General features: G+C 39.9%; 5 protein-coding genes and 1 long non-coding RNA gene across 8 annotated transcripts in view; 3 read left to right on the top strand and 3 right to left on the bottom strand.

The window, feature by feature from the left end:
- Window positions 1-4333: 4333 nt before the first annotated feature.
- Window positions 4334-5742, bottom strand: LOC103988111 (protein MKS1). Its single transcript, XM_009406634.3, has one exon. The coding sequence runs from the start codon at window positions 5612-5614 to the stop codon at window positions 4955-4957; it is 660 nt and encodes a 219-aa protein (XP_009404909.2). The 5' UTR covers window positions 5615-5742; the 3' UTR covers window positions 4334-4954.
- Window positions 5743-15583: 9841 nt separating this feature from the next.
- On the top strand, window positions 15584-19112 carry LOC135676462 (BEL1-like homeodomain protein 1). The gene is made up of 6 exons (XM_065187664.1): window positions 15584-15823; window positions 15937-16096; window positions 16217-17147; window positions 17493-17857; window positions 17922-17982; window positions 18086-19112. The coding sequence occupies exons 3-6, from the start codon at window positions 16335-16337 to the stop codon at window positions 18869-18871; spliced, it is 2025 nt and encodes a 674-aa protein (XP_065043736.1). The 5' UTR covers window positions 15584-15823; window positions 15937-16096; window positions 16217-16334; the 3' UTR covers window positions 18872-19112.
- Window positions 19113-22653: 3541 nt separating this feature from the next.
- LOC135676463 (uncharacterized) lies at window positions 22654-25139 on the bottom strand. The gene is made up of 2 exons (XR_010514308.1): window positions 24974-25139; window positions 22654-24047 (listed from the first exon to the last, which is right to left on the bottom strand). It is a non-coding gene; the product is annotated as an uncharacterized LOC135676463 (long non-coding RNA).
- A 975-nt stretch (window positions 25140-26114) lies between these two features.
- On the top strand, window positions 26115-28737 carry LOC135584247 (protein CHROMOSOME TRANSMISSION FIDELITY 7-like). 2 transcript variants are annotated; one of them, XR_010514742.1, is made up of 8 exons: window positions 26115-26228; window positions 26305-26569; window positions 26658-26756; window positions 26859-26933; window positions 27013-27386; window positions 27691-27830; window positions 28419-28526; window positions 28627-28737. XR_010514742.1 is itself a non-coding variant. In XM_065190106.1 (6 exons), exons 1-6 carry the CDS (start codon window positions 26179-26181, stop codon window positions 27824-27826), a joined length of 999 nt encoding a protein of 332 aa, XP_065046178.1. In that variant the 5' UTR covers window positions 26115-26178; the 3' UTR covers window positions 27827-28149. The 2 variants fall into 2 exon arrangements, 1 of the variants encoding a protein (XP_065046178.1); XM_065190106.1 differs by lacking the exons at window positions 28419-28526; window positions 28627-28737 and having other exon boundaries at window positions 27691-28149.
- Window positions 28738-64752: 36015 nt separating this feature from the next.
- LOC135676465 (NDR1/HIN1-like protein 1) lies at window positions 64753-65885 on the top strand. Its single transcript, XM_065187667.1, has one exon. It carries the CDS (start codon window positions 64839-64841, stop codon window positions 65565-65567), a length of 729 nt encoding a protein of 242 aa, XP_065043739.1. The 5' UTR covers window positions 64753-64838; the 3' UTR covers window positions 65568-65885.
- Window positions 65886-66000: 115 nt separating this feature from the next.
- The window catches only part of LOC135676464 (2-Cys peroxiredoxin BAS1, chloroplastic-like), an 8386-nt gene continuing 2533 nt past the window's right edge, over window positions 66001-71853 (bottom strand). Inside the window, exons 3-7 of one of the 2 annotated variants that reach the window (XM_065187665.1) lie at window positions 67788-67869; window positions 67626-67705; window positions 66766-66891; window positions 66479-66592; window positions 66001-66312 (exon numbers count right to left, since the gene is read on the bottom strand). In XM_065187665.1, coding sequence (XP_065043737.1) covers window positions 66133-66312; window positions 66479-66592; window positions 66766-66891; window positions 67626-67705; window positions 67788-67869 — 582 coding nt within the window. In that variant the 3' untranslated portion in view covers window positions 66001-66132. The remainder of the gene's footprint in view (window positions 66313-66478; window positions 66593-66765; window positions 66892-67625; window positions 67706-67787; window positions 67870-71853) is intronic. The other variant, XM_065187666.1, reaches the window with a different exon arrangement.

Raw genomic sequence — 71853 nt, forward strand, 5'->3', positions numbered from 1 at the left:
TAGTTGGAGATTTGGATATCCCTGAAAGGAATATATGTAAAGAAGAGATTGTTTTACAATGTTGTAGATGGAATTGAATTCCATTGCTTATGCTGGGATTTGGTGTTATGTCAAGTGGTGGAAAAACCACTACATGGAAGTAGACAACAAATAATATATATCATCAATCTTGCCAGCTTTTAGAATGGAAGGAGATGGATTTGACTATTGCCATCTCAGCATGCTTGTGCTTTGAGTCATAGGTTTAATGGATTCACGGTCATTAAGAGTAGACTGAGGTGTTCCACAGACAGATTCGACAGCAAGTGCATGGCAGGACTTGCACGTAGAAACCTACACGGTTCGCAACTGCATGCTTTGCCATTGTTGCCAGCGACGGCTATTGCAGTAAGTATACAATCTTTGCTTAATGCATGAATGGTGGAGAAAACTTATTGGTCTTAACTTTGATTGACAGAAACATATCGGTCAATGTTACATATTGAGATGTGCGTCGACTGTCGCGTGTTTTCGAGTTGATGGTGTGCTGGTGCTCCATGTTAGGTTAAATCTTGCACCCATGCATTTATTGTGAGCTTTGCCAGTAATGGTAGAAGTTGATGCTGACATCGGTCAAGTGTCGAGACGTATCACTGAATGCTTCCTCTCCATGAGCACAACCATGTGATGTACTGACACTATCTGCATCACTTGGCGTACGAATGCAGAGGAGGACATGTTTCATGACTTCTACCACAAGAAGGAGAGGTCTGAACCCTTCATTCTTCTTCACAACGATGAATGGTGGAGTTGAGTACCTTTGGATTGAATTGAATTGATTTATTATGTCCAAAAGCAAGTCATATGATTTTATTATAGGATTTGGACATGATCCATTTGCCTTTATTTAAAATATTCCTACAAACAAATTATATTTTTTATATAATATATTATGGGATAATTTCTATGAGAAAATTATTTTTTATAGCTTTTCTTAGATTATACTTGTTGTTAATCACCACTTCTCTCATGATTTACCTCCACTCAATTGTTTTGACCTTGATGCTTTTACCGGTTGTGCCTTTACCTCTAACCTAGTTGTTTCTTCTTTTGCTCCTTCTCATCTCGATCAAACCCTAGCCATCTTACGATATTTATATGGTTATGACAAGTACAATGATATTAGCGCTAAGGATTACGATGATGACGAATACAATGCTCTCCACCCCTGATCGCTCTACCACATTCTCCACTATGATGGCCTCTATAGGCTCAAGGCATTATACAAGAGGTATTGGTTCCTCGTAGTGTGATAGTCACGGTAGAACGGAAATGATATGGGCACTTAGAGCGAAGGAAATGGTCACGGAAGCGATAGATTCCGAACTTAATGTTATGGGATGGATGGGTAAGTGATTCTTTAAAGATTCATCGTCAATATTATTATTTTTTAAAAAAATAATAATTATAAGTGGTATTTGCTTAATCCGAGTTATTAGATTATGCCAACAGTCTTAATATTTAAGGGGACATATATTTGATATACTAATAATCATAGGGGTAAATATGACATTTTGGTGAACGCAGAACTGTGTTAGCTCAATCGCCGAACCTCACGCTCTCCACAACCCAAAAGACGAATCGGTCCATCAATCAATCGGGTTGCTGATCCCAATCTCCACCGGCGGTGAGGATTTCAACGATCACGGATTCGCTAAAGGACCTGCCTCCGATGGCGGAGACGGGCGTTTGGGATCTGAGAGTACGAACCCTAGTGAGCTCAGGTGCGTTCAGCATCTACCTTTTCTAGCTTCTTGTTCTTCTTTCGGTTGTATCCCTCCCGCAAGGGAGGTGACAACAGCTGGTGCTCAGGAATGCTGTGCCCTCCGGGAATTATTCGGTGGCTCGGGATTCTTCCGGGTAGTCATAGGTTGGGTTTCGTTCATCATCCCCGTTCCGTAGAGGGAATCATTGCGGACGATTTAGGGTTCTTTCTTGCTTGCTCGTGCGGAGATAAACCAATTAGTTAACATTACCCCATTGAATACATGGATTGCAAATTATAGGCATTTGGGTTGATGGAGATTTTGTGATAGGCACTTGGGTTCAATGAGTCAGAATCAGATGTTAATTGATGGGAGAATTGTGATAGAGAACTTGTGCAGTTGTGGTGTTTGTTGTATGGCTCATCAAAGTCCCTGCAACCACAGAGTGGCCTGAGAAAATACGTCTCCTAATGTGTGTGTGTAGTTTAGACTTTTTGGGAATTTCACTGTGCAAATTGATGGAACAATAAGGAGATCACTTGGTATTTTTGAAGTCTGTTTTATCCTTAGTGCAGATGTGTTGGAACACCCTCAAAGTTCAGTCCTACTTGGGTAAAGACTTGGATTAGCGTAAAAGGACGGTTTGACTACTATTAATACAGGTTTAAGCATTTTGGTGGAGTAGTTTAGGGTCATTGGTTAATGGATTAATTATCTCATCAAGTCAAACCATGATAAATGGTATCAAGACTAGCCTAGTATTGAAAGTGATGAGTGAAATGAGTTACAAAGAGCTACCGGTGGATGGCATGAAGTCATCACTAGGTTAGAACTCATATGTATCATGCTAGAGTTTAATTCTGAGTTATATTAGTCCTTGATAAGTACATTGAACCTTTAAGTGGGTGAAATTGTAACACCTTAAGTTAAGTCCTAGATCGAAATAGGATAAAGATGTGAATTGTCTTTTTAAGATTCTGATAAGTGAATTACTATTAATCTTAATTTAAATATTTTGGACCAATGTTTTAGACACAGATGATCAAGAAATGGCTGCCACTATCTTTAATTTCTCTACTTGCAAATATTTTGGAAATTTGAGGGATGAGTTACTGCCCACTAACTAGCATTGGGGTCTGATATATCGAGAATAGCTTTACCATACTATTATTTTTGCTCCTATCTATGTGATTGTTTCTACAGCTTGCATTACTTGGAATTATGAGGGATCCGATCGCGAGCCTCATGTAAATTTCATTCGAATATGAAGTGATTAGAAAGCTGGTGGCACTTCTTTGAATTGATAATTTGTGAACAGTATTGTGCTTGTGCCTGCAACTTCTAATTTCTTCAATCTTAATTTAATTATGCTTGTGGTTATTACTATTGTGGTGTTTCTATCATGGATCATCATTTCTTCATTTTGCCTGACTAGTTGAATCTTCAAGGACGGAGACTTCATGTGCACCGTTGGGGTCTTGTAAACATCCTTATGCTTCTATTCATTACAATGGCATGAAGGGCTTCATAAATGGTCACTGGTTCCACGCTTTGATTGCATTACTATTGAACATGCTGAGTTTACATGATGGTGAAATTATCTTATTTGATGCATATGATAGAAAATATTAGGGCTTATGTAGATTCTTCAACAGCCAAGAACACTTTTTCCTGAAACTGAGAAATTTAGTTGAAAATTTTTTACATTGGAGCACAGAAGTGTCTAGGAAAGGCCAAATAGAATTTTATAGGTAATGAGATCTCATGTCTTCTTTGATGTCCATTATGTTGTTTCTTATATAAGGATGATTCTGTAGTAAATTATCAGGAATTTATATACGAATGAGGACTTAAGATTGAATGATGAGGATGGCCTGCCCACAGGTAAAACACTGGGCATCTATTGCATGTGTTTGAGGCATTCCAAGTTCTTCACTGGAGATAGCACGTGCCTCCATGATCTAGAATTTGCTATCCAGATTGCAAGTTGCTTTCTTGTCAGTGATTTATATATTGTTTATGATCTTGGATAGTTTATTATCTCCATTGAATAATCACTGGAAAGTGTGTTGCGTTGAAAGTTGCACTTGATGTCGCTGAGCTGCTCGTCTTCCTTTCATACTGTCTTCCAGAAAGATAATGCCACTATTGAGCTAAGTTTGCATGACTTAGTGCTTGCAGTAAAATGAGATTCTTCAACTCATTGGTCACTTGATTATTGCATGATTATTCACAAAAGGCAATCGATCACTATAACTTTGTTGACTAAGAAGGTCATATCTCTTCTGTATCGGTTGGGAGCAGGCATGCTGAAAGCTTCACTTCTAGAATCATTCTTGGTAAGAGTTTCTACTCTCCTCAAGCATGTTATGTTTGCTGTTACAGCTTTCTTTGCTCTTGGAAATTTCCGCATCTTGATCTGATGTGATATTTATCTCACAATTTGGCTATCATAAGATGTAAGTTTTAAGAGAAGAACAAGAAGAAATGTTAATTTTTGACGATACATTAGAATATTGACATATTATATACCATTTCATAGTCAGCATTTCCTTTCCTTGTCTTACACATGCATCTTCATATTCATATATAGAAGACTAACAAATTTATGTTGGTTAAGGTTACATCTGTTTCGCAAGAAATGGAGAAGGAGATCTGAAGATATCGAATGACAGAAAGAAGCTTAGTTGTGCAAAAGAAATAAAAGAAGAAGAATCATTTAGCCAACTCAAATGGTGAGGACTCGTTTGCGGGTCACATCTGCAATCTTCATAAGCTTCTGAGTGCTCACAATTCTTGAGCCGCAAATGTGTGTGAACTTGCAGGTGCATTTCGGCGGAGAGTGGCAGATCATGGTGTTTGACGGAATGACCGGCACCAAAAGAAAAGAACACAGAAGCGGATGCTAGTTGTCATCACGGTGCTTGCAGCGATCACCACCCATCTAAATCTCTTCAAATTGGGGCAGGAAATCCAACTATGTCAGAAGTTGATACTGTGCTTCACTAGTCGGAGCGAAACAAAAGCTGGGGTTATAGTGGTAGAAGGAGTAGTTGTTTTATGGCCCACCACAATAGAAACCCTCTTGTGTCTTGCGCCTTTCGCCATTGATGACCCCCTTTGCTTCATCTTTGATGTTACAGGCACACAAGTTAAGGGGCAAAGAGACCTCTCTCTTTCGCACTCTCTCTTCTTCTCTCCTCCCTGATCTAGAAATCTGGGAGTTGGCTTAGGAGATCCCAGCAAGCTCCCGGGGAAGGAACAAGCGGAGTCGACAGGAAACTGTTACTGGGACTTCCTAAGAAGGTGCCCCCTCGGCCGCCGAAAACTGGACTCAGTTCCTGCAGGATGCTGAACACGCTTGGGTCGAACGACGGCGAGAAGAGCTTCGGCGATATGGGGGGCAGCGCCCACGGCACGGGCGACAAGATCCCCGGGAACGAAGCGGTCCGGTCCAGCGTCGGCCATCCCTCCATCTCCGCCGGATCCGTGTCGTACCCTCGCGCTCGGTCGCCCGCACGCGGCGGCGCGGAACTCTCGAACGTGGCGATGCGGGCGGCGGGCGAGAGTGCGCCGGTGGGCGAAGGGAGGGACAAGTCGGCAGCGGAGGAATCCGGGCCCGTGAGCCGCTGGACGAGAGTCATGAACTCGCCGGGCTCCACGTGGATGATCTTGGGAGAGATCGCGTAGATGACGACCGGGGGGCGGAGGGCTTGCGTCGGCTGCGGCGGCTGGGGTGGTGGCGCCACCGGGTGGGAGGGCGCCGGAGGCTTCTTGATCTTGTAGGATTCCTTGGAGACCTTGAGTGGCGTGGGCCTGGGGCCTTGCAGCTCCCGTCGCGGCGACGGCCGGGGCTCCGAGGGATCCATGTACACGGGTGTGGCTACTGGGATGCAGAGGAAGAGGGCCGACGACTCACGGAAAGCTTCTTCCGCGAAAAGGCCATGTTGTTCACATGTAAGAAAGTGAGGGCGTGAGGAAGAAGCCAATTTAGATAAAAGAAGACTGGTATATAAGGCGGACAAAACGGTGTGGGTTGCTATGTCACTAATCCTGGGTTAGTTGACGGGGTGTGGTGGGGCCGACGCGGTGTCGAGTGGGGTGGGTTGCAGCGGTGGACGGGCAGAACCATGGATCGACATGTATACATGCACGGATGAGGTCATCGGGTGGTGCACATAACCATGATCCATGACGTCACTGCTCATTGGACATGGAGAGGAGGTACAGGTACCACATGTCCTCTTGTCTCGTGCGGCTAATTCACAGATCCCCCACAGTCCAAGTCGCATCTGAGCTCAACTCATTAACTCATATTTTTAGTTAGGTCATTGTTTTGATGAACGACCTCAAAACGATGGTTTAATTCACATGAAGACGTGATGCGACTCGGATAGATTATTTAGTACTGCTGTGACTTTTCGATTACAAGTCGTATCTTCTTTTTCACCTCATCATCTTTGTGATCAGGAAAAGATCTAATGGCCAATAATGGGCTTGAATTCTATCACGGCCCAATGATCCTATTTGGGTCCGAACCCAACATTTCAGATTTGGGCCATCAGTTATTTTGTTACACACACAGAGGTACAGAAAGCAATCCATATATTAATGAATCAAAATAATTAACGTTTCGATATATCTAATCACTTGTGGTTTAATTTATTTACAGTTTTTAGATGCTTGCGTGTCACTATACAACGATACGATGGGCGCAAAATATGAGAGCAAAATTTGATTCATGAATCTAAGAAATAATGAGAATTCTTAATCTCTGGACGATTGAATTGATGTCGTTTCATTGGTTCCCCTAAAAAATTTATTTTAATTGAAACTTTGTTATTCACGATATATGATGATCGAAAGGGAAACCTGATGGACATGCAATGAACTAAGTAAAATGTGGAATCGTAAGTACAATCCGACAAGAAAGGCATGAAGAAGAAGAAGTGTGATGTCAAATAAAGACCCCCCAACTCGACAACAGATTGACTACCAGTGTCCCTTTGATGTAGGAGGGGTCGTCCCAACCACGAAGCGTCCCCACAAGGATTAGGCCAGCTGAACCCTAGTTGTTCGTAGGTCCTTGAAATATTATTGTGGTGGCGCAGGAGCCTTTGAGGTCACGTCTTCTCTTTTAAGAGTTATCAGCGAGCTGTGTCCAATAATTTAACCTTCATCTCATGCTTTGAAGTCACGAATGATTGAGCTGCAGCATGATAGTACTTCACATCAAGAACATGGAAATTCGAGAAGCTAATGAAACGAAATTGTTCTCGGTTCATAATATAGTGAACCATCGAATAGATTCTGATCGTCGTCGACGATGACGCACGGCATGACGCATATGTTGATGTTGATTTCGTTCCATATAGAAAGTTATATAAGGTGATGTTGGATAGCTGCTGTTTTGATGCCTTTTGAATGACATCGCGGAGAGGGTTTTGGAAGAGCAAAGAGGTTGATGTCAAAGGTTGGATATCGAGTGAAAGGGTGCCAAGGCCATGAAACACGGTGTAGGAGGGTCGATGTGTCTTTGTCCAAATCCTAAGCATCACTTTCCACAGCAAAAGAGATTACCGGTGAAAGAATTTCTCTCCTTTAACTATAGCAGACGACTGCAACTGTCCAAAAGGTGTTTGTTTTCTGTTCCTCTCCTCCTCCTCCTCCTAAACCAATGATCGGAACAAGGTTCAAACATGGCTGTCAAAGTGTTTGTGCAGCTGCTTCGATTCTAGTTGTTGGATATATAATTGGTTCCGAGTTAATCTAGGCCTTGCTAGTGTCAGGTGATAGGTGTTCCTGTAACACTGTATCGGAACGTGTTTGACGAAGATCAATTTGATACTTAAGTCAATGAAGGTTACGGGCGTATTTTTATAGAAAGAAAGCTCAAATGAATGCTAGAGTTATTAATCTACGAAATGATTGTATGGAATCGTCGATCATTTTTTAGTCGAATGATCGAATGTTATGATTGTCGTATGAAAATGTTGATGCCATGGTTCCTCGATTTACATGTCGAATTGTCTATGTGTCGATATCGATATGTAAGCGTGTTCGCGTTTTATCATCCCCTAATCAGTTATATATGATATCAAAGAGTTCACTCAATGAATTGACTGACAAAGCAATAACATGATCCGAAAGATTTGATTAAGTGATCCAAGTCCATCAACTCATGGGTAAAAAAAGAGAGAGAGAGAGAGAGAGGATGACAAATTCCAAGTGTCATTTCATTTGAGAACACATGACTCCAATGATTCATCTGTAGTTCAGATTCCCTCCAGTAGTAGTTAGGGCAAACCTCTATGAAAAGGGCCTCCTCCTCCTCCTCTTCCTCTTTTTCCATGTCCATGATAAGGACACCAGCAGCATTTGTCCTCCTCTTACAATGCCGCTGTGTGTGGTCCAAACTCTGATGTAGAAGACGCTACATTGCTTGCCTTTAGACTCCAGGGCGTTGTGCCACCCACTGATCGTTCATGCCGGATTCCCTGTCGCTTTGCTCTCTCTCTCTCTCTCTCTCTCTCTCTCTCTCTCTCTCTCTGTGTCACCATCTCCAGTCTTCAATCCGGTCTTTTCCTAAGTAATCTCCAAAGCTATTTTTTATGTTCATGAGAAGCAACGCAAAGCAACGCATGCATACAGCATGCGTTTAATCTTCTTCTTCTTCTTCTTCTTCTTCTTCTTCTTCTTCTTCTTCTTCTTCTTCTTCTTCTTCTTCTTCTTCTCCTCCTCTACCTAATAATGCGTATAGTTCGGACTAAATTCTAAGGCTTGAAGACCTCGAGAACTTGCATGTTTATCGTAGACGAATCAACATACTCCATCCATTACCTAATATTCTAATTGGATTCGACCAAGTAACAAATCCTATAATGCATGATCGCATCAATGAAGCTCCTCTTTTTTGTTGTTCGAATCCAAAGACAATTATTTATGCTTGAAACATAACACAGTACCTCCACTCCATCTCTTCTTACCCAACGACAGAGAACGATGATGCATTAGCCGACACAGCAGCATATAATATCCAAGCTACTAGTCTCGTGTATTCATTGTCACTGTTGAACTACACAAACAAGGTTTCTCTGCCTGCCACAACTTTCGAGTGCTTTCCACTGTCCAGATATGATTGCGGTCCATAACACGGACTCATTATCCATCCTATTTCTCTCCTCCTCTGTGTCTAATGATGCATTGTCTTATCGACTCGAGACCAAAGTGGGCACAGCCTCAGCACTCCCTCCTCTCAAAACTCGTCCTGTAACCAAACCATTAACTACTATTTCTTTAAGATTCCCGCAAGCAAGACGAGATAAGATAAGATGGATGGCGATATGGTTATTAATTGCTAACATAATGATTGAGATTGGGAATAGAAGCGAAGCCCACCGACAGCGACGGGGTTCCGAGTGGGGAAGGCGACCCGCGCCTCGATTGGCTGCGGCCTTGACCTTTTCCTCCGCCGCGGTGGGACCCGCCGTCACTGGATGGTGACGAGCGCGTCCTATTGCGCGGGCCCCGCCCCCTCCTCTCCTCGCCCACCGAATCCTCTTCGGTTCTACCGCCCCTTCCAACCGCTCGGTCCCCCTTCCCTTGTCCCGCCCCCGCCGTTTCGGGATCCCCCGCAACAGCCACCGGGTTTCGTGTTTTCGAGGCGACGCGTGTCGGAGTCCGAGACCAGCCACGGCCCCCGGTCCGTGGGGTTCTTGCGGCAGGGCTTTGGAGGGGATGAGGGAGGCGGGGGGAGGGTTGACGGGTGAGAAAGCGAAACGTGTCCCTCGGGGGGGTGGTGGCCCAGTCGGGTCACGGCATGTGGCACATGCGGATGGGCCCCGTTTCTGCTCCTCCTCCTCCTCCTCCTCCTCCTCCTCGACGTCGTCGGGGTGGGCCCACCGAGCAATTAGTGCGGTCCCCGCGGCGGGGCGACGTGCGGCCACGGCGGCCCCGCGGATAGATTTCATGGTGGTGGTGCGCGCCCGCCTCCACCCACTCGTCCGTACGATGAGGCGGCTCGTGGCGGACCGAGCGAGTCATCCCTCCCTCCCTCCCTCGGAGCAACGCTCGCTCCGCACGAGTACGCAGAGAAAGCAACGTCGACGCAACACGAGTGTCCGCTAGAACGGGACGGGGAGGGAGGCATCCAAGAGAGCTTGGAAGTGCTCTCTACTCACTCTACGATCTACGAAGACCTACAGCAAAGGAACCACTGAATTCAGTTCACGTGGGTGTGGGGGATTGGCATATCAAGGGGCAAGCTTCATCATCATGTCTCTCTTTCTCTCTCTCTCTCTCTCTCTCTCTCTCTCTCTCTCTCCGTCCCTCCTCCATGTATGATGATATGACCACTCTCCATGATTGGGTGCTTCTTCTGTGCGGTGGCTTGCACACCGCCAAGAATCTAATCAATTGAAGTTTGAGATAAGGCTGGCTTTTATGAAGTGGATCGTTCATTTTGAATCCTTTCTCCCTATATTCACACTCTTTTCCAAGTCTATATTTACACTAAGGAGAACTCTTTGCTACCGATCTAATTAAAAGGAAGATGATATATTGTTAAAGGTGTCAGCTTTGAACTCAAAATCTTGTCATTCATCATTTATCCTTAAAAATAAATTACATGAGAAAAATAGAAAATAAAAGGTGCGGGTAAAAACAAAAACTTGCGCCTTCATTTCTCCGTAGCAGCCGCTCTCGTTGAATCTGCCTTGATCTGGAATTTGGAGATGGATCCAAGTTGATAGCCGGTCCTTATCACCTACTTGATTCTTTTGTGGAGCCTTTTGACTTGGAATTGTGCTCTACAGCATATACTTGATCGCAAACATGTGTTATTTGTGTGAGACTATGAGAAAGCCATTGTTACAGATGGTAGATGATCTAAAGGTGGGGAGAGGTGTCAATGTGGAAGATCCCATTCCACCCCAAAGGTGTGTCATTGTGAGCTGGCCGGTTGAGGGACTTGAAAAGGTCTGGACAAAGTGGTGACCGTAAGTAACACCAAATAAAGATAAACAAGAGAGAAGAAGAAGAAAAGGAGGGAGAGGATATAAAGGAGGCTGGAAAAGGTTTGAGCTGTGGGAGTCAAGAGAGAGTAGTGCAATGTTGCTGCAAGTTGGAAAGCAGTGAGTGATATGGCTTTGTGGCTGTGGAAGACCAACACAAAAAATATCTAAAGACATGGGATGGGGGGTTGCGTCTGATAGAGGACTTCATAAAAGAAAAGGGATCATACAAAGGACATCACATTTAAGGTCACATCTTCTTGCTGATGAGGAGAGACCCCACTTTGGTTCCCATAACTTTTTTTACTTCTTCTACGAGCGAGAAAAAACAAACAACCATTATGATGATCAAAATTATAAAAAAAATATTACGAATGTTCGAGTCAATCTGACGTGATTTAGATTCGTATATATATAATTATTTAAGATACCTTCGAGGTGACATGCCACCTGTAAAAAACTAAGGTCCAAAAAGATTTTTCAAATTAAATTCATTTTACGCTTAAGTTAATAATCATTAATACAATCGTTAATAGTAAAAAAATAATCCTTTGATTATGTTAAAAGTAAGCTCTTATATCAAATAGCAAAAAAATGATATATTATATAGAATATTTTCGAAGAAGATAATCTTAATCATCTCTAACAATTTCAATTTGGTAATATATTCACTTCCTTAGAAGAAATTCTAAGTCAATTATGTGTTTTCACCTTGGAGGCACCTCGTACAATCCTACATACATAGGTCTAAACCATATTAGACTGATTAGGATGTTAATGATATCTGTCCATAATAATAGATGTTATCTAAACCATTAAGATAATCTATGCTCCATCTTCTCATTTATTTCATTTTCTTTCTACTATAAATATTTTTAATTATGTATTTTGGTATTTTGTATGATTGCTTGGATAAGCTAACGTGAGGTGTAGTTGTTCATTTTTTTAAAAATCTTTTCTAGGTGAGAAATTTATTTGATAAGGAAAATATTTTCAAGAATCTAATTGGAACTCTTCGAAGTTAACAGATTAATGGAAGAATTTAAATGTACTCACATGAATTTTGCCAGAGTAACTTTACATTATCAATCAATTATTGTTCACTTATTGTATATTTGAAGGATTAATATGATATTAATTTAATCCAAAAATATACACTTATTGTGTTGTGGACCGAGTACAGTATAGATGATATTTTGACTCTTTCAATTCCTAGAAATATAAGATTATTCTCTTAGTTCATCTCCTTTTATATTAAATACATAAATATTTTTAAAAACATATGTTAAAGGCGGTCCAATTTCCATAAAGAACCTTCGAGGTTTAAATTAACAATAAATAGATTATATCACTTGCAAAATGTCCATTGTATATAAACATTGGTATTAGACATGCTAAAAACAAGGACAGAAGATTAAGTTACTACATTTTTACTACACCTCTTGAGTTCCATCATTTTCAAAAATTAAAGTCTTTTACTTGGGATATTCAATGGAAGAAAATTAACTTTCCTTTTGTAGGTGTGTTGGATAAGGAATTAGAATAGTCCAACGTTATCAAGAATTGAAAAAATGAATTATTGATATATAATTTAAAATTTTAGATTTTTGAGTTAAATTATATCAAATTTGATCTATGTTAACTCACATTCATTCAACTCAAACAAATCATCATTCAATTTCTAACCATTCTCTGTCTCTCTATGAGTTTCGGGTTTCTATATATTCTGTCATTGTTGTATTGTATATGGAGAAGTTAATTACATACTATTATCTTATTTTCACATATCATTTACTTCATATTTATACATTCACATCGGATACTAAAACATTTCGGGTATAAAATATGATGCTTCGACTACAATCATAACAACTACAAATTACTATCATTTTGAATATTACTATTACTTAATTTGTTTGAACAAAGAAACATTTATTGAAATCGGACCGACCTACTCAAGTCGTAGGTCCTTAGAGGGATAATGGTGAAACCAATATATATATATATATATATATATATATATATATATATATATAGTCATGTCTTGATTTCATGCTCTAGATGCCCCTTTTAATTACTATTACAAGGTCAACCGTTGTTATGTGTATACTAAAGCTAGTTTTTTTCACTTTTCTTTTGTGATAGATGCTCAAGAACAACATGTTCTTGTTAGATCAATTAGTGTTTGGAATATTAAATCAAAATAGAGAGATGAGATAGATTCAAAAGAAGATCAAATTCGGGGTCTAAGAGATTATAGGTTATCATATGAAAGTATATCCTCTATGATTTCTTAATATCCTAATTTTCAAGAGATTTTTCAATATTGATCTTACAAATTAAATCCTCAAGGTCAAATTAGATCTTGAAAAGATAGATCAAGAGGTACCAACTCACCCTAAGAGAGAAGAAGGTGTAGGAGTCAAGAGATTATCTAAGAGAGAAATAGATATTGTGAGTACCTATTTTATCCCATCTAGAATCTATAGAGAAAAACAAAATACAAAATGAAAAAGAAAAATGGTTAGAGCAAAAATAAAAAAAATACAAGGATAGATTTTCCAACAATTGGTTCTTTCGGTTCATAAAAAATAGATTGATTGGATATTAATAAATCTTTTTTTGACATTTCAAATCTATTATAATTATTATTATTTATTGTAAGATTGATTTGTCTAATTATACAATGAAAAGGTAAGAGAGATCACAAAAGAATTGTTATTCCAATAAGCTCCTAACACAATATCTGAAATTTCTTGTGCTGGGAATAGGACTCCTATAAATGCTTGTTGCAATGGGATAATGTTAAGCTAACCAACGAGAAGACTTGTATGGCATAAGTGCATTGAACCAATAGTTCATGTGCTCTCTGATAAGACTCCTACCCACATAATGAATGCACCATTCAAGTATATTTCCAAAAGACACACTGTTTGACCGACAATTCATTGCGAGCTGCCAAATTGCCATCAAAGCTAATTTAGATTAGCATAAACAGAAATTTCATTTTCAACATGTATCAGATGCCTCTTTTTTTTTTTTTTTTTTTAGTAGAATTTTGACTATGTATTCCATCATCTTCGATATGATAAATAATTTTTTTTTTGTCTTAAATGTACAAAAAAATAAAATAAGTCCCATCGGTGGTAGAATATTTTGAGTCAACCAAAATTATTGTTCATGCATAAGAAAAAGCAAAAGAAAAAGAAGATCATGTTTCGTCATGATCCGATTTGATGAAAATAATTAATCTATTAACTTCGATAAACTTAAATTATTAATTTAAAAATATTTAAACTGAAGTTAATAAAAAATGTATTCATCGTAATATCATTTTCGATGCAGAAAGCAAAGACCTCCTGAGCTGAGTGAAAGCAAAGTGCAAAGACACTCACAGTTAAATAACCAGCGAGTTTGGCATCGTTTTCCTCGGCAGAATGTGTCTGCCATCGACAACTAAAAGCTTCGGAGAGCGATTTAAGATAATGGAATGTATACACAATGCTTGGAGGCATTCGATTAACTCCTGTTGTCTATGTTTCCTTTGACATGAGATCAACTTTCTCCCACCCACAAAGTGACTTGTTTATTGTTGTCAAGCTGTGATTGATTTGGAAATGTCCTCATCGTTTTCGAAAGGCTATATAATATATATATGTATAGAAAGATGAATTCAGAGCTCGAAAGATCGGCCATGCCATCTTTGTGTTCGGTCTCTTTCCCGAAAGAAAAGTGTCGCTCCAGACGGAGGAACTGCCGCAGTAAACAAAGGAATGATAGGACAGTAACCTTAAATGATGGGCTATTACTATTGGAACCGTCCGACCTTACACAAAAAAGTGCCACTGCACTGCATCGAGTGCCACCATCACAATAATAACACAGAAGCGATCGGACAACATAGAGACGGACGTACGCATCCGTGAGCGTGAACACGCACACGGACCACGTAAATCTGGAAGAAACATGAAGGAGCACACGGTGAAAAGGGGAAGATGAGCAGCCTTGGGTGTCATCTACTTCCATATATATGAGAAGTAGAGATAGGGCATCAGGATTCGTTTGGTTGGCATCCACTGCATCAAACCCAGAGTTGCCCGGAAAAATAATATTCTCGCTTTGCTGGTGTAATGCTGGTCGTTGGTTGGGTTGCTTGGCTTTCGATTGCTTTATCTTCCAACCCCAGCATCCAACCACAAATAAAGAATCTAAGAATTAGGTAGCCATGAGAGAGAGAGAGAGAGAGAGAGAGAGAGAGAAAAGCCGAAAAAACGAGATTTTTATTTGTTTTGGAGAGAGGAAGAAGAAGCTCTATCTTTTTCTGCAATCTTCGTATAAAAATCAACTCTGTGGAAGTCGACGTTTCCTCGTTTCTCAGCTGTTTGTCCCCTCTGACACTTGTGTCAGTTCTTTAACACCTTCACCATCTCTCTCCCAAACTTATACCGATGTCTTTGTAGATTAATATTTTTATGGCTACCTATATCTCCCTTTGTTATCTCTCTCTCTCTCTCTCTCTCTCTCTCTCTCTCTCTCCCATCATCGACTGCTCCTGTATCCAATGATGAGGAGTAGAGTACGTCAAATCAACCAGGCCTTGCTTTCTTTTGATCCACTCGCAGGTACCAACACCCCACGCTCACTCCTCTTCATGGGTTCATGATAGCTTAAACTGTGCCCGTATCCCCAACCCCAAAAGTACTGCCATTTTCTAAAAAGGAAAAGGAAAAGAAATTTGAGGGCTACTGATGGATAATGTTAGCTAGTGAAAGATGGCATCTCTTTTCCTGAGAGCTTATAAATGCTGTCTTTATTTCTTTTCTTTTTCAATAGAAGAGAGAGAAAGAGGCACAGAGAGAGAGAGAGAGAGGCTGCTAAGACTCCATTTCCTTTATGTTATTCAACTCAAATCTCTGGTAGCTCTCAGCTTGCTTCTTCTGAGAAGGAGATCTTTTGATGGAGGGCAAGTAGGAGCTCCTAAGAAAGAGGGAAGAAAGAAGAGGCCTTTCCCCAAGTTCCATTCTTATATCTTCCCACGTGCTCATGGGGATTCATCATCTCTCTCAGGTACTGCCTGCGAAAAAAAATACTCGGTTGTCTCAGCTGATAAAGATGGCCGCCTTTCTTTCTTAGCACCTGATCTCCGTCTCCTCTTCTTCCTATCCTCTCTCGATCTATAGGAAGCGTTCGAGTTCGCGGAATGGGTTCTTCCTGTGCTGTTGGACTGAGCCGAGCGCCGCCACCATCCGACTCGCTCTATCTTTCTCGTCGATCTCATCAGTTCATCCGACGACGCTCTTCTCTAGGCTGCTTTGCAGTACAAGGATTAGCAAGTCAACGGTATTTGTTTGATCTTATTGAAACGTATTTCCAACTGTTGTTCTCCGAGTCTTGTTCGATTCATTCATCCGATCATCCATGTTCGTGATCTCCATGCTTTTTTTCCTTGCTTTTCTGCAGGAGAATATTACGCCCAGCCACTCGGGCTGCAGTCATTATCTCTCCCCGAGGAGACAATTCGCCGTCGACCGGTGCGATTAGAACACCTTTATCTTGATCTCTTCTTCGGGGAATTTCGATGGCGACGTACTTCCATGGAGCCCCGGAGATCCAGCCGGATGGCCTGCAGACCCTCTACCTCATGAACCCCAGCTACGTTGGCTACTCCGACGCAGCAGCTCCCGCCAACATGGTCCTCCTGAACTCCACGCTGAATTCCATGAATCCGATCAACCTCGCACAAGCTAGCCAGCCGAATCATCAGCAGCAGCAGCAGTTCGTCGGGATCCCGCTTCAAACAGCAGCTCAACCCCATGAATCCTACCGCCCACCACCGATCCATGCACCCCATGATCTGTCGGCCGCCGTCCAAGGCCTGATCCCCCGCCTTCATTACAACCTCTGGACACCGGCCACATCGAGCAACCCCGTCGACATGGCGTCGCAATTCGGTCCCCGGCGCCCCTCCGCCGTGCCATCCGCACAGCAAGGGCTCTCTCTCAGCCTCTCACCGCATGATATGGTGGCGCCAGCGCCGGAGATAACTCCGGCCAGCGCCAACGGTGCGACGACCGTTGCATCCGCGTCCATGGTGCCGGGTGCTGCCAATGGTGCCTCAGGCTCGCAGAGCTTTCTGATGGGATCCAAGTACTTGAAGGCAGCGCAACAACTGCTCGATGAGGTCGTTAACGTCGAGAAGGGGATCAAAAGCGAGCCAGCGAAAGGGGCGACTTCCAAGGATCCTGCCGACAGCAGCAACGCGGAGCTAAAGTGTTCAGGTGCGGGAGCTACCGACGACAACTCCAAGGAAAAGCAAGTCGCAGATCTAACGACGGCAGAACGGCAGGAGCTTCAGATGAAGAAGGCCAAACTCATCAACATGCTCGACGAGGTAATAATACATATGACAAATGCTTTAAAGAGTATTTTTTCTAATTTTTGAACAAATATTTTTTTGAAGTTACTACCAACAATTTTCGAGAATAAAGCACAGATTTTTCAGGGAATTTTAGTTGGTTATTAGGAACATCTAATCTAAGAGGGAACAGAACTGGCAACACAAGAACTACTCCCTTATACCTTAAGCTCATGGTAGTTTTGGTCCAGTAATTGGCGCTTAGAACAGAGAAGATATATATATGACGTCTTCGATGTTATCATCTGTTGTGTTCCTTACTGTTTTGGTCGTTGAGCTGTCGACTTACTCCTTCTACTTTGGGCTTTGGGTGATTGAAAGGTGGAACAGAGGTACAGGCAGTATCACCATCAAATGCAAATTGTGATCTCTTCATTCGAAGCTGTTGCCGGCTATGGATCCGCGAGAACCTACACCGCCCTCGCCCTTCGGACAATATCGAAGCAGTTCCGGTGCCTCCGAGACGCCATCACTGGCCAAATCCAAGCAACCAGTAAGAGCCTGGGAGAGGAAGAAAGTAAGTCGGGAGGGTCACGGCTTCGGTTCATCGATCATCATCTGAGACAGCAACGGGCACTTCAGCAGCTGGGGATGATCCAGCCGAACGCTTGGAGACCTCAGAGAGGACTGCCGGAACGCTCTGTTTCCGTGCTCCGAGCTTGGCTCTTCGAACACTTTCTCCACCCGTAAGTGCTCAGATCGACTCTCCTCCCACTGTTGTCGGTGAAATGAACTGTGGATTTGATGCAGATATCCAAAGGATTCGGACAAGATGATGCTGGCTAAACAAACAGGACTCACGAGGAGCCAGGTACTGGGAACGTCGCCGTGCCTACTCATCTTCCTCCCGTAACGAGGTTGCAGATTATGATAAGGAAACCGGTGCTTTGTTCTTGTCTCCTCTGTCGATTCAGGTCTCCAATTGGTTCATAAACGCGAGAGTGAGGCTCTGGAAGCCGATGGTGGAGGAGATGTACTTGGAAGAGATCAAAGATCAAGAGCAGAACAACTCCGATGAGAACGCAAGCAAGAGCGACGCTCATGGAAGCTCTACATCCAAGTCCAACGCTCCACAAGAAGGAAGCCCGACAGCAACACCGCCGTCCGACAGCCTAAAAAATGACCTGAAGCAAACTCTGGCATCAGTGCAGCCATCATCCTTCGTTCACGGCCAAAACCAGGCTTACTACGACAGGGACGCGATCGCACAACCCAGGGTCAAGAGGGCCAGAAGCAACGACTCGCCGCACGTAAATCCCATGGCAAATCCTCTCACTGTTGGATCGAAACCGGACGAGACGAGCAACCATGAGATCCTAATGCAGTTGATGGATGGGAGACAGGGGGTCGGGGAGCAAGGCTACCCATTGTTAGCAGGCACCACAAGCCATGGCGGCAACTACGGAGCTTATCCCATGGGAGAGCTCAGAACATTTGATGCGGAGCACTTCTCTCGGAGGTTCTCGAGCAATGGTGTGTCCCTCACTCTTGGCCTTCAACACAGTGGGAACCTTCCCCTGTCGGGAGCGCAAGCATCCCTTCTATCCAGCGACAGCATGCGACTGGGAAGGAGGCTGGAGACGAGCAGTGAGGGCAGTGACTACTGCAGTCTCAACCACAACACAGCAGCTGCACATTCTTCCAATGCTGCATTCAGGGCAGACCGAGGTTTGCTGCTGAACTACTACCAGGCATCATAGGTTTAAGTGCATGTCTATATTGGATCGTACGTGTCATACATATCTGGTAAAGTAGAAGTTAGTGAGTCGTTATAGTGGATAGAAGAAAGGTTTAAGATCACAGGGTCTTATACTAGATAGAATTATATGATTGGGGTATGGTGTTTGGGTTAGAAGCCTAGTCCATAAAGTTCATGAAATGTATAACGTTTCACTTATTTGGGATTATAGATACCAATCATTACTATGGAAGATTTTTATACATGTTGCCTGTTGTTGGACCTTCACGTACTTCGTTTGCATGAAACAACAGTACAGTACATGTGGGTTATAATTACAAGGAGTTGGGTTAGAAAGGAGGGTACCAAAGTAAGAACCAAATCAGATAGATCATTGTCAAATGGAGCTGCAGGACAAGGACAGATATCATGGGGGTGGGGGAGGCCAGCAGTGGAGGGGCCATGCGACGTTCGTTGTGGATGATGATGATGCTGCTGAGAGGTAATGTACTGCAATAATTCAGCGGAAAAGTGGTGGGCGTGGGCCATTTCCGATGGCTGGCCGTGGCACTTTGAGGAGTTGAAGGACCGGAGAAAAGGCCAGCGTTGCGGATTTGGAGGTCCCGACGACGACAGTGGAATACTGTTCTTCGTGATCAGAGTTAAGGTTGGGACAAAGGCTTCGAGAGGGGGGGGGGGGGGGGGTCTACAGAGCACATGCTCATGGTGGACTTGCAGGACTCTTTGTCTGCCCTGCAAACTTGATGCGCACATTCCCATGCATTAATGACGCAGTACAGACGTGTGGTGTGGGATTGCCACTCTATGCTCTCTTGACAGGAACGCCTACTCCCAATTCTCTTCCATCACAGTGAGGGAGTCCTGCCCTTGCATTCACATCTTTCACTTTCCAAACAACCACATGAGATGACAGGATGGTGGATCCATCTGATGAATCGAACGGCAGAATCGACAAGGGTCGAAGACGGTGATCCTGCGCTTGCATTCACGTCTTTCACTTTCCAAACAACCACATGAGATGACAAGATGGATCCATCTGATGAATCGAACGGCAGAATCGACAAGGGTCGAAGACGGTGATCATTACAGCCGGAAGGGTTCGGAGCCGAGGTTTGATATTCTCTGATTAGCCCAAGAGTTTTGCTTGTGGGTCGGCCCAAGTGTTTTCTTGGCGCACACTAATTAAAGGGCGCATATAAGGTTAATTTTAATGTTTGGTAGGGACATGCATATAATATTCCTGGAACATGCCCGATATATGTCTTGGTATACGCATCGTTTAAATGGGTATATTATACGCGTGTACGTATTCAATGAGTTATGGATTTGTGATCAGCCGAGACAGTTATTGGGAGGAACTTACGGGAAGCTTCTAGATCTGGTCATCTATCGATGATAGGGTATAAAAGGCGCCAGCAGCCAGTGCAAGGACGCTCCTGCCCTCCTCCGCTCCTTGGGGTTTCCACCCCTTCCCCTTCCTTACCTTTGCTCGGCGATCGGTGCAAATGCTCATCAGGCGCCTCTCTCTCTCTCTCTCTCTCCTTTGACAGGACTGGCCTCTCCCCGGCGAAGCTGTCGTCTACCTAGTTTAACCGGTAGCGGGACGCCGTGGCGCAGAGATCCGTCTTTTCAGTTACGCCCTCGACGTCCCTCCCGGCAATGCGACCGGCGGAGCGCCCGAACCGGTAGAGGTGTCGTTCTTGAATCTTGAAACCTGGAGTAGTTAGAACTCAGGTTTTTGCGTGATTAAGAGAGTTGGCCTTCTTTAGATCTTCGATGTTGCATATTGTATTTTCCGTCATCTGTTTATCTCTTCTTTTCTTTTAGCACGGGTGGATCTTTTGTTTCTTGAATAAATACTTATGAGTTGCATTTGGCAATGGGGTATTGCGTGATTAGATTTGTTTTGAATAAATACTTGAGTTGGGTTTCTCTGCATCTGTGATGCGGTGCACTGATGTTTCATCTGTTTACCTCTTCCGCGGTTTTCTCCGGATTTCGGATGTTTCCTATTGTGTTTTCTTCATGTATTCTTCTCTTCCTCTCTCCTCAGCACTGATGGAACTTGTATTTCTTAAATCTCGAACCCTGTTGCGAAAAACTTCTTGGGCATAAATACTTAGAATTGTTAAAATATAATTAAAATTTTATGAAAATCGATTTAGTGAACTCTGTTGTTAGTGTTTGGATAAATTTTAGTTTGATAATTTGCAGCTGCAAATGTTGAAGTTAGCAGCAACAAAGAGAAGGGAATTATAGATGATAAAGTTGTAGATTCATTTGAAGTTGGTTCTCTTTATAAAGCTTCAGCTGAAAATAATTCTTCATCTGATATACTAATTTTGTTCTTCTGCTTGTTGTTCACCTACATTTATCATGCCAACTAGAACAAATTTTCCTACAACTTCCAAAAGAACAAGGAGACAATCAGGCTGGATGAAAGACTATGTGACTGATGTTCTTGAATTTATTGATGAAGTCGAAGATATTCTAATACACTTTGCATAGTTTGTTGATGGTGATCCAATCACTTTTGAAGAGGCATCAAGTGATGAAAAATAGAAAAGGTGATGAAAGAAGAAATTAACTCCATTTAGAAGAATCAAACTTGGGAATTAATTGACTTACCACAAGAGCGTAAACCCATAGGTGAAAAATGAATTTAAAGAATAAATTTAAAGCAAGATAATATTATTGAGAAATATAAGGCCAGACCTCATTGCAAAAAACTTAAAGCAAAATAAAGGAATATATTATGATGAAATATTTGCACCAAAACACTGTGATTAATACTTTCTCTTGCAGCTCAAAATAATTGATCAATTAGATATTAAATCAGCATTTTTACATGGTGAATTAAAAAAAAATATATACAACAACCATCTGGATTTGTGTTAAATGGTTCTGAAAAGAAAATTTATAAATTAAAGAAGACTTTATATGGTTTAAAGCAAGTACTTCGAGCATGATATAGTTGTATAGATTCATTTTTTTTAAACACATGGATTTGAAAAATGTCCTTATGAGCATATTTTACTTGCAAAACATAAAAGATACAGGTAGGATATTAATTATTTGCTTATATGTGGATGATTTAATCTTTACTGGTAATTATCATGATATGATTCATGAATTTCAAAACTCCATGAATAAAGAATTTGATGTGACTAATTTAGGACTAATGAATTATTTTCTTGGTATTAAAGTTGAACAACAAGATACATGCATTTTCATTTTACAAAAGATATATACCAATAAAATTCTTGATAAATTCAAAATAGACAAAAGTAAGCAAGTTAGTACTCTAGTTGTATGTGGTCTAAAGCTTAGTTATGCTGGAAATGGTAAAAAGATTGATATTACTTATTACAGGTAGATAGTTAGTAGTCTCATGTACTTGACAGTAACATGACCAGATATCATATATGGAGTCAGCTTAATAAGCAGATATATGAAGAATCCAATAGAAGTTCATCTTTAAGCAGTAAAGAGAATCTTGCATTATCTGAATGAGACTCGAGATTTCAGTATTCTTTATGATAAGAGAAAATTCTTATTTGACTGGATTTATTGATAGTGATTATGCAGGAGATATTGCTAGTGGAAAGTACATCTGGATGTATATTCTTTTTGGGATCTGGAGCAATTTCATGATGTTATAAGAAACAACCAATTGTATCACTATCTACAATAAAAGCAGACTATATTGCAATAGCTACATGTGCATCTCAAGTTGTATAGCTCAGAAATCTACCAGAAGAATTCGGATTCAAACAAAATATGTCGACCAAGATTTTTTGTCATAACTCTAACTCTGAAGTTATCCAAGAACCCAGTCAATCGTGATAGAAGCAAATACATTTATGCGATAATCATTTCCTCAAACATCAAGTGAAGAGTAAAGTAATCGAGATGAAATATTACAGAAGTAAAGATTAAGGTGTAGATATATTTACGAAGCCTATGAATACCGATGTATTTGTGTATCTATGAAAGCTAATTTGAGTTACAAAATAAAATTTAAATTAAGAGCGAACTGTCAGGCTATCGCACACCCACAACTATTTCGTTCAACGAACCGTTCAACGCTTTTGTATGCTTGTATAGAGACATGATAGCCTATTTTGCCTTGGTTTTGTATATTTTTACTTATAAAAATACATGTTCGAACATGTTGAAGTGCTGCAATGCAACCGCTCACCGCGCCGAGCCGAACTACCCCAAAATGGCTCCGTTTTCGCTTGCCACGACTTATTTTCTGTAAGCCATAACTGCACACAAAACGTCAGCTATTTTAGCACCCTGGAACCCCCAAGGTGGCACAGGACTAGATGGGGTTTCGGTATATTGTCAGGCATTGAAAAATCTTCATAAGTTCGCACGTTAACTTGACGGGAACTTATCTTCATGCCCGGTGATAAAACATATTTTAGGCATAAGACACGTCACAACCGATACCACACGCTAGGTCAGAATCCATATCAAGGCGTTGCTCGGCACATCTCGTCCCGGGAATCCCGAGATGGCGCCACCCCCAAGACACTCCAGGTCAGAATCCGTACCAAGGCACCGTTCGACACGTCCACCATGCCAACCCGCGTACGACCGACCCTCGTATATTAATAAAGACCTATGGCCGGCATCTGGCCCTAGAGAGAGGCAAAAATCAATTGAATACTCCGTTGACTTGCTCGTTGGAGGGGCCACAATCAGGGATCACCCGACGAGGGCAGTTTTTGTAGGGGAATAACCACCCTGGAGACGGAGAGATGGGGCTCGGCATAAACGGTGCCCGGATCGACACACCGAGGAACGCTAATCAACACCCTACCGTGAGGGCCCGATCGACCTCAGCATCCAGCTCAACTGACATAAGACTCCCGACATCAACCCGCGAACTTGCTTGTTGGAAGGGCCAAAGTCGAGAATCACCCGACGAAGGCCATTTTTATAGGAAAGCGATGCCCCACGCCCTGCGAGCATCTCAACCTGGGAATCGCCATCTAATGTAATTAGACAAGCTGCCAACTACCCCGGAGATGAAGAGATGTGACTCGGCATAAACGGCACTCGGATCGGCACACCGAGGAACGCTGATTAACACCCCACCGTGAGGGTCTGATCGACCTCCGCATCCAGCTCAGCCGATAGAAGACTCCCGACATCGATCCGCAGACCTGGCCATGCTGACTCATCAGCCACAGTATATTTATTCTCTAATATTTCGACGCTAGAAGGAGGACATTAATTGTTTGTCTTCATCTCTCTACTTCTTCTTTTCTCCTAAGCATTTGTGCAACTGTTGTCTCTTGAATGTTGTTGGCATGGCAATTGGGTATTGCATCATTAAATTTATTGGGAATAAGCGTTGTTAGGTTGAACTGATGCCACAGTAAGCTCTGTTTCTTTCTTTTTGATGTATAATTTGGGATCAGTTGAGGCTTTAGGACGTAGTCACAGGGAAGGATGGAGGAGTAGAGTAACTGAGTTCCAGCTCGAAGATGATTCGACAATAGTGGTTTGAGAGGACAATTGTGGGATGTTAGCTTTTCTTTTCTGCCAATAGGATGTTAGGTTTTTGTAATTAATGCATGATTTCTGGATGTAAAACCATAGATAGGATCTCTTTTTTTTTGGTTTGGGTTGGGGGGTGGGGGGGTGGTGGTGGTGGGGGTGTGGGGCGGGGAGGACTGCGTGCGTTGTATCGGAAACATCAATGAATCACAAAAAAAGATATCCTAGTTCATATTTTTTGGATCAGAAATTTTTTTGAGGAAATAAGTTCCTATACGCCATAAATTTCACACAGAGGCCAAATAAGTTCTTACAGAAACACACTATTCGTATGCAAGATCAAGAACAATAAGAGGGGAATAAGGAATAGGAAGAACTATAAGAGAGGAATAAGGATAGGAAACAGGGTTCACCGACGACCATCACATCAGGGAAAGAGGCATCAAAGAAGATCGAGAAATGGGGTATCGATCCCGATCCCCGGTAGAGAGGTTTGACGGAGACGAGACGAAGAAGATTGATCAGAGCACACTCTTTATAAGTAAGAACAAAATCTAAGAGAGAATCAAGAGGAGGCAAAGGTGGTTACCAGCGGTCGCCGTCATCGCGAGAGAAGAAACGCCAAAGACGATCAAGAAACGAAGGATCAACCGGTAAGGCGATGGGATCGACTACTGCTTCTTATGATCTGATCTCTGATGGCGACGACGAACACGACCGTGGTTGTGGAGACGAAGGGAGGAGATGGAGAACGGCGCAAGGCTTTCTACGGAAGAGGAGACATGGCGGTTATATATATACATATATATATATATATATGTATATTTACATATTTATATGTATATATACATGTATATTTATATATGTATATGTATATATATACATGTGTATATATATATATATATGTATATGTATATAGGTTATAAGTTATTGGTTATAGGTTAACGAGAGAGATCCGAAATGGTTTAAACTCGCACGACATATTTTACATACATATCTGTGCCTACCCAATCATCTACCAACCTACCTTGGTCCGTGATTCGTGAGCAAACGCATATCCAGGTGGGGCTCAATAACGACGGCCCAAAAATACTTGAGCACGAAAATCACGAATTTGAGGTTTTGTGAAACCCATTGACGAAAAATAAGCGAATAAATAATTGTTTCGCTTTCTTCACTTTGAAGAACGTCCCCTCAAAACTTTTGAAGGTTTATTTGAAGCATAGTTTGGGACAACACTAATGAATGCTTCCAGGAGGTGTGTCATACCCTTTATATTTATTTACATGTTGCTTTATTACCTGCATAGCTTTGCTACTGATTGGTGTCAATTTACCTGAAATGTTCGAAGAGTTGGAGTATGGTGTAAGATTGCACTCCGGCTGTCCTAGCAGTCATGACAGCATGGTCAGTGTATGCTTGAAGCGCACAACTTGGGTACGCAATAGTCTTTGATGCAGCTTATGCGGGTCTAATAATTGCACCATTCTTTTTCTTTTATTATTATTTATATATTTTTAAAAAATAATTTTAACCGGAAATGGCAAAAGAATGTTAAATATAATAAAAAATAAAAAAAGGAATAATAGAACTAAATAAAATATATCATCCGGAGCCGGATTCAATTCCGGATTCCCGATCCGATATCGACGCCGCGAGGGCGGCACGACCGAAACAAAAATAAAAAGGGCGGGAAGCGGCAAAATTTTCGAAATCCCCGAGGGCGAAAAGATAAGGGGACGTCAAACTCGCCATGGCGCCCCTCCCTCCTCATTGCTTGCTCCCGATTCCGAGATGCAGCAGGCCAAGATCAGCGCCTTCTTTAAGCCCTCCCCTGATCGAAGGTATCTGTTCCCTCCGTCTCTGATTCGTCTAATCTTTGCGTGTCGGCGTTCATGTTCGCGAATTCCAATCGAGCAGCGACTGCGATGGCGGGAAGCAAAAGAATCGAGGGGAAGCAGAGGCGAAGGCGTCGAGTGGGCCGGCGACTTCATCGTCCGAGTCCGTCGGCAATGTCCTTAACAAGAAGCGGAGCTACGCGCAGTACCATCTGGAGTTGGGGCAGTCCGACTTCCTTCTCCGCTCCTGCTCCGTCTGCGGAATGATGTACGCCTGCGGGGATGAGGCCGATGAGAAGTTCCACCGGTCCTTCCACAAGAACTACTACGACGGCATCCAATTCAAGGTCCTTCCGGTTTTCAATGCAATTAATCGGGTTGTTTCTACATCCGCTGCTCGTTGTTGTTCTGTAGCGTGTCGAATTTGATTTGCAGGGCTGGCGCGACGAGAGGGTGATCTCGACGACAACTAGTGTTGACGGCGGCCGCATTCTATTGGTGGTTGATGGTGATCCTCCGTCTCACACGCGCAAGGTTACTTATTCTTCTTTTGAGTGCTCGCAAACTGTTTGTTAAAATGATAGAGATAGATTAATCAACATTCCAGCATCCCAAACCCTTTTCCCGTGTTCTCAGGTCCAAGAAGTGCTTAAGACAATGGAGAAGGAGCTTGGGTTTACTGATGGTCACCTTCTCCACAAGCTTTGCAAGGTGATCAATCTACGAAGTAGAAATAAATTATATATGCTGTCAATTTGCTCATGCGTTTGAAGTTTGATGTTGGATGAAGGTTTATCTGTTTATTGCGAATCATCGGATCATTGGCTGCCTTGTCGCCGAACCTATAAAAGCTGCACATAGAGTCATACCGAGTTCTCTCTCTGGCAAATCTTCTAATGGTAACTTTGGGAAGACATCTTCAGGCAAACTGACGCAGAATTTAGAAAGGCAATGCACGAACTTACAATTTGGAGGGTTTAGCTTTAAGAGAGATGTTGCCAGAAGAAGTGGTCTGACAAATAAGACCCGGGTTGATCAATGGGAAACCGGAGCTGTTCTCTGTGAGGAGGAATCTGTGCCTGCTCTCTGTGGCTTTAGGGCCATCTGGGTTGTGCCATCCCAGAGACAGAAGCGGATAGCCTCTCAACTTTTGGATTCTGCAAGGTATTTGTCTGATTGAACTGTGGCCATAACTCAGTCGATATTGTCTAATATAAATGATGTTAATTCCCTTGTAAGATTATATCAAAGCTATTTGAAAATTTTTGGTTAAAGAGTAGACGAATCTTCCACTTATGACATTCATTTTCATGTGTGCATAGACTCAATTTCATATCAACTTTGCTATGACTCCATGGAGTTTCTTTAGTTTGCAACATTCTTCTTGTGATTTATTGGCAGTTTGTTTATAACACGTAACTTGAAATAATGTTTATATGGGCTAATTTTTGCTTCTTATCTGCTACAGGAAGAGTTTCTTGGCAGGTAATATATTAGAGCCTTCGCAGTGTGCATTCTCGCCTCCGACCTCTGCTGGGAGGGCATTGGCATTCAGTTTTTGCTGCAGCAATGCATACCTGATTTATAGGGAGGATGATGTCTGAGGAGGTAACCACTTCGATCTTTGTGCTGATGGATCTTTTTGCTGAATAAAAATATCAGTCAACACTGTTCCACGGAACATATATCAACTAAGCAGAGGAAGAGCAATTTTGTATTCAATTGGAATCAAGCTTGCAATCATGAATGGTTGATATTTGTTTGGAGTTTTCTCTCTGCATGCCAAAATGGTTACTTCCAAGCATATTTACCTAATGGTGGTCATCAAATAGATTTAGTAATCTCATTTTTACTGAGATTAAAAATATAAATGATATCCAAACGCATCCGTCTATTCGTGTATCTCGTGAGGGATGTGAATATAGTTGATTTCGATTCCTTTAATTATTAATGCCTTTGATCCTTTTAAAAAGGCTTCATGGGTATTGATTACGTGGCTACTACCTCATCTTAGTTAATGCTAATGCTCGTGGAAGGCCAAAGAAACGACGCATTGGCTGGCGATGTTTCATCATATTTGGCTGGCTACTACCTCATCTTAGTTGACCCGGTTTCCTTATTTTGCTTTGTTGCTTCATCATAATGCGGCCTTGTTCCCTCCTGTTGATATTTTGATGAACGGTTGGGGTGTTACAGCGGCCAATCCGCCCGGTCCAGGGCCGGTTCGTTCCCTCTGCACGAGCCGGTTCAGCGAGGGAGTGCAGGGGGACGGGTGTGGTCCTTCCACGAATCCTCGAGGACGAAGTAAACATCAAACCTCTTCAGTTAATTTGTCTGATTTATTCTCTTTTTTTCTGCCTAAATATTGGAACATTTCATAAGTGCATTCTCATTTGTGTTGCAGATGTGAAGAGGGGACGAGAACAGCAGGCAACAGGGAATGGAGGAAACATGCAGCAAGAAAATCTAATGTCACATTACTGTTTTATAGAATCATAATCAATATTAGCATATTATGTAGTAAAATTAAATAGAATCATAATCAAATAGAATTTAAGTGAAAATTTTTTTTAATGTGAAGGATAAAAATCACGACATAAATTAGAGATAATCTGTTATAAAAATAATGAATATATAAATTTTAATCTTTGCTCAAAACTTTACTAATAATTTTAAAAGAATAATTGAGATATAAAGATTATGTCATTGTTTATAATATTCAAAATTTTTTAAATAATCACAGTAAGAATCTACTGTAGATCTTATTTGAATGATTAAGAATAGTTTTTTAGTGTTGTTGTTGTTTCTTTTTTTTTCTTTTATATTTTTGCTTTGTTCTTTTTTTTTTTGGAATCATATAGGTGTAGTATTCTGTCTCGTTACTATAGTTTTTTCTTATTATTTTCGTAGCTACTACACCCTCTTACTTTGGACCTAGGGTTTAGAGAATGGGAGGTGGGCTGTTAAAGCCCACAATGGGCTAAACTATGGGCTGTCAGCCCAACAACCTCTTCTTTCAGCCCATAAGAGAGGTTGTTCTAAGACTCCTCAATGTGAAGCTATGTTGACCAACTGTTGGCATATCTTCTGTATTTCTTTTGGTAAGGTCTTTGTCAATATGTCTACTTTATTATCATTTATGTGAATTTTTTGAAGGTATAATTGCTTTTCTTTAAGTACATTTCGAATTTAATGGTATATAATATCTATATGTTTTGATTTGGAATGAAAAGTTGGGTTCTTACACAAATGGATAGCACTCTAGTTGTCACAATTCATCACATAATTTTTTTATTTCAATCTCAATTTTTGTAAGAATTATTTCATCCATAACATTTATTTTTAAATATCTGTTGTAGTAGCAATATATTCTGCTTTTGTGGTGGAGAGAGCAATACACCTTTGCAATATGTATTGCCATGACATAGCTCCCCCTGCAAAAGTAAGTATAAAACATGATGTGAACTTCCTCATATCTAGATCTCTTGTCATATCTGTATTTGTGTAACCTGTCAACACAGGTGGTCCATCTCAAAAGCTTAAATAAACTTTAGAACTCCCTCTAAGATATTTAAAGATTCACTTCACTATTGCCCAGTGTTCTTTGTTTAGGTTTACAAGAAATCTACTAGTAACACCCACTATATATGTGATGTCCGGCCTCGTACATACTATTGCATATATTAAACTTCTAATTATTGAAGTATAAGGAACATTTTGCATCTTCTTATTCTTCTCATCACTTGACGGACTTTGTTTTGAGTACAACTTGAAGTGACCTACAAGAGGAGAATTAACTGGTTTTGAATTGCTCATACTAAACTTTTCCAATACCTTCTCGATGTATTTTTTTTGTGACAACCAAATCTTATTATTTTTTTCTGTCATGGGAAATCTGCATGTCCAGTATTTGCTTTGCTGGCCCCATGTCCTTTATTGTAAAAGACTTAGTTCCTTCTTCAATCTATCAATTATAAACATATCTTTTCCAAGAATAAGCATGTCATTAACATAAAGTAAGAGAATAATAAAATTTTTACCAAACTATTTGATATCCACAAAATGGTTTGAAGTCGTTTTTTTGTATTCATTTTCTGTCATAAATGAATCAAACTTTCTATACCATTGTCTTAGAGCTTACTTCAGCCCATATAATCTCTTCCTCAACTTGTAGATAAAATTCTCTTAACCTTTGACTTTGAAGCCTTCTGGTTGCTCCATATAAATTTCCTCCAAATCACCATGAAAGAAAGCTGTCTTCACATCTAACTGTTCAACCTTCAAGTCATGGCTAACAGTAATACCAAGAGCAACATGAATATAAGACATTTTAATAATAGGAGAAAAAATATTTTCAAAGTCAATATATTTCTTTTGACCAAAATCTTTCACAATCAATCTAGTTTTGTATTTTGGTTGAGAACAATATTTTTGAGTCTTTAATATGAAAATTCACTTGTTCTTCAAGGCTTTCATTTCATTTGGTAATAGCACCAAATCATATGTGTAGTTCTTCTGAAGAGCATCTATCTCTTCCTACATATCAACTAACCACTTCTTTTTCTGTTTACTTTCAACTGTTTCTTGGTAACTCTCTGGTTCACCTGTATCAGTAAGCATCACATACTCATCTGTAGAGTATCTTCTGAAAAGTTGACGTTATTTAGAAGATCTTCTCAATTAAGATTTTGCGGGAAGTTGCTCTCTAAATCCTTCTTGCTCAACATGTCCTACAGGTAGATTAACATTAGGCTCTACACCATCTTCCTGCACATCTCCCCCATCATCACCTTAATATACTGGAGGAGTAACTGGATAACAATTTGCTAATCCTTCTGCAGAAGTCTTGGCTGGTGCCTTATTCTTTAAATCCTCAAAGAAGACCACATCTCTGCTTCTAAATTCTTTATACGTTTTTGGATCCCAATGGCTGTAACTAAACTGATCATGTGAGTAACTAAGAAAAATATATTCTTTTGTCTTACCATCTAGCTTAGATCTTTCATTATTTGGAACATGTGCAAATACATGATAACAAATACTCTCAAATGCTTATAGGAAACATCTTTTCCTAACCATACATATCATGCAACATCACTATCTAGGGCTGTACATGGGGACAAGTTGATCACATCAATTGTAGTCCTCAAAGCCTTATCCCAAAACCTTTTAGGTAGCTTGGCCTGTGAAAGCATACATATAATCTTTTCCATGATTGTGTGTTTCATCATCTTTACAATTGTATTATGCTGAGGTGTACTAGGAACTGTTATCTTATGTTGGATGTCATGTGACCTGCAATAATCATTAAATAATCCTATATACTAATCACCATTATCTGATCTTATGTATTTTAATTGTCTTTCTATCTTTCTTTCAACTTTGGCATGAAACTCTTTGAAGATATTAATAACTTGATCTTTGGTCTTCATAGCATAGGCCTGAACTTTCTTTGAAAAATCATTTATAAAAGTGACAAAATAAAGTGCACCATTGATGCTAGGAACATTAATAGATCTACTAGGAGTTTTTGTCTTCAAAGGATTATATACATCTGTTTAAACACGATCTACCAAGAGTTTTTGTACATATGAGGTCTGACAATACCTCTTTCTTGGAAAGAGCTTGTAGCTCTTTTTTGCTCATGTGTCCCAGTCGCCTATGCCACAACTCCATGTTGAAATATTTTTCTGTAGCATTCAGTTGCTCACCACAAGCTTTAGCTTGCAACCTATATAAGGTGTGACATTTCTTTCTACTAGCCATAATAAGAGAACATTTATTGAGCTTCCACGTATGACTTGATACGTAATCTTTTTGCTTATTATATTTTGACATTTATTACTTTATATTGACTATTACATATATGCATGTATATATTGTGATGTCCTTGGATCTGTACAATGAGAATCGGATCGTGATGAAATCATAATAATGAGACCGGTTTGCCTTTAAACATAGATCCTAAATAATTCCGGTCATAGGTTACTCGAGAGAGACATCGAGATAATCGGATAGAGTGGTGTGTTGTATACCTGTCCATATGATGGATGCAGTTGGTCTCATAACTGCTTATGTTGGGACACTAGGGATATAATATATGTGCTCATTGGAGATTGAGTTCATTAATTGATCCACTTACGGAATGCTAAATGGTTGATAATATCTTATTGTCAAACAATGATTTCGTAGTCCCAGTGGTATATCTGATCCTTAAACTTGAGATACCAAGGATGTCCTATATGAGTGTTCCATTCTTTGATACCAGACTTATAGGTTTGGATGTCCCAGATCTAGTACAACTGGTCATCGAGAGTGATAGTCAACCTTACAAGGGCTATTGAGTGTCGATAGGGAATCATCCACTCTTGGTGTCATGAGAGAAATATCTTATGTGTTCTTGCTCAGACAAATCCCTGGTTAGGGTCATTAGGATTGAGAGAGAAAGAGTTCTCTAGGAGAATCCGATTAGAGCGAGACTCAAGTAGAAACTGTATGGGTCTGACAACACCATACTCGATATACGGTCTCTGGGATATTATATGGATAAGAGATTATATGTATACGATAATTGAGGACAGACAGGTTCAATAAATTGGATTCCCCTATGTCGTTTGGGGACTACGGCGTAGTGGCCTGGTATGTTCGCAGTCGATGAGTCGAGTGAATTATTATGGAGATAATAATTCACTGAGCCAGAAGGAGTTCTAACGTATATGACTCACGGCCAGCTTGATATTGAGCCTAGAGGGTCGCACACATATGGTAGGTATTGCGATGAGTAAAGGTTCATATATGAGATATCTGTCAGACCCTCTATCTTATTGGATATCCAATAAGCCCATGAATTATTGGATCTTATGAATGAGATCCAATAAGAGCCCTTGAGAGATTATTGGATAGAGATCCACTAATCTAAGAGGCTTGGGTTGTTGGATGGAGATTCAATACCTAATAGGGGAGGATCCATTATGGTTAAGTTGATAGGGGACCTTTATAAATAAGAGGGATTCAATGGTTCATAGGCTATAGAGTCTTTGCTTGCCTCTCATATTCTCTTCCCCATCTCCACCTCAGAGCAGGCCTGGAGTTTTGAGGAGCGTCGTCGCAACCCTACTATGTGGATTACTGCTAGAGAGAAGGGCGCTTGACCTCCTTCACCCTCTCCTAGAGATATGCAAGGATTTAGGGATATACGATCTCCCTAGGTAACACAATTTACTCTATACGCAGTTTTAAGTTTCGTAGAATTTTACGCACCAATCTTCACACGATGACGAACAAATCTTTGGAAAATTGGGGATTTTGTTTTTTGTTCTTCCGCTGCGTATATGATCTCGCCCCCAAGATTGCACAACAGTGGTATTAGAGCTAGGTTATTCGTGCGGAAGATTGGTTTTAAACTGCATGTGTTGTGTTTTGGAGAAACTTTTGACGTCAAAATCGTTGACGCAAAAGCGAGAAAGAGTAGCAATAGTTGCTGCCCTCGATTTGCGTGCATGTAGTCGCCTGTAGCGGTAGTCGTAGGCAGGCAGCACAACGTCGGCGCATGCATAGGGGCAACGCCTACAGCAGTCGACTGGCGTCTTGCTTGTAGTAGGCTTGCGGTCGGTGTGGTTGGCAGCTCGCGAGTTCCCCACCCGCGGGTGCTGCCTACGGCCACAGCATCTGCAAGGGCAGGCAGCACATGTGGGCGACCTGCCCACAGAGGTCGATGGCGCTTGTGGCACTTATAAGCGTGCCCATAGCGACAGTTGCCCAAAAGAGGGGCGTCGCTCGTGAGCAGAGCCACCTAGGGGGGGTGCCCACCAATAGGGGCAACGTCGCCAGCGGGCGTGCTGCCCACAGGCGGGGGCAGCACCCTCGCCCTCTGCCACACTGCCCGCCACTGGTAGGGTGGCAACGACAACAGTAGGGGAAAGGGAGAAAGGGGCTTAGGGTTTTCTGGACAAAAGATAGTTTTGCCCCTCGAAATTTAAGAAATTTTGAAAATGCCCATCTGAATTCAGAAAATTCCTTACATATCCCTTATTTCAAAAATATTAATTAATTAAAAGATTTAATTAGTTATTATTTTTATTATTATCTAGTAGTTCTACATGATGATGATTTATACATGTGATGTATGATGTATGGATAGATGATCATAGATAGTGTGTTGCGTGTACTTGTGATTATTATTATTCGGGCCTGCGAGTCTCTATTATATTTCTCGTTTATTATCGGGCCTGCATGCCTATAATTAAGTTGTAATCACACGAGGAGACGTAGTGGGAGCGTGGAAGCGATAGTGAGACCCACGAGAATGACGGTCGCGATGCATGGAGATGCGTCGAGATGTTGACAGAATCGACGAGGACGAGATGAACGATCACAGGATATGAAGATGCACCGTTGCACATATAGATCTTGATGTGAGTGATTAGGCCCATTGGCTCGGGCCTAATCACATTAGGTTGTGGTCCATGATCATCTGGTGTGATTGCTTATACACCTACTAGATATGTATATATATTTGTATGCGATGTAGATATATATTAAATATGTATATGTGTGACATATCATATTATGAGACCAAATCATAGAAACCCCTCTCTCGATAATATTAAGTCGACAAACATGAGACAATTAGATTGACCCACGTGGCCTTCCATTGTTATAGGTAGGGACCGATTCCCGGTGTAGGTTGAGATGGTCGAGCCCCTTGAGGCTTACCTATATCGCGATTCGCTATCTTACCTACGACATAGAGATGTCACCGGTGACCTGAGAATATGGTATGCTTGGTCGAGTCCCTCGAGGGTATATCATCGAATCAGATTCATCTTGTAACGATGGTGTTGACTTAACCGAACATCATAGTTGGTCGACCCCTCGAGACCATGATAATTCGAAGGCTGAACAGGATGAGAATCACAAGGAGTTGTGATCGGCAAGAGTTGCCTACCTTTCGGGCTTAGTGTGAATGGGCGAGTCCCTCGAGGTTACACTAAGACGTTGATTGGATTCCGATCCCCACTAGAAGTCTACTGGAGACTTCGTTTCACGCGTTGAGAGTGTCCTGTGACTCGTTAATAAAATAGTGGAATCATATTAAGATAGAAGTTCATATCTTGATTATTTATTTGTATAAAAAATATTTGTATAAAATCTCCATGTTATATATTTCTACTGCATCTTTATTTTTAGAAAATATTGTATTCAAATCCCTTACATGACATGCTTGATGTTAACCGTCTCACTGGTCCAAATTATACGGATTGGCTCTGCAACTTGAGAATTATTTTTACGATGGAGAAAATCGTGTACATCCTTGATACAGTGATGCCTACACCCGAGGAAGGGGCAAGCGAGGATGAGATCGCTCGTTACATGAAGTACATTGATGACTATACTCTTGCTTAGTGTTACATGTTTGACTCTATGACTCCTGAGTTACAGAGATAACATGAAAAGATGGATGTCAGATCTATTCTCCTATATGTTCGTAAACTGTTTAAGGAATATGGAAGGACTCAGCGATATGAGATATCCAAGAGCCTCTTCCGTGCTAGGATGATTGAGGGGATACCGGTTCGGAACCATGTCTTAAAGATGATTGAGTAGATAGAGAAATTCACATGTCTAGGAATGGTCCTAGAGGATAACTTGTGTGTGGACATTGTGCTTCTGTCCCTACCAAATTCCTTTTCAGAGTTCATAACGAATTTTAATATGAACATGTTAGGATCGAGAGCACTAAGAGGGGGGGGGGGGGGGGGGGTGAATTAGTGCAGCGGAAATCTTACAGCGATTAAAACCAAGAGCTGCGTTCGTTCAATAAAAAACTATTATGATGCAAAAGCTAATTCTCAGTTTGTATTTAAGTGCAGTTTGCGTCTAAGCGCAGATTGCGTCTAAGCGCAGTTTGCGTCTAAACACAGTTTGCGTCTAAGCGCAGTTTGCGTCTAAGCACAGTTTGCGTCTAAACACAGTTTGCGTCTAAGCGCAGTTTTGCGTCTAAGCGCAGTTTACGTCTAAACGCAGATTTACGTCTAAACTCAGATTTGTGTCTAAACTCAGTTTTACGTCTAAACGCAGATTTACGTCTAAACGTAGTTTTACGTCTAAACGCAGATTTACGTCTAAACGTAGATTTACGTCTAAACGCAATCAAGACGTAAACGAAAACTGCACAGAACCTTGTTCGTAAAAACGCAGAAGACAGTTTGCAGTTGTAAATGAAATCAAGACGTAAACGTAAACTGCACAGAACCTTGTTTGTAAAAGCGCAGAAGACAGTTTGCAGTTGTAAATGAAATCAAGACGTAAACGTAAACTGCACAGAACCTTGTTCATAAAAGCGCAGAAGACAGTTTGCAGTTGTAAATGAAATCAAGACGTAAACGTAAACTGCACAGAATTCGTTCGTAAAAGCGCAGATAGCAGAGGCTAAGTAGGAGGTTTGCAGTAATGATAAGGTGCTCAAAATAAACGCAAACCAGAGATTTAGAGTGGTTCGGTCAGTCTTGACCTACTCCACTTTTGGCTTCCTCCACCGATGAGGTCACCGACGTCAACTAGAAGCCTTCCTTCAATAGGCGAAGGCCAACTACCCTCTTACAGATTCACTCCTTTTGATGGGCTTAGGAGACAACCCTTACAAATGTTTTCTCTCCTCTCTTTACAACTCAAACTTGAAGAACAGAAGGAGGAGGAAAAACTAGCAGTTTTGAGCTCTAAGAACCACTGAAAAGATCAAGATTTCGGCTTGAGTTCTTTTTCTTTTCAGTGCTGAATGGGTGGGGTATTTATAGGCCCCAACCCAATTCAAATTTGGAGCTCAAAACGATCAAATCCCGGAATTTCGGGATCAGGCGGTTGCACCTCTTGACTGGAGAGGTTGCACCGCCTGGCAGAGCTCGAAGACTGAGCTCAGGCGGATGCACCTCCCTGTCAGGGGTGGTTGCACCTTTCTGCCAGAGCTCGAAGACCGAGCTCAGGCGGTGCATCTCCTGACCAGAGAGGTTGCACCTCTCTGCCAGAGGTGGTTGCACCTCTCTGCCAGAGGTGGTTGCACCTCTCTGCCAGAGCTCGAAGACCGAGCTCGGGCGGTGCATCTCCTGTCCAGAGAGGTTGCTCCTCTCTGCCAGAGCTCGAAGACCGAGCTCGGTGGTTGCACCTCTTGGCAGAGCTCGAAACTTGAGCTCTGGCGGTGCTACCTCTTGACAGAGGAGGTTGCACCGCCCAGTCTCGCTTGGAGACTGAGCCCTGGGCGGTTGCACCTCTTGGCTGGAGAGGTTGCACCGCCCAGCCTCGCTGGAAAGCCTAGCCTGGGCGGTTGCACCTCCTGGCCTAGGCGGTTGCACCTCCTGGTGCAATCAGGGTCCGAATGGTTCATTCCATTCGGCCCAATTTCAGTCTTTCAGGGGCCCATGTGCCCCAAGATTAAGCCAATGGGATCACCTCCCATTTTCCAACTTAATCAACGTGCTAACTACGATTAAATCTAAGACAACTTCTGCAGCTTTGCTTCGGTGCGTCAATCGCTCCTTCCGGCGAGTTTCCGGCGAACTTCCGTCGATCATCCGATGAACCCTCGGTGATGCTCCTGCGGACTTCCGGCAAACTCCTGGACTTTGCGACGATCCACTTGGCTAGTTCCGACGAGCTTCGCTTGGCAAGCTTCTGGACTTCTCGGATCTGTTCTCGCAGAACCTCCGACGACCGTCCGAACTTCCGTCGAACTCTCGAACTCCCAAAGTGATCATGAACTTGACTCCGGCGCAACTCCTGCTACTTGTCTATCTTTTATCGTAGTTAATCCTGCACACTTAAAGCAAAACTTCGATCGAGACAATTAATCCTAAGCAATTAACCAAGTTGTCCGGCATGTCCTTTCCTGCAGCCTATTGCCCAATCGGCTAGTTGACTCCGCAACTCCGATATCCTTGGCACAATACCCGCTCTTCTTGGCCCGATGCCCGAGTCCACGGCCCGAAGCCTTCTATCGATACGTCGACCGATCCACCGGCCCGACGTCCAATCTTCTGACATGTTCCTCCGGCACAACATGATTTTCCTGCTTTAATTGTCTCATCCTGATCAAAGCATCCTGCGTCACTCAAAACGCAGATTAAATCATAAACATATATCAAGTAGTTTCATCATCAAAATACGAGATTCAACAATCTCCCCCTTTTTGATGATGACAACCACTTGATGACGGAGTTAAACTTAACTCCCGGAGTTTAAACAAACTCCCCCTATCAATATGTCATATTGATAGAAACTCTTAGATTCAAAAATCCAAGCAACATATCATCATAAACGGAGTTAACCTTAACTCCCAGAGTTTAAACAAACTCCCCCTATCAATATACCATATTGATAGAACCTTGAATTCAAGTCATTGCAATATTCATCATGAATACTTGCAACACGTCAACATGAACATATGCATAAACTTATGCATCACATGTAATGTCATCAACATACTTTCATCAACATACTTCTCCCCCTTTGTCATCAACAAAAAGGAGAAGTATCATAATTAAGTGTTTGTGATATTGGTTTAACTTATTGCATGAAAAACATAATATCAAGTTTTATCATCATGCAGTTTTGAAGCCAAAAAATTTAGCAAATGTTACATCATGCTTAGAATATTCAGGCTATCAAGTTTTAGATATGCAAGCTAGCAGTTTTGAGATATTCAAGAAAGCAACTCTTCCTTCTTGAGATATGCAAATTTGTCAAGTTTTGCTAGATGTGCAAGTTAGCATTTTTGCCTCTTGAGATAGGCAAGATAGCACATATGCTTCTTTTGAGATAGCAACTTTTCGCTTCTCTTTAGACTACAAGCTAGCAATTTTTACGATATACAAGTTTCGCAATATACAGGCTAGCAAAAACTTCGAAAGCAAATGCAAGATAACTTTCTTGTGTAGGCTCATGATTATTGCTTCCTATTGTAATGTGCAGGTTGCAAGTCTTGCTTCTTGAGATATTCAAGATAGTGATTTTCAAGAAGACAATTTTTGCTTCTTGAAATAAGCAAGTTAGCAATCAAGTTTTTGCATCTTCTTGACTTGTGCAAGCTAGCTATCTCCCCCTTTGTCATTGTCAAAAAGAAAGGAAGAATACAGTTTTGTAGTTCTTTTTCCTTTTACAACGATTTCAAAATCATGACAAAGGATGAATAATCAAGTTATGAATGTCAAGACAATTTTTCATCATGAATATTTTATCATTGCATGCATCGTTATCGTAGGTTGAAGTATTACATGCATAATTTCATATCACCGTTCATAATTACATTAATATTTCAATATAGCAATTTCTTCTCAAAGTGTGTAACTTAGCACTCATAGCATTTTAAATCATGATTTATATCATATGCAACACATCACATCATAATTAGAAAGCACAAGTATTGCATACATAATTGCACATCATAAATGTTTCATGTCATGATGGTATCAATTTTGTCAAATTATATCCTACCATGCATGATCAAAACTTCTCCCCATTTTATCAATGAAAACAAGAAGAAAGTAGGGGGTAGAGCATAAAAGTGTTAAATATTTCAATCATTTCAAGGCATCATAGATCAAGTTATGATTCGTGATTCATCATAAAGCAAGTTAGTTTTCAATCATCACATAAGGCATTTATGGAATTTTTGAAACATAGGAGAATGATTAATTTAAGCATATAATGTTTCAATCAAAATCAAGTCATGAATACCAATACTTTCATATTGTGAGTATCAATTCATGAATACCAAAAGATATTATTTGTGATTTCAATTTTGCAAGATCATGATTATGATTTAGACATAACTTATTCAAATCAAATCGTCAACTTGAAAACTCATAATCAAGTCATTAAAATTAATTTCGAAATTCACAAAATATCATGAAATCAAAAGACAAGTTGCATTTCATTTGAAGAACTCCTTTTTGATAAATGTAGGGAGCATAATGAACGATCTTGATTTATAAAGAGCTTCATGTTATAATGATCAAGATCATGATTTTAATAATTATTCTCTTTAGCAAAGAATCACAAAAGCACTTTATTTTTGCATAAGAAATCTCATTGTATTATGATTTATAAATTCTTTTTCTGCATATGAATCATAGGAGATATGTATGTGAAACAAATCTTTGCAAGCAAAGACACTATCATTCATATTTCAAGATGGAATTTATAAGCAGGAATCATTTCATCAAATCCATTTTAGAAAAATATTTTTCATAAGTGTATGAGAAAATCCGATTGTTATGATACCAATTGTTAAGTGAATCCGAAAATGAAATTAGTACTTTCATGCATTCAGACATGATTTTTGCTATAGATTTTGAATTTAAATCATGAAGATCAAACAAGCTCATGTTCATGAATAACTTAAAATCTCATGCATAAAATTGTTAATCATTGTATCATAACCATTTAATATTATTATGCATTACTTTAAATCAAGCGTGATTTCATTTAACAATGTTAATCAAACATGATGCACATTATTACTTCTTAACCATGATTTCATATTTTCAATCAAAATAATTTTGTTTGTTTATCATAAAATATGCAATATTATCATTTTCGAAATTACTAGCATGATCATAATTTTGTAATTAATTTTTTTTTTTTAACATGTAATTTTCAAGAAAATTAATTCTAAACTAAAAAAGAAAACTACATCATGAAAGCATCAAGTAATTTCAAAATAAACCAAAGGCATTACCTCAACGTTGTAGGCTGTTAAGGCGTAGTTTGCCGCCTCGCTTTTGTTGATTTTTTCTTCGTCTTCGGAGGAGCTCGATTCATCCCAATTTTTATTCTTCTTCTTGCGTTTAAAGCAAGTAGTTCCATTCTTTTTGCTTTTTAATTTTCGTTTCATTTGTAGTTTAAGTTCACCATCACTTGAGCTTATGCTCGAGTGGTCTTCAAATGTTCTATGTCCCAAATCCTTCCTGTTCTTTGGAAGGTTGTTTTGTTCATCATTGTCCTCATCACTTGAGTCATCGCTCAAGTGGCATTCATTTGTCCAGAGTTCCAAATCCTTCCTGTTCTTTGGAAGGTGATTGTGTTCAACATGTTCATCATATGCATTGTGCACCATTTCATATGTCATCAATGAACCAATTAGTTCTTCAAGTGGTAAGTTGTTTAGGTTTTTAGCTTCTTGAATAGCAGTTACTTTTGAATCCCAAGTTTTAGAAAGTGAGCGCAAAACATTGTTAACGAGTTCAAAATCCGAAAAGCTTTTACCAAGTGATTTTAAACCATTGACGACATCCGTAAAACGGGTGTACATGTCAACAACGGTTTCGCTTGGTTTCATATGAAAAAGCTCGAAATCATGCAGTAAAATATTAACTTTCGAGTCTTTGACTCTACTAGTTCCCTCGTGCGTGATTTCAAGAGTGCGCCAAATATCGAAAGCCGTTTCGCACAAAGAAACCCGATTGAACTCATTTTTGTCCAAAGCGCAAAATAAGGCATTCATAGCCTTTGCGTTTAAAGAAAAATACTTCTTCTCCAAATCCGACCATTCGTTCATCGGTTTGGAGGGAAGTTGAAAACCGTTTTCAACAATATTCCATAAATCCAGATTTAGAGAAATCAAGAAAACTCTCATTCGAGTTTTCCAATAAGTGTAGTCCAATCCGTTAAAGAACGGTGGACGAACAACCGATAAGCCCTCTTGAAGAGCCATTTCTCTCGGGTGTAAATCCGAAATGAGAAATACCCCGCTCTGATACCAATTGTTAGGATCGAGAGCACTAAGAGGGGGGGGGGGGGGGGGGGTGAATTAGTGCAGCGGAAATCTTACAGCGATTAAAACCAAGAGCTGCGTTCGTTCAATAAAAAACTATTATGATGCAAAAGCTAATTCTCAGTTTGTATTTAAGTGCAGTTTGCGTCTAAGTGCAGATTGCGTCTAAGCGCAGTTTGCGTCTAAACACAGTTTGCGTCTAAGCGCAGTTTGCGTCTTAGCGCAGTTTGTGTCTAAACACAGTTTGCGTCTAAGCGCAGTTTTGCGTCTAAGCGCAGTTTACGTCTAAACGCAGATTTACGTCTAAACTCAGATTTGTGTCTAAACTCAGTTTTACGTCTAAACGCAGATTTACGTCTAAACGTAGTTTTACGTCTAAACGCAGATTTACGTCTAAACGCAGATTTACGTCTAAACGCAATCAAGACGTAAACGAAAACTGCACAGAACCTTGTTCGTAAAAACGCAGAAGACAGTTTGCAGTTGTAAATGAAATCAAGACGTAAACGTAAACTGCACAGAACCTTGTTTGTAAAAGCGCAGAAGACAGTTTGCAGTTGTAAATGAAATCAAGACGTAAACGTAAACTGCACAGAACCTTGTTCATAAAAGCGCAGAAGACAGTTTGCAGTTGTAAATGAAATCAAGACGTAAACGTAAACTGCACAGAATTCGTTCGTAAAAGCGCAGATAGCAGAGGCTAAGTAGGAGGTTTGCAGTAATGATAAGGTGCTCAAAATAAACGCAAACCAGAGATTTAGAGTGGTTCGGTCAGTCTTGACCTACTCCACTTTTGGCTTCCTCCACCGATGAGGTCACCGACGTCAACTAGAAGCCTTCCTTCAATAGGCGAAGGCCAACTACCCTCTTACAGATTCACTCCTTTTGATGGGCTTAGGAGACAACCCTTACAAATGTTTTCTCTCCTCTCTTTACAACTCAAACTTGAAGAACAGAAGGAGGAGGAAAAACTAGCAGTTTTGAGCTCTAAGAACCACTGAAAAGATCAAGATTTCGGCTTGAGTTCTTTTTCTTTTCAGTGCTGAATGGGTGGGGTATTTATAGGCCCCAACCCAATTCAAATTTGGAGCTCAAAACGATCAAATCCCGGAATTTCGGGATCAGGCGGTTGCACCTCTTGACTGGAGAGGTTGCACCGCCTGGCAGAGCTCGAAGACTGAGCTCAGGCGGATGCACCTCCCTGTCAGGGGTGGTTGCACCTTTCTGCCAGAGCTCGAAGACCGAGCTCAGGCGGTGCATCTCCTGACCAGAGAGGTTGCACCTCTCTGCCAGAGGTGGTTGCACCTCTCTGCCAGAGGTGGTTGCACCTCTCTGCCAGAGCTCGAAGACCGAGCTCGGGCGGTGCATCTCCTGTCCAGAGAGGTTGCTCCTCTCTGCCAGAGCTCGAAGACCGAGCTCGGTGGTTGCACCTCTTGGCAGAGCTCGAAACTTGAGCTCTGGCGGTGCTACCTCTTGACAGAGGAGGTTGCACCGCCCAGTCTCGCTTGGAGACTGAGCCCTGGGCGGTTGCACCTCTTGGCTGGAGAGGTTGCACCGCCCAGCCTCGCTGGAAAGCCTAGCCTGGGCGGTTGCACCTCCTGGCCTAGGCGGTTGCACCTCCTGGTGCAATCAGGGTCCGAATGGTTCATTCCATTCGGCCCAATTTCAGTCTTTCAGGGGCCCATGTGCCCCAAGATTAAGCCAATGGGATCACCTCCCATTTTCCAACTTAATCAACGTGCTAACTACGATTAAATCTAAGACAACTTCTGCAGCTTTGCTTCGGTGCGTCAATCGCTCCTTCCGGCGAGTTTCCGGCGAACTTCCGTCGATCATCCGATGAACCCTCGGTGATGCTCCTGCGGACTTCCGGCAAACTCCTGGACTTTGCGACGATCCACTTGGCTAGTTCCGACGAGCTTCGCTTGGCAAGCTTCTGGACTTCTCGGATCTGTTCTCGCAGAACCTCCGACGACCGTCCGAACTTCCGTCGAACTCTCGAACTCCCAAAGTGATCATGAACTTGACTCCGGCGCAACTCCTGCTGCTTGTCTATCTTTTATCGTAGTTAATCCTGCACACTTAAAGCAAAACTTCGATCGAGACAATTAATCCTAAGCAATTAACCAAGTTGTCCGGCATGTCATTGGTCCCTCGACGCTTCGTCCGATTCTTCGGCGCATCGTCCTTTCCTGCAGCCTATTGCCCAATCGGCTAGTTGACTCCGCAACTCCGATATCCTTGGCACAATACCCGCTCTTCTTGGCCCGATGCTCGAGTCCACGGCCCGAAGCCTTCTATCGATACGTCGACCGATCCACCGGCCCGACGTCCAATCTTCTGACATGTTCCTCCGGCACAACATGATTTTCCTGCTTTAATTGTCTCATCCTGATCAAAGCATCCTGCGTCACTCAAAACGCAGATTAAATCATAAACATATATCAAGTAGTTTCATCATCAAAATACGAGATTCAACAGAACAAGCTTGAGGTAACTCTCCCAGAGCTCCTCAATATGTTGAGGGAAGCAAAGAGCATTATTATAAAAGAGAAGCTAGTTCTCTACACTGGTGAGATTAGAAACAAAAGGAAAGCAGAAAAGTCCCTTAAGAAAGGCAAGGGCAAGGGCAGACTAGGTAAAGCAAAGGTTGCTAAGAAAGACCCGACAAAAGACAAAGGCCAGTGCTTCCACTACGGAAATGATGGGTACTGGAAGAGAAACTACAAAGAATACCTTGCAGAGAGGGCGAAATAGAAACTTGGAAAAGCTTTAGGTACATTCATGATCAATCTCCAATTGTCAGATTTTTGTGATAGTGCATTGGTATTGGATACCGGTATTGTTTATCACATCTGCAATTTGTTGTAGAGTTTGACAAAGCCTGTTGGATCTCGAATTTTGATGATGAAGTCAATTGTCATTTGTTATCTAATCCATATATTAAGATAAGTGTGCAGGATTAACTACGATGAAAGTAAGACATGCAGCAGGAGTTGCGTCGGAGTCAAGACTATGATCACGTTGGGGGTTCGAGAGTTCAACGGAAGTCCAAACGGTCATCGGAGGTTTTGTGGGAACAAATCCGAGAAGTCCAGGAGCTTGCCAAAGAAGCTCGTCGGAACTCACCAAGTGGATCGTCGCAAGTCCAGGAGTTTGCCGGAAGTCCGCCGGAACATCACCGAGGGTTCGTCGGATGTTCGTCGGAAGTTTGCCGGAAGAAGCAATTGACTCACCGGAGCAAGCTGCAGTATAATGTCTTAAAATATCGTAGTTAGCATGATGATTAAAGTTAGAAATGAGAGGTGATCTCATTAACTTAATCGTGGGGCAATTGGGCCCTTGACAGACCCAAATTGGGTCGAATGGATCAGCCCATTCGGACCCAGATTTCCTGGCCAGTGGTGGCACCACTTGGGTCGGCGGTGGCACCGCCCAGGGGCTCAGCCTCCGAATGAGGCTGGGCGATGGAACCACCCCTGTCAGGCGGTGGCACTGCCCAGGAGCTCAGTCTTCGAGCTCTGCAAAGCAGTGGTATCGCCTGAGCTCGGTCTCTGAGCTTTGTCATGCGGTCGTACCGCCCAGTCTGGCGGTAGTACCGCTAGGACCCCGAAAATTTGGGAGATGACAGTTTTGAGCTCCAAATTCAAATCTGTTTGGGGCCTATATGTTGGGGAATCATAGGGGGGCGACATCATATGCGCAGCGGAAGAACAAGAAAACAAAATCCCCGATTCCCAAAAAGATGTTCGTCGTCGTGCGAAGATTGGTGCGTAAAAATCCGCAAAACACAAAACTGCGTATAGAGATTGTGTTACCTAGGGAGATCGTATATCCCTGTTTCCTTGCAGATCCTTAGGAGAGGGTGAAGGAGGTCAAGCGTCCTCCTCTCTAGCGGTGATCCACACAGCAGGGTTGCGACGACGCTCCTCAAAACTCCAGGCCTACTCTGAGGTGGAGAGGGAGAGGAGAATAGGAAGGGCAAGCAAAGACTCTAGCCTATGAGGTTGTGAATCCCTCCTATTTATAGAGATCCCGTGTCAAAACCCTAATGAGTCCTTTCCCTAGTGGGTATTGGATCTGCATCCAATAAGACAAGGGCTCCGTCGGATATCTCATATCCGAACCTCTACTCATCGCAATGCCTACCATATGTGTGTGACCCTCTAGGCCCAATATCGAGCTGGCCGTGAGTCATACCTGTCAAAACTCCTTCTGACTGAGTGAATTATTATCTCTGTAATAATTCACTCGACTCATCGACTACGGAAGTACTAGGCCACTACGCCGTAGTCCCCAGACGATACAGGGGAATCCAATCCATTGGACCTGTTTGTCCTCAGTTACCATGTACCTATAGTCCCTCATCCATCTAATATCCCAGAGACCGTATATCGAGCATGGTGCTGTCAGACCCATACGGTTTCTACTCGAGTCTCGCTCTAATCGGATTCTCCCGGAGAACTCTTTCTCTCTCAACCCGAATGACCCTGGCCAGGGATTTGTCTGAGCAAGATCACATGGGATATTCCTCTCATGATACCGAGAGTGGATGATCCTCTATCGACACTCAATAGCCCTCGTAAGGTCGACTACCACTCCCAATGACCAGCTGTACTAGATCTGGGAACAGCCAAACCTATAAGTCTGGTATCAAAGAGTGGAGCACTCATACATGACATCCTTGGTGTCTCAAGTCTAAGGACCAGATACACCACTAGGACTATGGAATCGCTGTCTGACAATAAGGCATCATCAACCATCCAGCATTCCGTAAGCGGATCAATCAGTGAACTCATTCTCCAATGAGCACCTGTACTGTATCCCTAGTGTCCCTACACGAGCAGCTATGAGACCAGCTGCATCCATCATATGGACGGGTATACAGCACACCAGTCTATCCGGTTATCACGATGTCCCTCTCGAGTAACCTATGACCGGGATTATTTAGGATATGTGTTTAAAGGTGAATCGATCTCATTATCGTGATCTCATCACGATCCGATTCCCATTGCACAAATCCAAGGACATCACAATATATATGCATTTATGCAATAGTTATAAAGTGATATACGCCAAAATATAATAAGCAAAAAGATTCTGTATCAAGTCACACGTGCCATCACTCACGTGATTGGCTTGCTGGGCACCTATGACTAGCACTATATATACCCCACCCTTTCTTGTATGAAAGTGCACTAAAAGTTTGATCTTCCTCTGTGATTTTAGAGCTCAAAAGTGTTATAAAGGCCAAAAGTTCTCTCTCTTTTCTTCTAAGTTTTAATCATTCAAGAGAGGAGTGAAAATTCTGTAAGGATTGTCTCCTAAGCCCGTCAAAAAGAGTGAAACTATAAAAGGGTAGTTGGCCTTCGCCTACTGAAGGAAGGCTTCTAGTGGACATCGGTGACCTTATCTGAGGAGGAAGCCAAACGTGGATGCAGGTCAAGATTGACCGAACCACTCTAAATCTCGGTTTACATTTATATTCTATTTTCTATCTTAATTGCAAACTGCCTCCATAGCTTTACTTTAACTGTACTTCACCTAATCTTAAGTTAAAGTAATTTCCGAATCGACTTTCTTACCAAAATCATTTTTATCATACGAACGTAGTTTTAATCGTCGAAAGTTTTCCGCTGTACTAATTCACCCCCCCCCTTAGTGCTCTTGATCCTAACAATTGATATCAGAGCGGGGTTAACTCTCAATCGGATTAAAACCCAAGAGAGATGGCATATGTCGGAAACCAAGAGGGTCACTCTATTACGCGTCCACCCATGTTCAATGGGACGGACTACACCTATTAGAAGACCCGAATGAGGATCTTCCTTATTTCCATGGATTTTGAACTTTGGAATCTTTTTGAAAATGGATTTTCAAAGTCTTCTCTTCCAATGATCGATTGTAATGAATTGAAGAAGAAGACTTTCACTCTTAATGCAAAGGCTATGAATGCCTTATTTTGTGCGCTTGATAAAAACAAGTTCAATCGTGTTTTGGTTTATAAAACTGCATTTGATATTTGGCATACACTCGAAGTGACTCACGAAGGCACAAGTAGAGTGAAAGAGTCAAAAATCAGTCTTTTGATACTTTCTTTTGAACTTTTTCGAATGAAACCGAGAGAGACTATAGGCGACATGTACACTCGTTTCACGGATATCGTCAATGGTCTAAAAGGACTCGGCAAAAGTTTTTTAGATTTTGAGCTCGTAAATAATATTCTAAGATCCCTTCCAAAGAGTTGGGACCTTAAAGTCACTGTTATTCAAGAGGCTAAAGATTTAAACGAACTTTCCTTTTGAAGAATTAATTGGGTTATTAATGACCTATAAAATGACTTGCAAAGCTTATGAAGAGCAAGAAGACATCCTTCCAAAGAACAGCAAGGATATGACACTTAGAACTTTAGAAGATCGCTTGAAAGAAAACTCAAGTGATGAGGACTATGACGATGACTTGGCACTTCTAACAAGGAAATTTAAAAAAATTAATAAAAGAAACAAGTTTAAAAATGACATAAAAATTAAATTTGAACAAAAAAAGGACCAAGTTATTTGCTACAAATGCAAGAAGCTGGGTCACTACAAAAGTGATTATCCTCAAGTCAAGACGAGAACACAAAAGAAGAAGGCGCTCAAAGCAAGGTGGGATGACTCAAGCGTGTCCGAAGAAGAGGAGTCCAACACCGAGCAAGTTGCTCATTACGCCCTAATGGCCATCGGAGAGGAGGTAACGAATTTAATTGATGCAAATTTATCATTTGACGAATTATTAAATGCCTTCCATGACTTATTTGATGAATGCAAAACTATTAGTAGAAAATACAAATTGCTAAAAAAGGAGCATGATAGTCTTACTTGTAATTTCGATAAATTAAAAATTGAATATCATGATAGCTTAGCTCCATGTATAAAATGTCATGATCTAGAAACTCTCCAAAAGGAGAACTTGTTACTTAAGGACACCTTGAAGAAATTCGAGGTTGGTAGCAAGTCTTTGAACATGATCTTTACAAATAAGGGTCACGTTCCTAAAAGAAGTGGAATCGGGTTTGTGAGAAGTCCTCACCAAAATCCAACCACCTTCGTTAAAGGTCATATCTTATATGTTTGGCACTAAAGTAAATGCAACTTTTGTTGCAAACGGGGATATAAAACTTATCATTGTCCATCCAAGCAAATGCAACTTTTGTTGTAAACTTTTGTTGCAAATGAAACTTATCATTGATTTGGGTTCCCAGAGGAACTATGATAAATTCTATGTAACATGATAAACAATTTAGATCAGTTTTTGAGGCACCCAAAAGTAAATGGGTACCTAAAAATCATCCTTTCTTGTAGAAACATACACCATCACAAGTTAGGAGCAAGAGATGATACTTTGATAGTGGATGCTCAAGGCATATGACCGGAAATCCATCTCAATTCTCTTAGCTCACTAGCATAGACGAAGGTTATGTCACATTCGGAGACAACAACAAGGGTAAAATCATTGGTAAAGGAACCATAGGTAACAAATCCAACTTCTTTATTGAAGATGTTTTGTTATTTGATAGTTTAAAATATAATTGAGCATTAGTCAATTATGTGATAAAGGATATATTGTCAAATTCGAATCTAATGCTTGCATCATTGAAAAATCACATAAAAACATATCTATGATTGCATTAAAACAAAATAATATATACACCATTGACATCAATGATTTTTATAATGAAATATGTTTCTCGGTTTTGAATGAGGATGCTTGGCTATGAAATAGGAGATTAGGTCATATTAGCATGAAACTAATTACTCACATATCATCTAAAGAACTTGTAAGAGGAATTCCTCATATCAAGTTCATCAATGATAATGTGTGTGAAGCTTATCAATTAGGTAAACAAATTAAGGGTAGTTTCAAATCTCAGAATCAAATAAGCACCTCTAGGCCTTTGCAATTGATCCATATGGACTTATTCGGACCAATCTCTACATCAAGCCTAGGAGATAGCAAATACGCCTTCATCATTGTAGATAACTATAGTAGATACACATGGACTTATTTATTAAAATACAAAAATGAATGTTTTAAATATTTCACTAAGTTTTGTAAACTTGTTTAAAATGAAAAGGGTTATATGATTTCATCAATTAGAAGTGATCATGGTGGTGAATTTCAAAACCATGATTTCCAAGAATTTTGTAAATTTAATGGATACAATCACAACTTCTCTACTCTAAGAAATCCTCAACAAAATGGAGTAGTAGAAAGAAAAAATAAAAATTTAAAAGAAATAGCGAGAACTATGTTGAATGAACATAGCTTACCCAAATATTTTTGGGCTGAAGCTGTAAACACTTCATGCTATATTTTGAATAGAGTTCTAGTAAGACCCTTACTCACCAAAACTCCCTATGAGTTGTGGAACAACAAAAAAACCCAATGTTTCATATTTTAAAGTTTTTGGGTGTAAGTGTTTTATTTTGAATGAAAAAGATGCCTTAGTAAAATTTGATGCTAAATCCAATGAAGAAATTTTTCTTGGTTATTCTTCGATTTCTAAAGTTTTTTGTATCTTCAATAAAAGAACTTTAATTATAGAAGAACCCATTCATGTTGTTTTCAATGAGATTTGCGAAATCAAGAAAAATGATTTTGATAATGATGTTGATTTCGATTCTTTGAACTTAAATAAAACCCCTTCTCCGACTAGCAACTTGGATGCATCCACTTCCGAAATATCCTTACCCAAAGATTAGAAGTATGTTGATGCTCATCCTAAGGAGCTAATCCTAGGAGACACATCTAAGGGGGTTCAAACATGTTCTTCTCTTAAAAATTTTTATGCCAATGCCGCTTTTCTCTCCCAAATTGAACCAAAATGTATTAACGAAGCCATGAAAGATAATTCATGGATTATCATAAAGCAAGATGAATTAAATCAATTTGAGAGAAATGAGGCGTGAAAGCTTGTTCCTAGGCCAAATGACTATTTAGTTATTGGTACTAAATGGGTCTTTAAAAACAAGCAAGATGAATGTGGTATCGTGGTTATAAACAAGGCTAGATCAATGGCCAAAGGTTTTTAACCAATAAGAAGGTATTGATTACGAAGAAACATTCGCTCTTGTGGCTCGATTAGAAGCCATAAAGATGCTCCTTGCCTATGCTAGTAATAATAATTTCAAGTTGTTTTAAATGGATGTTAAAATGTTTAAAATAAGCCCCCAAGTGCTTGGTACGAGAGACTTAGTTTTTTTCTTATTGAAAATAATTTCACAAAAGGCAAGGTTGATACTACATTGTTTATCAAGAATTTTGAAAATAATTTTCTCATTGTTCAGATTTATGTTGATGATATTATCTTCGATTCTACGAATGGATCTTTTTGTGAATCTTTTGCTAAAACTATGAGTCTCGAATTTGAAATGAGTTTAAAGAGAGAATTAACATTCTTCTTAGGCTTACAAATTAAGCAACTAAGCAATGATATTTTTATTAGCTAAACTAAATATGCTTTAGATTTGCTAAAAAGATTTAATATGGATAGCTCAAAAGCTATTAACACTCCTATGAGCACCTCCACTAAGTTAGAAGTTGATGAAAGTGGAGAAAGCTTCGATCAAAAAACTTATAGGGGTATGATAGAAAGTTTATTTTACCTCACTGCAACTAGACCAGATATCATGTTCAGTGTAGGACTTTGTGCTAGGTTTCAATCAAACCCTAAGATATTTAATCTCAAAGCGGTTAAAAGAATACTTAGATATCTTAAATGTACCACAAATTTAGGATTATGGTATCTAAAAACCGAAAATTTTGAGTTAATTGCTTATGCTGATGCGGACTTTGCTTGGTGTAGACTAGATAGAAAAATCACATCAGGGACATATCAATTTTTGGGACATGCCCTTGTTTCCTAGTTATCTAAGAAATAAAACTCGGTTGCACTATCAACAATCGAAGCTGAGTATATTGTAGCCAATGCATGCTGTGCACAAGTCGTATGGATGAAAAATACCTTAGAAGATTATAAAGTTTATCTTAAAAATATTTTCATTAAATGTGATAACACAAGTGTAATATGTTTAACAAAAAATCCCATCCAACACAAAAGAACAAAACATATTGATATTAGACATCATTTTATACGAGATCATGTCACTAATCATGATGTAATCATTGAGTTCATTGATACTAAACATCAACTAGCTGATATTTTTACAAAACCTAGAAGTGAAGTACAATTTGATTTCATTAAAAGAGAATTAGGAATGTTGATGTGTCTGAATGCTTGAACTCATTTAATTTATTTTTCAGATTTTCTTGATTCATTCAATTGCTATAATGAGAGGTTTACACTATTACATGCCTTAATGACATGTTGGAAATTATGTGTTTTGGATACAAATTTCCATGTTGATGAGCATGTTTTATCTTCATGATTGTGTTTGAAAATCTATAGCAAAACCTTGTCCGAATGCATGAAAGTGTTAAATTTCATTTTCGGATTCTCTTAACAATTGGTATCCTAACAATCGGATTTTCTTGATACATTATTTTCTTTCGAACTTAATGTAGCTTTCATAACCATGTGTCATATCGAGTTTGATTCATATCATTGATTTTTGATATATGGAATCAATTAGCAAATACATCTCTCATACACTTATCGTGTGAAAAATATTTTTTCGAGAAATGGATTTGATGAAATGATTCCTTCTTATAAATTCCTTCTTGAAAAAGGAAGATATTATTTTTACTTGCAAGGATTTGTTTCACATACATATCTTAATCCTTGTAAAAATGAAGTGTTATTTATTCGCTTATCGATTTTAACTTCATTCGAAGTAAACTCACAAATAGCCTTCCTTTTTCATGCAAAAAGATAATAACAAATAAAAAGAAAGAAGTATTCAAAGCTATCTCCATGTCATGTTTTCCTTGAGATGTTTGTATAATGGGTATCCTATCACTCATTGTTGAAAAATGACATGAACCTTGTTATGGCATGAATCATTACCACACTTATGTTTAAAATTTGTTTATATCATTCTCCTTTTTGTTGATGACAAAGGGGGAGAAATATATGAATTGATGATAGCTTTGAGTGATATATTTGAATTGATAGCTATGAGTGCTATATTTAAATTTGAATTATGTTAAGATATCAAAAGAAGCTTACATCGAAATATATGGTAAATTGATGATAGAAATGCTATGATTGCCATATTTGCACTATGCCATATATGCATCATGTTAAGATATTAAGAACAAATTGATATGCATCATGTTAAACACTTAAAATGTTTGCATCATGTTAAGATATCAAGAATTTGCATCATAATTTTACATGTTGATATCTTGCCATGTGATGAAATATTATGATTGCTAAACAATTGAAATGTTTGCATTATGTTAAGATATCAAAAGCTTACATTGTAATTTAACATGTTGATATCTTACCATATGATGAATTGCTTCGATTATTATCATTCATATTTGAAATGTAAAACTTGAAAATGGATGTCAAGCCTAGACATCATTTTTAGAGAGATACATCATGATAGGAATCATGATGGGAGTATTGATAAGGTTAAGGGATCTTAACTTATCAATATGTCTCTTGAATTCAAAGGCTTTGAATTTAAGAATAACTTATCTTAAGTATGGCATATAGATAGAGAGAGTTAAGGTTAACTTCATTATCAATTGATTGTCATAATAAAAAAGGGGAGATTGTTGGACCTCGAATTTTGATGATGAAGTCAATTGTCATTTGTTATCTAATCCATATGTTGAGATAAGTGTGTAGGATTAACTATGATGAAAGTAAGACATGCATCAGGAGTTATGTCGGAGTCAAGACTATGATCACGTTGGGGGTTCGAGAGTTCAATGGAAGTTTGGATGGTCATTGGAGGTTCTGCGGGAACAAATCCCAGAAGTCCAGGAGCTTGCCAAAGAAGCTCGTCGGAACTCGCCAAGTGGATCGTCGCAAGTCCAAGAGTTTGTCAGAAGTCCGCTGGAGCATCGCCGAGAGTTCGTCGGATGTTCGCCGGAAGAAGCAATTGACGCACTAGAGCAAGCTGCAGTATAATGTCTTAAAATATCATAGTTAGCATGATAATTAAAGTTAGAAATGAGAGGTGATCCCATTAACTTGACAAACCCAAATTGGGCCCTTGACAAACACAAATTGGGCCGAATAGATCAGCCCATTTGGACCCAGATTTCTTTGCCGGCGATGGCACCGCTTAAGGGTTCAGCCTTCGAACGGGGTTGGGCGGTGGAACCGCCCCTGTCAAGCGGTGGCACCGCCCAGGAGCTTAATTTTCGAGCTCTACCAAGCGGTGGTACCGCTCCTGTCAGGTGGTGGTACCACCTGAGCTCAATCTCCGAGCTTTGTCAGGCGGTCGTACCGCCCAGTATGGCGGTAGTATTGCCAGGACCCCGGAAATCCGGGAGATGATAGTTTTGAGCTCCAAATTCAAATATGTTTGGGGCCTATATATACCCCACCTTTCATGCATGAAAGGGCACCAAAAGCTTGATCTTACTCTATGATTTTATAGCTCAAAAGTGTTGTAAAGGCCAAAAGTTCTCCCTCTTTTCTTTCAAGTTTTGATCATTCAAGAGAGGAGTGAAAATTCTGTAAGGGTTGTCTCCTAAGCTCGCCAAAAGGAGTGAAACTGTAAAAGGGTGGTTGGCATTCGCCTATTGAAGGAAGGTCTCTAGTGGACGTCGGTGACCTCATCGGAGGAGGAAGCCAAAAGTGGATGTAGGTCAAGATGACCGAACTACTCTAAATCTCAATTTGCATTTACATTATGTTCTCTATATTAACTGCAAACTGCCTCCATAGCTTTACTTTAACTGCACTTCGCCTAATCTTAAGTTAAAGTAATTTCCAAATCGGCTTTCTTACCAAAATCATTTTTATCGTACAAACGCAGTTTTAATCGTCGAAAGTTTTCCGCTGCACTAATTCACCCCCCCCTCTTAGTGCTCTTGATCCTAACAAAGCTGAGGGGATTGACGAGAAGAATATTGCATAAAGGTTTGTTTATGTTAGATAATACTTCACATATCATGAATGTAAATGTGTCCAAGAGGAAACGAAATGAGATGAACAGTGCATACCTGTGATATTGTAGGCCAGGTCACATCCATGAAAGAAGGATTCAAAAGTTGCTAAATGATGGATATAGATTCATTCGACTATGTGTCATATGCAACTTACGAGCCTTGCCTTCGTGGAAAACTGACTAACTCTCCATTTAGTGGAATTGGAGAAAGAGCCACTGAGCTGTTGAAATTCATACATAGTAATGTATGTGGACCCATATCAACTCATGCCATTGGTGGTTACTCCTACTTCATTACCTTTACTTATGATTTCTTGAGGTATGGATATGTGTACTGAATGAAGTACAAGTCTAAGACCTTTGAGAAATTTAGAGAGTATAAAAAAGAGTATCAAGACTCTTTGATCAGATCGAGGAGGTGAGTACGTAAGTACAAAGTTTACCTTGTTCCTCAAAGATCATGAGATTCTATCTCAATGGACACTTCCTTATACACCTTAGCTTAATGGTGTATCTAAAAGAAGGAATCGTACGCTGTTAGATATGGTACGATCCATGATGAGTTTCGTTGACCTACCCATCTCATTCTGGGATATGCCCTAGAGACTGCAGTTTACCTTTTGAATAGAGTTCCAACTAAGTCTACACCATATAAGATATGGAAAGGGAAGAAGCTTTTAATCTTAAGGTTGTTAAGATTTGGGGCTGCCCTACCCACGTTAAAGGACACAACCTCGTTAAGTTGGAATCAAGGATGGAGTGGTGCAAGTTTGTGGGATACTGCAAAGAAACTTGTGGGTATTATTTCTATTATCTCGAGAACCAAAATGTCTTTGTAGCTAAGAGAGCAAAGTTCATTGAGAAGGAACACATTCTTGGCAGAGATAGTAGGAGCATGATAGAGTTAAGCAAGGTTGGAGAACCTAGCTCAAGCACCACTTTATAACCCGAGTCTGTTCAAGTACCTAATACACAAGTTCCAACTTTACATAGGTCCGACAAAGTATCCCATCCTCCTAAGAGATATGTGAGACATATTAGATGAGAAAATGTTGAGGATATTGATCCTTAGACCTACGAGGAGGCTATTATGAGTATAGACTCTAGGAAGTGGCAAGAAGCCATGAATTCTGAGATGGATTCCATGTACTCCAATAAGGTTTGGAACCTAGTTGATGCGCCTGAGGGTATTGTACCTATCGGTTGCAAGTGAATCTTTAAGAAACAAATCGGAGTAGATGGAAAGGTAGAGACCTGTAAAGCAAGGCTAGTGGCTAAGGGGTATTGTCAAAGGCAAGGTGTTGACGATGACAAAACATTCTCACCCGTAACAATGCTAAAATCTATCCGAATTTTATTAGCTATTATAACACACTATGATTATGAGATCTGACAGATGGATGTGAAAACTGCATTCCTCAATGGGAACATCAAGGAGGTGTATATGATACAACCCGAGGGATTCGTGTCCAAGGACTGCTCAAATAAGGTGTGCAGGTTGCTTAAATCCATTTATGAACTAAAGCAAACTTCCCGAAGTTGGAACATAAGATTTGATGAGCAATTATATCTTATGACTTCGTTAAGAACGAAGATGAGCCATGTGTGTACAGGAAGGTAAGTAGGAGCGCTATCACCTTTTTGGTATTATATGTGGATGACATCCTAATCATTGGGAATGATGTAGGAATGCTATCCACAGTAAAGGATTAGTTATCTAGACGCATCTCCATGAAGGACTTAGGGGAAGCATCATATATCTTGGGGATTCAGATCTATAGAGATAAATCAAAGAGGATGCTTGGCTTGTCCCAGTCCAGTTACATGGACACCATTGTTAAAAAGTTTGGCGTGGAAAATTCCAAGAGAGGTCTCATACCGATGAGACATGGGATATCGCTTTCTAGGAGTATGTCCCCAAAAACTCATGAAGAAAGGGCAAACATGGATAAGATACCCTATGCTTCAGTGATAGGGTCTATCATATATATCATGCTATGTACCAGACCTGATATAGCGTATGCTCTAAGTGTCATGAGTAGGTTGCTAGTCATAGGTGCCCAACAAGCCAATCACGTGAGTGATGGCACGTGTGACTTGATACAGAATCTTTTTGCTTATTATATTTTGGCATATATCACTTTATAACTATTGCATATATATATATATATATATATATATATATATATATATATATATATATAGTGATGTCCTTGGATTTGTGCAATGGGAATCAGATCGTGATCAGATTACAAAAATGAGATTGATTCACCTTTAAACACATATCCTAAATAATCCCAATCATAGGTTACTCGAGAGAGACATCGTGATAACTGGACAGACTAGTGTGCTATATACCCGTCTATATGATGGATACAGCGGGCCTCATAGCTGCTCGTGTAGGGACACTAGGGATACAGTACAGGTGCTCATTGGAGAATGAGTTCATTAATTGATCCGCTTACGGAATGCTGGATGGTTGATGATGCCTTATTCTCAAACAACGATTTTGTAGTCCTAGTGGTATATCTGGTCCTTAGACTTAAGACACCAAGGATGTCATGTATGAGTGCTCCACTCTTTGATACCAGACTTATAGGTTTGGCTGTTCCAGATCTAGTACAATTGGTCATTGAGAGTGGTAGTCGATCTTACGAGGGTTATTGAGTGTCAATAGAGGATCATCCACTCTCGGCGTCATGAGAGGAATATCCCATGTGTTTTTGCTCAAAAAAATCCCTGGCCAGGGTCATTCGGGTTGAGAGAGAAAGAGTTTTCCGGGAGAATCCGATTAGAGCGAGACTCGAGTAGAAACCGTATGGGTCTGACAACACCATGCTCGATATACGGTCTCTAGGATATTAGATGGATGAGGGACTATAGGTACACGGTAACTGAGGACAGACAGGTTCAATGGATTGGATTCTCTTGTATCGTCTGGGGACTACGGCGTAGTGGCCTAGTACGACAGTAGTCGATGAGTCAAGTGAATTATTACAGAGATAATAATTCACTGAGTTAGAAAGAGTTCTGACAGGTATGACTCACGGCCAGTTCGATATTGGGCCTAGACGGTCACACACATATGGTAGGCATTACGATGAGTAGAGGTTCGGATATAAGATATCCGACGGAGCCCTTGTCTTATTGGATATCCAATAAGCCCCTGAATTATTGGATCCAATGGACGAGATCCAATAAGATCCCATGAGAGATTATTGGATAGAGATCCACTAATCTAAAAGGCTTCGGTTATTGGATGTAGATTCAATACCCACTAGGCGAGGATCCATTAGGGTTTGACAGGGGACCTCTATAAATAGGAGGGATTCAGAGCCTCATAGGCTAGAGCCTTTGCTTGCCTCTCCTATTCTCCTTCCCCTCTCCACCTCAAAGTAGGCCTGGAGTTTTAAGGAGCGTCGTCATAGCCCTGTTGTGTGGATCACCGCTATAGAGGAGGACGCTTGACCTCCTTCACCCTCTCCTAAGGATCTACAAGGAAACAGGGATATACGATCTTCTTAGGTAACATAATCTATTCTATACGCAGTTTTTCAGTTTCGCGAATTTTGCGCACCAATTTTCGCATGACGACGAACATCTCTTTGGGAAACGGGGATTTTGTTTTCTTGTTCTTCCGCTGCGCATGTGATATCGCCTCCAAAGATTTTCCTAACACAAGTATCATGCAGATCCAAGCTTGGAGCACTAGAAAGCAGTAAAGTGTATCCTTAAGTACTTGAGAAGGACTAAGGATCCTTTATTAGTATATAGAGGTAGTAACCCCAAGGTTGAAGGCTACATGGACTCGAGTTTTCAATCCGATGTCAATGATAGCAAGTCGAATTCGGGGTATGTGTATACCTTGAATGGAGGAGCAGTGTGCTGGAAGAGTTCTAAGCAAGATACTATTGTTGACTCGACCATAAAGGCGGAGTACATTGTTGCAATACAAGCAGCAGAGGAGGGAGTTTGGATGAAGATGTTCATCATATATTTGGGAGTCGTGCCAAGCAGCAAGGAGTCAGTTCCCTTATATTGCGATAGCTACAGGGTAATTACTTAAATAAGGGAACCCGGGTCTCATCAGAAGTGTTTTGGGGAGGTTTCAACTTATTAGAGAGATAATGACCCGAGGAGATGTAGTAGCAGAAAAAGTTCTATTTAAAGATAACATTGCAGATCCACTAACAAAGCCACTGTCTCAAATTATCTTTGAGCGTCATAGGGGTCTGGTGGAGATCAGACACATAGGTGATTAGCTTTAGGTCAAGTGAGAGATTGCTAATCATATGTGCCCTACAAGCCAATCACGTGAGTGATGACACGTGTGACTTGACACACAATCTTTTTGCTTATTATATTTTGACATTTATCACTTTATATTAATTATTGTATATATGCATATATATATTGTGATGTCCTTGGATCTGTGCAATGGGAATCAGATCATGATGAGATCACGATAATGAGACCGATTCGCCTTTAAACACATATCCTAAATTATCCCGGTCATAAGTTACTCGAGAGGGACATTGAGATAACCGGATAGACTAGTGTGTTGTATACCCGTCCATTTGATGGATGCAGCTGGTTTCATAGCTGCTCATGTGGGGACACTAGGGATACAGTACAGGTGCTCATTGGAGAATGAGTTCACTGATTGATCCGCTTACGGAATGTTGAATGGTTGATGATGCCTTATTGTCAGACAATAATTCTGTAGTCCCAATGGTGTATTTGGTCCTTAGATTTGAGACACTAAGGATGTCCTGTATGAGTACTTCATTCTTTGGTACTAGACTTATAAGTTTGAATGTCTCAGATCTAGTACAACCGATCATCAGGAGTGATAGTCAACCTTACGAGAGCTATTGAGTCGATAGAGAATCATCTACTCTTGGTGTCATGAGAGGAATATCTCATGTGTTTTTGCTCAAATAAATCCTTAGTTAGGGTCATTCGGGTTGAGAGAGAAAGAGTTCTCTAGAAGAATCCGATTAGAGCGAGACTCGAATAGAAACCGTATAGGTCTAACAACACCATACCCAGTATACGGTCTCTGAGATATTAGATGGATGAGGGACTATAGGTAACACAATCTACTCTATGCGTAGTTTTAAGTTTCGTAGAATTTTGCGCACCAATCTTCGCACGACGACGAACAAATCTTTAGGAAATTGGGGATTTTATTTTCTGTTCTTCCGCTGCACATGTGATGTTGCCCCCATAATTGCCCAATAGTCTGCCGTGCCATAGTTGCCCATCTTGACAACACCAAAATTTCCAGACCTATAAGTAGAAAAAAACTCTCTCCGTAGTGTAGCATAATAAGAAGCACCTGTGTCAATCACCTACTCAAGATCCTGACACACAAGAAAAAATATCATCAGAATAAGATAAAATCAAATAATCACCACCGTAGTTGTAGTATTATCTTTTGACTCTATAGACTAAATTTCTTTTCCTTTTTTCTTGCTCTTCTTAGGTTGTTTATATTGATTCTTGGAATGTCCTTTCTCACCATAGTTGTAGCAAACAATATCTTTTCTTGATCTTGACTTGCTTCCACCCATGCGTGAACTGCTTCTATCCTTGGACCTTGACCTTCCTCTATTCTCTGAGATAAGTGCTTGTGAATTATTATAAGATTTTGCTGAATTCTTTTTTTTCAACTCCTCATTCAACAAACTGCTTGTTACTTGACTCATGGTGCCTATCTGGCGCAGAATTACTGAGGGAAACCATCAGTGTCTCCCAATTTTCTAGAAATGAACTGAGAAGTAACAATGCTTGCAACTCATTATGAAGAGACATTTTCATAAAGGATAATTGGTTAGTGATACTCTGTATTTAATTCAAATGCTCAGCAATAGAAGCACTATCTTTATATTTCAAGTTCACAAGTTTTCTGATCAAGAATGCTTTGTTACTGGTTGTTTTTCTTTTATAGAGACTTTTTAACTTTTTCTAAAGAGAATATATAGAACTTTCAGTAGAAACATGGTGAAAGACACTATCATCAAGCCACTATCAAATAAATATAATTGTTTTTCGATCTAATCTCTTCCACTCATCATCTATCATAGTTGTAGGTTTTGCACTATCCCCCTGCAAATGTTCATACAAGTCTTTACAATACAAAAGATCTTCCATTCTTGGTTTTCATATCATCCAATTGTTTCCATTCAAGATAATCATGGGAGAAACACTATCGGCCTCCATGTTCAAATACAAAAATTAAATCACTAAAATCCTGCTCTGATACTTGTTGATGAGATATAAAGAGAAATAAACTTTTGTATATGAATAAATACTAGCCAGCTATAACACACAGTGAAATTAAATGAAATTAAAATCAAATAGAACATCAAGATTTACGTAGAAGACCCCTCCAACGTGAAGGATAAAAACTATGGGACAAATTAGAGATAATCCTCTATAAGAATAATGAATATACAAATCTCAGTCTATTGCCCAAAACCCTAGCAACAATCTCAAGAGAATAATTGGGATATAAGGATTATGTCATTTTGCACAATATCTAAATTTTCCTTAAGTAATTACAATAAGAATCTACTGTAGATCTAATCTAACTTGAGATGAGAACACTACTGGATGATTGAGAATAGCCTCTTTGCGTTGTCCTTGTTTTCTTCCCTTTTTTTTCTTATTTTTCTATCTTATTCTCCTCCTTTTTTGGAATCATGTAATTGCAATATTCTACTGTTAGTTTTTAGCTACCACACCCTCCTAATTTGGATCTAGGATTTGAGAAAAAAGGGATGGGTTGGACCGTTAAAGCCCACTATAAGCTGAACCTATTAGCTGTCAGCCCAATAATCAGTTCAAAATCTAACGGTGAACAGACTTACCGGAGATGGATTCAAAGGAAAGCGGGATATCTTTGTTGTCATTTCCAAAAACTAATGGCTCCTCCTGTGTTACAGTACATAATACTACAGACGATGAATACTATTTATTTACCTCTGCTTCATCGTCCAGTGGTAGCAGACTTCTCCTGCTTGCTTCTGCTGTCCTTTGCAGAGATTGGCTTTGGAGTGATGGTGACGTGGGTAGAAATGTGGCCAGCATCAGGGCGGCGCCATTCGTGGGACAGAGCAAGCTGGCTGTGTTTGGAAGCCTTCATGCACCTACGTCAACGGGAGCCGCCGGGCTGGAACACGTGAAAAAACCGACCCATCTTCATACGATTTGTAGTATATCATCTGCTTCTGCTTTCCTTTGCAGAGATTGGCTTTGGAGTGATGGTGACATGCGTAGAAACATTGTCAGCATCAGCGGCGCCATTCGTGGGACAGAGAAAGCTGGCTGTGATTGGAAGCCTTCATGTACCTTCGTCAACGGGAGTCGTCGGGCTGAAACGTGTGAATAAACTGTTGGGACGGAGGAGCAAGAAAATGAGAAAAAATAGAATGTTAAGATCCACTTAAGAAGAATTATTTTGATAAAAAAATGATATAGTATTTAATAAAAAATAAGATAAGAAAATTATCCATATCACTATGTCATTTATGATTAAATTAATTATAAAAATTATTTTATAATTTCTAGATCATGACTACTTCTTCTTGAAATATATTTAAAACTATTTGATAACTATTTGAATAACTACTGTAAATCAATTCTCAATACAAACCGACCCGTCCGGTTTCCCGATTTTTAATATCTCATCTACTTTTGCTTTCCTTTAAAGAGATTGGCTTCGGAGTGATGGTGACATGGGAAGAAACGTGGTAGGGCGGCGCCTTCGTGGGACAGAGCAAGTTGTTCGGAAGTCTCGTCAGTGGCCGGGCTGGAACATGTGAACAAACCAACCCATCTTCCTACTATTTGTCGTATGTCATCTGCATGCCGCTTAGTAAAAAAATGGAGTGTCAGGCATTTACTGAATTTTGTTGCTTGTACGGTCACAAGTTTCTCTTTTATATATATATATATATATATATATATATATATATATATATATATATATATATATATATATATATATATATATATATATCAGTTAGTTTAAGTGGTAAGAATTTTAATAATTTATCATAAAATCTTAAATCCGAATCTTGTTTTCATGACTTATTCCTTAAAAGGAAAATGATATCATCTGATAATTGCAGTTTTTACTTTCTACTACAAACGAAAGATATCCTACACCAAAAGGTATAGACAATCTTAGAAATTCATCTTAATTTACTCTAATCGTATTAAGATTAAGTTGGAGAAAAAAAAAATATGATTCACAGTCCGATGGCACTCATCATTTGCCCTTTAGTCATTCAGGAACATTCTATATCCCCAATGTCACATCTGTGTTAGTTTGGGGTACAGTACAAAACGCTGGCGGCTGGTTCCTAGTTTTTTAATTTTCTTTTCGATGATGCATTCTTTTCAAATTTTTAAATCATTATCTTCTATTTTAATGTTTCCAAAATATCTCTTTAAAAAAGCTATCATTTTTTTTTTGCCTAAATCTAAATTTTTTCTCGCCAACTGGTCATAGTGTGATTTTTATCCATAAAATACTATTTAAAAATATTATATATTATTTTTTTAAAAAAATACTGTATAATATTTTTGATATTTTTTTAAAAAATATTATACAATATTTTTAAACACTAATATTTTATGGATAAAAAATAACCCACCAAATACTATAAACAGCTTGTGAAATATTTTTGATTTGGATGGAAAAAAAAATACTATGAATAGCTTTTGGGGGTATTTTTATGATTTTTGAAATGGGAGATGATGGTTTGAAAAGAAGATATCATCCCCAAAAATAAAAAAAATAAAAAAAGAGATTGCTTTTCTTCTATATATTCACCAACCACTAAACAACTCAATGAGACTCCTCTTTGTCTGAACCTCTATATATTCTTCTTTTTTTATTTTATGTAATTGAGCTTGACCATGGATTACTCCTTATGTTTCCTCATTGGTTCTTCAACCTTTCATCCAAACATATCAGAGTTTTAGAGTTCCAGACTTGCAAAACATGATCTGGATGCTTCTTATAGGTCTCACTAATTTATTGATCCTCTCAATAATAGGATCAGTATCTCAATAATAGGATCAGTAGTCTAAACAAAATGTGGTGTGGTTTACAAACCCTAATAATAAACTACTTTTTTGTCTAAATTTTGCTTGCCAAAATTTCATATGTGAGTAAAGATTAGTTTGATCTTACTCGATGATTGATTAATTAAACCTTTGAATTATATCCATGCCGACCATCATCATGTATAACTCCCATTTGAATTCTTTAATTTCTGTTAAGTTTGCAGTGGTAGTTGTTGGGTCGAAGTCGATCTTTGGAAGTCTCATATCATCATATCAAGTTTTATATATAGATCTACTAATCTCGTAATTTCTAAAATGTATTTTTCTTTAAAGGGTGATCATATCATATCAAATATATAGACCGGAGTCATAATTTTGAAGGAACAGAAGAAGAATCTACGAGAGACAAAATAACGTCAACAAAGCTACAAACTAGTCATTATGAATCATTTCATGGCTCCCTCCTCTTGTTGGATCCGAACAAAAACTCACCAATTTAAGATGGATTGGTGGGGACTTGGGACTTGGAAGTTCCAACCTGGAATGCCTCACCGATAAGGATTAAACGTTGATCGGCCAATTATTGTTTCAAGGAGTCGATCAACAATCAATTTCCAATCAAGTGCCCGCAGATATGGTATCCATATAAATGCAAACTCCCCGCTCGGATCCCTCTATCTCTCTCTCTGACTCTCAATGTGCAGCGCCTGTGAGCAGATGGGAACCGACTGCGGCATCCACGGAACGTCTTGCTCCGGCGCCAGTGAGCAGATGGGAACCGACTGCGGCAACCACGGAACGTCTATCTCCGTCACCATGAAGGTCACATTGGCCGTCACGATCACCTTCAGCATCACCATCGGCCTCCCCGCCAGTGGCGTCGTGGCCTATCGCCTCCTCCGCCCGACCAAACCCTGCTTCTACATCCAGAACGCCACCATCTACCAGTTCAACCTCTCCTCCACCCCAGACGGCCTCCTCTCCTCCGTCATGCATGTCTCCGTCTCCTCCCTCAACCCCAACGGCCACGTCGGCCTCTACTACGACAGGCTCGGCGCCCACGCCGCCTACATGGACCAGCGGATCACTCTCCCCTCCGCCATTTCCCCCGGTTTCCAGGGGCACAAGGACGTCACCGTCTGGTCGCTCTACCTCTACGGAGCCACCGTGCCGGTATCGCCGCAGCTTGTGGAGGCCTTGCTGCAGGAACAGGCGGCCGGGTACCTGAAGCTTCACGTGCAGTTCCAGGGCAAGGTGCGGTGGAAGTTGGCGGGGTGGATCTCCGGGCACTACCATCTGGGCGTCAGCTGCCCCGTCTCGTTTGCTCTCCAAAACATGGGAGAAGGTGAAGGTGCCGGCACCGGCGTCACCGATCCAGCGGCGTTCCGCTTCCAAAGCATCTCTCAATGCGGCGTTCACGTTTGAAGCTTTGTCGACGTAGATCGTGGTGTGGGGTCGTTCGGTGTGTGCTTTGTTGTCGTGTCTCCTGACCCGTTGGATCATGTCCGTCGCTTCTATCTCCCTTTTTCATTGGAAGAGTGTCCGTTCGGTGTGTGCTTTGTTGTCGTGTCTCCTGACCCGTTGGATCATGTCCGTCGCTTCTATCTCCCTTTTTCATTGGAAGAGTGTCATGGGTCCAATCTGTGGGTCCCATCACTCGTCTGCAATCACAAGCAAGTAACTAGAGGAACGAACAACGATAAGCGTTCCTTCCATTAAATAAAAGCACAACTTCCAAGTCAACGACTTTTCGCCGGCGCTGGGCGAGACGGAACAGATTAAATCTCAGGGGATTTGGACCGACAACTTAAATAGTAGAGAAGGGCACAAGAACAGGCAGCAGCATCTGTAAATGGAGTTACGCTACAAGGGGTAAAGTCTGCCCCATTTTTATTCAGTGCGAACAGAGAATATATCGACCGGTTAACTCACAATAGGTTGAAGGGTAGAGTCCATCCCGAATCTTAGAGAAAACTTGGCACATCAGTACTCATGGAACAGCCGCAAAATATTCCTTGCTGAGTTTAGGATCCGGCTTCATCGATTTCTCTCCAGGTTTCCATCCTGCAGGGCAAACCTCATCTGGGTTCTCTTGGACATATTGCAATGCCTGCAAGACACAGAAGAGTTGTCTGGATAATGCTGGGGTTGAAGTTTTTGCATGAAGAATCTGCAGCAAATGCTGCTAACCATCAGAACTAGAATTGAGTATTTGCAACCAAATCGAAAGAAATGGCACATCAGTGAAAGAAACCGTAATGCTCTATGCTCATCCCATAGTTAAGCCAATGGTGAGCAAGTTGATATGCTAACAGCTAGCTTTTTCCCATCATCACCTGAAGAGTCCTCATGGTTTCATCAACACTACGACCGATGGCGAGGTTATTGATGGTAGAGTGCTGAATCACACCTTCCTTGTCAATGATGAACAGTCCTCGCAACGCAATACCCTGACAGATTATATGGATTAGTTCATTACACAACCTGAATCTCATTCATGACAAAATGAGCATTTGTAAATTAAAGCAGCTTCGTGAACAGGGATACACTATTGATTTTCTTTCTTTTTTTTTTTTTGATCTGTTAAAACTACAGAAGATACTTCAAAACATGCACAATTTACCTGATCAGGGATCAAGACTCCATAAGACTTTGAAATTGATTTAGTGATATCAGATATCAACGGATAGTTCAGATCTCCGAGCCCCCCTGACTTCCTGTCTGTTTGAACCCATGCAAGATGGGAGAACTACAAATGGAGCACAGTTACTCTGTTAGGGCCAATAAAACCTATAGTAAACATAAATCCTAAATCAGATTGCCGCTACTGAGGCACAAACTGTTTTATTTCTTTTTCGTCATTTGATCTCTTGTCTCAAGAACCATATTTTAAAAGGTATGGTAAAATAACATGAAAAACCAGTACCCAAGGAAAATAATGAGAACAAGCAAAATTAAAGGATATCGAGATCAACCAGAATTAACAAAAAGGAAATGACAAAGGGAAGACCTAAATTTTGGAAATGTTCACACCTTTTGCGTCTCTTAGATAAGACAAATATTATACATCTCATGGGAAAGCACAGCATACTTCTTAATCTTTCTTGCAAATAAGCAGAAGAATTAATACCAACAATTTAATTATGACCAAAACAAAAGCAGGAAAACATTAATAAGAATGTGTATGAGCTTCATTTAAATCAATAATTCATTTTCGCTAGCAAATGTTACAAGTTTTTGTAACAAAGAGGATATTAAAAATGAAAACAGATCAAATAATGGTAATTAGATACCAATAATGTTAAATAATGAATCAATACTCTTCTAGGGTTGATATAAAAAAGCTAGGTGACTCCATTCAGGATTTGCAATGGTAGTAAATTTTCAACACTCAGTGACTCGAACCACCATAACACCAAGGAACAAAATTATAGAGAAAATTGCTACAGATCAAAACAGAATCCAAATATGAAAACAACTTACCACACTGTCAACTGAAACACCCAATATCTCTGTATTTAACTTCTCAAATTCCGAGTAGCGGTCACTGAAAGCAGTTATCTCTATTGCACAGGCAACAAATATTCCGTCAGTTCTCTTAAGATGTGAACTTCCCTTTTAGAGGTCAATATAATTTGAACATACCAGTGGGACAAACAAATGTGAAGTCCAGTGGATAGAAAAACAGAATTACATACTTCTTCCCAATATAATCAGAGAGTTTTACCTGCCAGTTAGAGTAATGAAAAAGACTAATCAGAGAGTTACAGTGACCAAGGAGATGCTTGATGTCACTACAATACATAAGTGAAGACTGGAGACAAACATGTAATGAATGATTCAACATTTACAAAATATTGATATAAATTGGTCAACTGTTGAGATTCGCTCAAATTTTCTCATCAAAGTACCAAGTTCAAGGACATTATATTTATTGAACTGTTCTGCCATCCATTTCATTGTGTTCAAAATCATTCTAAAATTTTTGGGTTGGATGCCTTAATCCTTGAGCTTCCTTGGATGTTAATTCAAAATATTATTTAAAATTTCCAAATACATTTATCTGATAATCTTGGTGCAGAAGAGGATATTTTGAATAACACAAATATGATACATCACCTTGGGTCTTTAACAATAAATACATACTTCAATAAAACATATCATGAGGTTGAAAATTGAGATATTAACTCAAGGCAGTATCAAAAGTTCAGTTTGTCAAGTTGGCAGCAAAAGCATTCTGTGAGCTATTTTAACATTTCTCGGTACAAACTTCAACAAGAGCTAGATCACCAAACAGAGCTGAACAGATGAGATAATTTCAATGATCAAAATAAACGATCAAGATTAAGGTGTTGTCCATGTTAATACGATAGAAGAAGAAATTCACCCAAGATACCATGGTTATCTTGGGCTGAACCAATTTGCAAGATCAATTTAGTTTGCTTTGTCTGTCATCTTTATTTGTGGCAAAGTTTTCTTTTAAGAAGTGGTTTCTTGTAATCTGTGAACTGCCACATGGCAGTGTCATAGACATTTGTGTTGAATAATGGTTGTACATTCATCTCCAGTAATGCCAGAATGAACAAGATAAAAAGAAGTGTGACTAATACTGAAAAGATCGAAAGATCTAAGACTAATCAAAATGCTAAAGACAATCTCACTAAATATATGATAAAAGGCGATCATCTTTAAATACAGGAAGTACAATTTTCTTTCATCCCTTCTTTTCCCCCTGATTTACTTATTTTTTCTGCTTTCCTTTTTATTAGAATATGAAGAAGGATGTAAGCTCATTCATCAGAGAATGCGGTGCAATTTTCATAAACTATAAGAGATTTGAGGCCATTAAAATGAATTACACCATTGTATTAGTGGTGCAATTTTCAGCAAAGATTTTCAGCAAACTTACATTGCAAGCTAGCTCATTCTTGAACTAGCAATTTTTTTCTCCCCCTTTGTCATCGTCAAAAAGAGGGGAATAATACAATGGTGTAATTCATTTTCCTTTACATTAATTTTTAAATCATCATATAAAGGATAACAAGAAAAATTAATTTGATGATGAGATATACACTTCATGAATACAAGGGAGTAATAAGACAACTTTCAAATTGTGAATCAAATATCGAAAAATCAAGAGAAAAAATTATGATTCATTTGGATAAATCAAATAGCGAAAAGAAGAATCATAGTAAACAATCTTGATTCATAAAAATATTAAGTTATAATTATCAAAGAATCAAGATCATGATTTGGATAAAACTTCTCTTTTGTAAAAAACAAAAAGAACTATAGGAGAACAAATAAAATATCTCGATTCATGTATAAGAAATCTCAAGTTGTCAAGATCATGATTTAAAAAAAATCTCAAGTTAGAATTCCGAGAATTCAAGATCATGATATAGATAAAACTTCTCTTTAGTAAAGAAACATAAAAGATTAAATAAGAGATATTGATAAAAAAAATCTCAAGTATCAAATGAGAGATTTAGATAACACTCATTTAAATTTAAATCAACAAATTATTAAAATCACTTTCATAAATTCATAAAAAATAACATAAATAGATTCATTAATCTCTTTTTGAAAGATTCGATAAACTTTTAGGGATAGAGATATTTTCAAGAATAATGCATTCCTTTTTTTATTTCAATTTAAGCGATTGATTTTATACAAGCATGTCCTTATTTTCTATGTCAAATCCATGCATCATTGATTAAAACTAAAAAACAGAAAATCATCACAAAAGAATCATCAAGATCAATAAGTCATACATCATAAAAATCATCATGCATAATTTCAAAATATAAACTCATTAAGCATGATTTCATTAAACATAAAGCATATTCAATCAAAATCATTTTGTTTCGGCTAGTGAGCTTTGTGAAGTATGTTGGATCTCTGATTATATATGCCCTGAGCGTCCACTATCAAGATATCATTTTTGCTCCTAGCTTTCGATTGTATATATTTCTACAAAAAAGGTGTGTTTGCTATAGGTACCCATTTGACTTTGGGTCCCTCATGTTTAGATCTATCTATCTTGATTTTTGACATGTGGTCATTTATGGTTCCTTTAGGAACCCAAACTAATTTGTGTGGATCATACTTTTTGAATGAACATTTATATACAAAATGACCATGTTTACCACAAAAATTACACTAAACCTTAGGGGTAACATGCAATGTGGGTCCTTCAACAAAAGTAGTTGACTTTTGTTGAGTGTAGTTACTCATAAAGCCGATTCCTACTTTTCTGTGTACATGACCCTTGTTGGCAAGAATCATGTTTAATGATTTGCTACTAATTTCAAATTTTTCTAAAGTTTGTTGTAATACTACATTTTTTTTCTTAAATGAGTCGACCTCTTCACACTTAGTGCAAGGAGTTAAAATGCAATTATCATGCTCATTTTTTAATTTTTCAAATTCACTCGCAAGAGAAGCATGATCCTTTTTTAACAACTTATATTTTTTACCAACTAACTTAAATTCATCAAACAAATCATGAAAGACATTAAGTAATTCATCGTAAGGTAAATAAGATTCGTTTGAGTCACTTACCTCATCGTTGAGAGCCATTAAGGCGTAGTTTGTCATCTTGCCTTTGTTGGCTTAATCCTCATATTCGGATGTACTCGATTTGTCCCAAGTCACCTTGGGTGCTTTCTTCTTTTTTGGCAGCTTCATTTTAAGTTCGTTTTTGTTCTTAGTTTCATGTTTTATGAATTTTTTGAATTCTCTTGTCGAAAGTTCTATGTCATTATCACTTGAGCTTTCGCTCAAGTGATCTTCTTTTGTTCTAAGTGTCAAATCCTTAATGTTCTTTGGAAGGTTGTTCTCATGTTTGTCATGTGCAATACATGTCATTTCAAAGGTCATTAAAGACCCGATAAGTTTTTCAAGCAAAAAGTTATTTAGGTCCTTTGCTTCTTGTATTGTCGTTACTTTAGGATCTTAATTTTTTGGAAGGGATCTTAATATCTTGTTAATAAGTTCAAAATTAGAAAAACTTTAACCAAGTGCTTTTAGACCATTGACAACATCCGTAAAACGGGTGTACATGTCTCCAATAGCCTCGCTTGGTTTCATATGAAACAACTTATAGCTATGAACCAAAAGATTAATTTTTGACTTTTTAACCCTACTTGTGCCTTCGTGTGTGACTTCGAGTGTGTGTCAAATCTCATATGCAGTTTCACATGTAGAAACCCGATTAAATTTGTTTTTATTAAGAGCACAAAACAAAGCGTTCATCACTTTAGCATTTAAAGATAAAGTTTTCTTCTCCAAATCATTTCATTCATTCACTGGTTTAGAAGACTTTTCAAAACCGCTTTCAACAATGTTCCATAAATCGAAATCCATAGAAAGCAAGAAAATTCTCATTCTAGTTTTCTAATACGTGTAGTCTGTTCCATTAAACATAGGAAAACGAGTGATAGAAAGACCCGCTTGATTGGCGGTAAAAGCCATTTCTCTTGGGTGTTAAATCAAACGAGAAAAATTTTGGCTTTGATACCAACTATTAGGACCGAAATCAACACTAAGAGGAGAGGGGGGGGGGAATTAGTACCTTCGTAAAACTTCGTCGGTTTGAAAACTCGTTCGATGAATCGTATCGGAAAGCATTTAAACTTAGAGAGCACGTTCGTAAGCATAGTGAGAGTAGTAAGCAAGTAAGTCAGTTAGTAATATAAATGAAAAGCAT

This window comes from Musa acuminata, chromosome BXJ1-6 (assembly GCF_036884655.1).
Source record: "Musa acuminata AAA Group cultivar baxijiao chromosome BXJ1-6, Cavendish_Baxijiao_AAA, whole genome shotgun sequence".
NCBI lineage: Eukaryota > Viridiplantae > Streptophyta > Magnoliopsida > Zingiberales > Musaceae > Musa > Musa acuminata.

What these genes read in the sequence shown, in the direction of transcription:
- LOC103988111 (XM_009406634.3), bottom strand. Translation starts at nt 5,614, where the DNA reads ATGGATCCCTCGGAGCCCCGGCCGTCGCCGCGACGGGAGCTGCAAGGC.
- LOC135676462 (XM_065187664.1), top strand. Translation starts at nt 16,335, where the DNA reads ATGGCGACGTACTTCCATGGAGCCCCGGAGATCCAGCCGGATGGCCTG. An exon ending in TTCGAACACTTTCTCCACCC is followed by an intron (nt 17,858 to 17,921) that starts GTAAGTGCTCAG and finishes GATTTGATGCAG; the next exon opens with ATATCCAAAGGATTCGGACA. An exon ending in CAGGACTCACGAGGAGCCAG is followed by an intron (nt 17,983 to 18,085) that starts GTACTGGGAACG and finishes CTGTCGATTCAG; the next exon opens with GTCTCCAATTGGTTCATAAA.
- LOC135584247 (XM_065190106.1), top strand. Translation starts at nt 26,179, where the DNA reads ATGCAGCAGGCCAAGATCAGCGCCTTCTTTAAGCCCTCCCCTGATCGA. An exon ending in ACGACGGCATCCAATTCAAG is followed by an intron (nt 26,570 to 26,657) that starts GTCCTTCCGGTT and finishes TTTGATTTGCAG; the next exon opens with GGCTGGCGCGACGAGAGGGT. An exon ending in TTCTCCACAAGCTTTGCAAG is followed by an intron (nt 26,934 to 27,012) that starts GTGATCAATCTA and finishes TGTTGGATGAAG; the next exon opens with GTTTATCTGTTTATTGCGAA.
- LOC135676465 (XM_065187667.1), top strand. Translation starts at nt 64,839, where the DNA reads ATGTGCAGCGCCTGTGAGCAGATGGGAACCGACTGCGGCATCCACGGA.